Source organism: Akebia trifoliata, unplaced genomic scaffold, assembly GCF_017979445.1.
Source record: "Akebia trifoliata isolate Shusen 1 unplaced genomic scaffold, ASM1797944v1 Contig00379, whole genome shotgun sequence".
NCBI lineage: Eukaryota > Viridiplantae > Streptophyta > Magnoliopsida > Ranunculales > Lardizabalaceae > Akebia > Akebia trifoliata.
In genome coordinates, this window is record NW_028236997.1 from 1 (window position 1) to 69,288 (window position 69,288).

Here is a 69,288-nt window from a genome sequence, read left to right on the forward strand (position 1 = left end):
AAACGAGAGAGGGTGAGGTTATGTTTATGTTTCGTGTGGTTGGGGTTAAAAAACAAAGTAGAGAGTATTTAGTGGTGAGGGTAATATTGGAACTGCACACAAAAATTTAACGGAAAAATGACTCTCTGTAAAAACGAAATTGAGAAACACCAATTTCGATACTTCTCATAAAAATATTATTTTGACTCTTTTAAAAAATTGCTTTTTCAAAACATTGAATGTCCAAACGATAGAGTATGTGCTTCTGACTCCCTGTCAGAATCAGAAGCACTTAGAGAAATCAATCCAAACAGGCCCTTACTAAAATAGTAGATTGCTTCCAACCGGAGGCAATGCCGCAACGGGGTTATCTCATCCGTTTTGAAAAATCAGGAGGGTCTCTAATTTTAAATAAAATAGGATGGGTATCTCGAAATTAAAAAAAAAAAAAAAACTTTGGTGTTACGGCTCAAGTGCTAACACTTGCGCACGTGTTGGCGATTATCTCTGTTTATATCATTCAGGCTCCTCTGCCACCTTCTCGGTACTCTCTCCCTCCTTATTTCTCCCCCAACAAAGATTACGCCATTGAAGAACTGCAAGAGCGAAATCCGTGAACCTTTCCCTGCAAAACCCTAACTGAATTTTTGTTTAATTTCCTGTTCTATTCTTTTTCTTTGTATTTATCGAATCACTCTCTTCAAAATCCAAAGTATTCGACGACCCAATCTTCAATGAATTCTCTCACAGATCCAATCGGTTAGTTCTTACTCCCGCCTCTTTTATTTATTTATTTATTTATTTTTTTTGATCCCATTCGATAAGAGATTTCAAATGAATTTTATGTAACTTTTTTGGTTTTTGATTGCTGGTTTTAAAGAAAGTTCACATTTGATGGTTAGGGTTTTTCTTTTTCAGCTGTGTTTCTTCGTTCTATTATTCTACTTATTCCGAACATAAATTGATTTTCGTCTCTTTCTTCAATTTTAAATTGAGCTGAATTACAAGAATTGATCTTTCCCCTCTTATGTAGTGCAACGCCATTAACACACATGGAAGAAGAGTCAGGTGTCAACTCTCATGATGCCCGCAACCGCGATGAGGGTAAGTTAATTCTTTAAATTATGAAGAAATTTATACTGCCACCATTGTCTGTGTTCTTGAATGGAGCTAGATGCCTTATAGTAACGTAGAAAGTAAAATAAAGGAACTAAATTGCAGCCATTCTTCAACTTATATTTGTGATCGAATATCTCAAATACCCTCCAAGTGCACATTTGCTCCATTTGTGATTGAAACACAGTGGAGATTAATCTTTATATAGGAGAAAACTTTTTTAAGATTGGACTATCTTGCTTGAAAAAGGTATTAACTTTGATATCATTGTCATTTATTCTGTTCTCTAGAACTTCACAGACAAAATTTTGCCAAAATTCTGAAATTTCAAATTTTGCTTTAAAAAGAAAAGAAGATTAAAAAATCTCCAAAATCTCCCCTTGACTCCCTTAACAAGTTAAAAGAGCGGGAAGCCGATGGTGTAATTTATTCCATTAAAGTTAATTCTGGGTATTGTCTACATTGGTTCAAGTCACTTAAAGCTTCACTAAGGTTGGCATGGCAGAAAAGAAAATCCATATCAACCTTATGCAACTGCCGACTAAACTTTTCTAACTTCATCTGTTACTGGAAAATTGAATCTATTTTTTATGATGTCACTGAAGTGTTGTGATTTACTTTTATTAAATGATTTGAATTTTTAACTTGGCAGATGACGATGATGAGGACTATGAGGAGGCTGGTGGAGAAAATCGTTTGTTGGGATTTATGTTTGGAAATGTTGATGGATCGGGTGATCTTGACGTTGATTACCTTGATGAGGCAATTCCATCTGCCCCTTGCTTGTTTTTTTTTAGTCCAACTTTGGTGTAGTTTTGCTGATAGTATTGAGGACCAACTGTATACATTTAATTAACTATTTACATAAATACCATAATAAATGCCTTATGGTGTTCCCTATTTTTTTTCCCCCAGTTGTTGTCTAGATTGGTTCGTTTGCTCATATACATGAAATTTTTTTATTGGATATTTGCTTTGTTTTGTGCGTTGGTTCACTTTGTTAATAAGGAATCAACAACAGACACATGGTTGTCTAGAATCCTTCTTCTATTGTAAATTTACAGCCAATAACGTACAAAAGAAGTATTTTTAAATGCTAAGGTGCAAGACGAGACATTTCACAAGTATGCATTTTCAAATTAAATATAAAATAAGTAAATAAAAAAAATTCCAATAAATGGAAGGTCTCAAAAATGAGAAGGAAAGAAGAAATTGTGACAAAATTTATAGTTTAACATTCCAAAATATAATAGCTAAATTCAAAAGTCATCAAAATCAAATTAGAACTAAACCATGCCCATGGTTACACACTTCTAAGTTTTTAATCCCTAAAACAAAAAATACTTGGAATTTCCCAACTAAAAGGAAGAATAATACCATTGTAAGACTAGAAGACACAGAGTAGGTTTTGACATAGTTAGGGAATTTAGAATGCGGAAGCAATATACCATTGGGTTGCTGATTTTTTGGAGCAAATTAAACCCTGATTTTAAAGGGGTGTTCTTTGATGATTTCATTTTTAGATGGGACTCGTACGGTAGTTAGCTTTCGGTTGGTCATCTCGACCGACCTTTGTATCTCTTTTCTTCTATCAATAAATCTTATATTTATCAAAAAAAGAAGAAGAGTTGGAGATTGATCTTATCACTAGCTCGTTATCTCACATTAGCGATTCCTATATTTCACCCTTAGACAAAGATAACTAGATGTAGTCATGGAACTTAGATAACTTTCTTTCCTGTTTGTTCCTTTTACTCAGCTTTGGATACTATGCTTTTTTGGCTGCCTTTGTTGGAAGTCTAGAATATGTCTGAAGTAGCCTTTTTTTTTTTTATTGAACCACCATATTGGATAAAATTCTAATAATAGGCTACTGATTAGTAGTAGAAGAATTAATATGATTTGATTTTCAATGTTTTAGGCTCATGATTTTTTTTTAATCATCTCATGCTTTGTGTTGGTTTGGCTAGAAAAGTTTGGGGATCATTCTTTAGTTAGTGTGGGATTTGTTGGGTTTTACTACGGTATGTATTAGATTTTTTAAGAGCTATGAACACTGGATTCTCACCTAGAGGCACTGTTTGGTGGTTCTTACCTTTCACCATTTGTTGCAATCTTTGGAGGGATATGATGTTGAAGGCAAGGAGGATATCCATTATCCTCCTCATTAAAACTCTTCTATTCAAACTGTTTAAGTTATCTAGAGGCCCTTTTTTTTTAAAGAAGATTTTATAGTCAATGGGATTAATGCCTTATCATGAATTGAATGAAATGTCTGATCGAGATTCATGTTTAGGATGTGGTGAATCTTTATGTTGGCTGCCAACTTGGCACAACTCTCCTTTATTTGGGCTTTTAGGACCGACAATGTAGTGTAAAAGAAACATTACATAGACAAAGTCATAAATGATAGAGATAAAAAAAATAATTAAGTGGTTGGTGGGTTTGTAAAATTTCGCAACCTAGCGAGGTTGGAAAAGATGATGAAATATATTTTGTGGAACGACAAAGAAGGTAATCGGAAGTTTCATTTAGTGAAATGGTGAGTAATCTATTATCCAAAAAAACATGGGGGTTGGGAATTAGAGGGTTGAGGATTACAAATTCGGCACTACTAGGCAAATGGATTGGCGTTTTGGGGATAATAGAGAAGGACTTTGGAGATGTGTGATTTAGGCCACATATGGAGAAAAATCTTTTGGGTGAGAGTGCAGTGAGGTAAAGTCAACACATGGTTGTAGCATGTGGTAAGGTATTTTAAAATTGTTGCCATAATTTTGGTGGATGATATCATTCAAGGTAGGAAATGGAAATTGTTAGAGTTCTATTCATTGTATGAAAGACATGTGGGTCCAACCCACATGTCTCACATGTGTAGGTGAGAGACACATGTGCATGTGGGAGACACCACTAAATATATCGTGTATAGACATGTATGTGTGAGACATGTGGGTTGGACCCACATGTCTTTCATATAATGAATATAACTTTAATAGAGATAAAGTTAGATTTGAGAAGATAGATGGTGTGGTGTCTAACCTTTATGTGTGCAATTCCAATCCTTGTTTTAGTTATCTTCGAAGAAGAAACCAACAATGGAGGCATTCATGAATCAAAGGGGTAGTGAGATTTTGTGGGACCTAGGGTTTAGAAGAGGTTTCAATGATTGGGAGCTACAAGAGCTCGCAAATCTAACAAATCAAATAGACTTAATCAAAACTGATTCTACATAGAGTGATATAAGGGATTGGACAAGGAATAAGGAGAAATGTTTCACTACGAAGTTGTTTCACAAAGCGTTTTTGGCACCACATAATCTTAGTCTCTCAATGTCTTCCATTTGGGGACCAAATGCTCCGTCTAAAATTTCTTTCTCTATTTGGTTGGCATCATTGGAGAAAATCCTTACTTTGGATAAGTTCATTAGGTGAGGTATTCCCATGCCCAAATTTTTTTGCTTCTTTGCAAAAAACACAGGGAATCAATAAATCATTTGGTAATTCTCTATCTCTTTGTGTCTGACATTTGGTCACATTTCTTACCCTTATTCCAAATTTGTTGGGTAATTCTAAGGTCGGCTTTGTCCCTTTTTCAAGAATGAAATTTGAACGTGTTCTTCAATTGAAAAGAATCCTTTGGTCAATTGTGCCTTTTGCAATTTGTTGGGGTATTTGGAATGAAAGGAATAAGAGAATTTTCCAAAGAAAAGAGTTTTCATTTCAGGAGATTATTGTAGAAATTTTAGGAATGTTTTTTTCTTTTGTAAGTTAAGTAAGGATTTTAAAGGTGTCCTTTTTGAAGGCTTTGTTTTTAGATGGAAGCTGTATGCTCATTATAAGTCAATCTATTTTTGCAATCAAGGTGGGTCACCTCGACCTCATTTTTTGAATAAAATTTATAATTATAAAAAAATGGATAGATTTGGAAGATTGATTAAGGACTTCTTGTGGAATGATTGGCATGACATGAGTAGCTACATTTGTTAGAATGAAGGTAGTGTGTGCCCCAAAAAACAAGCAATGGAAAGTTGGGAAACTCAAAGATATGAATGAGACGCATTTGGGAAAATGGCCGTGGGAGGTTTGGGGAAGAAGTCACAAGTCTTTGGAAGGAAGTTATTATCACCACCAAGTATGGATGCAAAAGATCTTGAAAATGGATGTGGATCAGTCACCCTATGATTATTGTGTTGGGAGGAGTATATAATGTACGCTTGGAGTTCTCTAGATGTGCGAGATATTAAGGTGGGTAAAAGGGTAGTGTTAGATTTTGGGAAAAGTGTTAGTGTGGTGATTCGCTTATTAATATACTGAACTCCGTGGTCCTATTTTCACTTTCAAATAAAAAGACCACCTCGTGCATAAATTCATGATCTTTGATGGGATGTTTATCTTAGAATTTCGGACTAAGGAGGAATTTGAACAACCGTGAGGTTGATCTTGTTGCTAATTTGCTAATGCTCATTTTCCCATATTTTCTTTTGGACGAGGACTCAAGGAGATGTAGCCTTTTAATTTTTTTCCCCATTTGTTTAGCTTTAAATCCTTCTCTTTCATTTGCTTTCCCTTTTGCTTTTGTACGTGGATCCAAAATTTTATCTAAAGTGGTGTTCTTTACCTTGACAATTTTTTTATGTGGATAAAATCTAGAATATTGATCATCAAGCAGTTTTTTTAAAACCTCTGTTGACTACTGCTTTATGTGTGAAACCCGTGGTGAGACTTAATCAACTCTTACTTCATTCTGATTTGGTTGGAGAAGTTTGGGTTGTTTTGGTTTGCTTTTGATTTGATGGACTTATTGGAAATAAGCTAGTTGCTATTTTAGTCATAATTGTTTAGTAGTGATAGTTTTTTATTTATTTCTTATTTGTAAGGGCTTTTTTGTCTTACTCTTTCAATTAATATAAATTTCTGCCAAGGTCTCACAAATAGACTTGACATTATTCTTCTTGGTATCAGAGCTTAGAGAATCTAACGACCCCCTTTGGGTTCACCTTTCTAGGTAATGGGATCTTGAAGTCTCCTTTCTTCCTCCCTCCATCAACAATTCTAGAATTTTTTGAGACCTAATAACCTAGTAGGAACTTCGTTAGAAGGTCTCCCCTTCGGGGTTTTTTTTTTTTTTTTTTTTCTCTTGTTCATTTTCCCTTGATCGCATGTCGCGATAAAGATTCTATCAATTTTTTCTTTCTCTACATGCTGCGATAATATCTTCTGCGCTGTGCTTTTACCATACGATAGGGTTTCTATTTGTCATATGTGGATTTTTTTTGCCATCGACCAGGGTTTTTGTTTGTAAGAGTGCCTCTTATTGCCTGCGATAAGTTTCTTGGGGCCTAAGTATACCTGCAACAACAACATAACTGATGTTTTAGGGCCTGCGATACAGTTTCAGACTGTTTGAGGGTGCGACAGCAATAGGCCTGCTCGAACATGCTGTTTTTGAGGACCTACAATAGCATAACTGTTGTTCAAGGGCCTGCGATACAACTTTTGGACTGTGTGAGGGTGTGCAACAGCAGTAGGACTGCTTGTACAGGCTTGCAAAAGGGTTGTAGGTCCTTGTGAGGGTTTGTGATACAGTTTCTAGACTGCTTGTGAGGGTGTGACAATAGTAAGGTTGCTTGTACAGGTTGTTGGTCCTTGTGGGGGTATGTGACAGAGTTGCTGGATTCTTTGAAGATGTGCGACATGAATATAACTTTTGACTTGTTGTGTGGATTGTCGACAACGTTGGAATTGTTGTTTATTTGTTGCAACTAATTTGTTGATTACTCTGAAGACCTGCGACAGTGTTCCTGCCCTCCTTCTACTTGTGTTTTTGTTTTTACGCACTGATCTCCCTTCAGACCAAAGTCACTTCTTTCCTAGCAAGTAATGACGACGAATCTAGAGTTTAAGGATTCTAATACGACTCTTGGGGCAAATTTCTCTGCCCAGCGTATCACCACTTCTCTATTAGATGGTTAGAATTTTCAATCCTGGTCTCGGTCTGTGCATTTTTACTTGGACAGTAGAGGGAAAATCGGATGGCTTTTGGATACTATTACAAAACCACGCCTCAATGATCCCAAATTTGAACAATGAGAAATCGACAATTGCACTATTCTTGGGTGGTTATTTATTTCCATAGAGCAGTGCATCTATACCATGTTTATGTATCATGAGCCTATCTCATCCTTATGGTCAGCTCTCACTCAAACATATGTGCATGCTAGGAATGACTCAAGGATTTATGAGCTTTACAGCGACATAACACGGGCTACCCAAGAGACTCAGAGTGGTGTTGATTACTTTGGTTTTCTTCAGTCTCGATGAGAGGAACTCTCCCATTATGAGTCTGTGACTGACTTATTTGTAGAGGCAACTGAGTATGTCGTTAAGAGGATTTTTCGACATCAAATATATCAATTTCTTATGGGTTTATGTCCTGCGTTTGAGACACTTCAGACCAAAATTCTTAACACCAACCCTTTGCCCTCTCTGTTTGAGACATTTGTGACCATTGATAGTGATAAGCGCTGCCGTCGTGTTGTCCTCTCTTAGGCACTTGGTATTCTCTCTGCTCTGGCTACAGATCAGATGGCTTTAGCAGTCAACTCAGTTTCTACGACTCTTGGATCCCGGGATCAAGGAGTCGTGGTCTTGGTAAAGGGAATGGCCTCACTTGCAATCATTGTGGAAATACTGGTCATGAGAAGGCCCATTGCTTTCAGCTCTATCCTCATCTGATACCACGATCTTCTTCCACTCCATCTGTGGGACAGTCTGTCCTCGTGCCGCTACAGTGAAGTCATCATCCATTCCTCTTACTGATCCTCCTTCCTCACTTTGCACAATTGACTTGCAACAGCTACCGACTCAGATTGCCACTATTGTTCGGGACTAGATTCATGCTCACACTCACCCCTCCTCGACAATGACCTCAGTTACTACGCCTCTAGGTACATCTTCTGCTTTCTATGTCACTTAGTCTGGCTCTGCTCCTTTGACATAGGTTATCGATTCTAGTGCTTCCGATCTCATGACCGGTGAGTTTAGTCATTTTACTTCGTTTACTTTTCTTACCACTCGTAGAGAGATTCCCCTTGCTGATGGATCTCTTACACCCATCCACAGTAAGGGTACCATTCCCTTATCCTCTAAGATTTTATTAGATTCTGTGCTTCATGTCCCTTATCTATCTCTTAATCTTATCTCTATGAATAGTATTACTAGATCACTAAATTGCTCAGGTACCTTTTTTCCTATCTCTGTAAGTAGTTTATTAAATCGCTAAATTGCTCAGTTACCTTTTTTCCTACTCACTGTATTTTTCAGGACCTGACTACAAGAAATTATTTTGGCAAGGGGTATGAGAGAGATGGGCTGTACTTGATTGGATCTCAGCCTACTGCTGTTCCGGTTTCTGTGTTTCCTTCTTCTGGGAGTCGAACGTTTTCTTTTCAGACTCTAGATTTATGGCATGCTCGTTTAGGACATGCTAATTTTCAGCACTTATGTTTTTTATTTTGTGGCGCCCCGCCAAACGCTAACACAGCCCCATGTCAGATCTCAAGGCTCTAGGTGGCGCATCGAAATTTTGGCATGGTCTCCTCTGTTTATGTTAGCATTCCAAGGCGTTCAACCTGTTTCACTTGATAAACAAAATCGACAATATCCTGTATATGTATACAAGAACAGAATAACAACGGAAGATCTATATACATCTAGCCATGTAAGATAGATCAGAGTGTGAAATTATAAACAATATACAGGATTACTCTGAAAATTCTCACTTTAACAAAAATCCTAATGCTCAATACAAAATCTATAATACTCCTGGTCTAACTGACACCACTAGGGGGGTATAGCCCCAATATTTACCAGGTAATGGACTCTGGTTGTTTATCTGACCTACCAGATAGTCCTCACTCGTGTTCTACACTTGCTTGCCAAGCTCCAGATCTGAAATTAAAAAAAAATGGAAAAGGAAAGGGTGAGTAGCAATGGTTACCCAGTAGGGAAGCAAACAATTTCTGCCAAGAACCTCTCCTAACATGAACGAATAAACATATTAAATCATTTTAACATATGCAAAGTTTTACAAAAGAAACTACGATTAACTGGTATATATAGCCAGGGATGAGCAACTAAACATTTTAAAATTCACATTACATTCATCAGTAGTACTCACTATAACATTTTTTTTATACAAATCTGATTGACCAAATGGAAATATTAAATATGCATTTCATTTTATATATCAAAATAAGGTAGCAAATACACAATATACAATGGTGGAGTAGTGGAATTAGAGAGTTGGGATTCACGACTGGATCGTTCCCAGTCGGGACATGATGTTACAATTCCTTATTGGCTTTTAGTTCCTGATTTTGTGGCCGGTCGTTGCACTTACCATGCTTGGTTGACCATTTATCCGGCTCAGGCTGGCCGTTTGACGTGACCGTAAGCAATGAGTCTCTTTTCCATGTGTCAGAACGTTTGACTATTATAGATTGTTATTGATTACTGACTAATCATCTTCGTCTATGCCTATCAGGCGTGCATGTGATTCCGAAATATACAATCCATTCGTATACGACTACCTTTACATTATAAGTTCACTGGTAAAGATAGAGAGGAATAAACCCGGATTCCAGTTGTGATTTCACTCTCATACGCGTTCCATATCACGTATAAGCTTGGTAGTCTCTACCGTACATCCCAAGATAGTACACCACTCCGAATGATATGACGCACTATCCCTTCAGGCATTTACAGCAGCTCACAAAATAGCTACAATATATATTATTTTCATTTGAAAACAAAAGAGAAATTAACAATACAAGGTTGAGAATGGATACCCAGGTTCCTATTATGCAATTGTGGCCACCTGGCCTAAAATAAATAACATAACTTGGAGCCTCTGCGCCAACATAATTTAAATAAACATGCAACCAATCATTATCCCTGGATTTCCCTTTACCAACCTACACGCAACATTATAATGTAAAATGCAGATATCACTTGGCCGTATTTCCTACTCGCAACTACGTGTCAGCTTATGGAGCTTGCCATGTGTAGCACTGCTACTACACCATTATCCCAGCTGATCACGGGCCCAGTTTGGCACGTGCACGGGGTGTAACATCCCATCTTTTCAGATGTAAAATGCAGACATCACCCCTCGGGTGTGATTCTGACATTTTATCTTTTTATCCCCTTTTCCCCTTTTTTCAATTTTTGTAGTTCTCAATCTTTCGAAAAAAAATATTCACTTTCTAATATTCATTAACTCAATATGAGTTCACTGAATATTAAATCATTTTTCCAACTATTAAATTCATTTTTTTCCAGTAACATTGAAAATATACAAAATTTATATCAAAATAGGGTCCGAGTGGTGCACAGGACCCAACTGACGGAAATAACCCGGTGAAATATCCTACCTACGTATAATTTGTTATAAAATACAATTAAACATATCAAATATGCAAGTTTTGGCTTGAATTTGAAATAACCAATTGAATTCTATATTTTTGGAAACATATCACAAATTTTTAATAAAATTCTAAATGCAATTTTCACAATCTACGATTACTAATAGAAATTAAGAGTTCCTTACAATTTTTGTGCAAAATAATTGAAATGTGTGCGCGGAAATCGAGATAGTTAGCACGTAAATCGAGGTAGATCGAACTTTGAGATGATTGATTTTTAAATTTAACCCGGTAGTTTCAAAGATCTCGACGCCGACCTCTTTTCTCCCTTCTGCGACGGAAGACAATTTGACCCCGAAATAGACGAAATCCGAGGTCGAAGTTACGAAACTCCCGTATATATATACGGCTGATTTTTGATAATATGAGGTGAAAGAAAAGATGAAACGAAAAGAACTTGAGTGGGTTTTGTAGATGTCGAGGCTACGGACCTTTTTCCCTTCTGTGTCGGTCGCCAACGACGGCCCGTTTGCGACGGATCTGAGTTTGAAAATTTGAAAAAAAAATAATTAAAAAAAAAAAAAATCCGTTGGCTGGTTTTGGGTTGTTTAAAACGAAGATGAATAGTAAAAAAATTTAAAAAATTTATTTATATACAATTTTGGGATAATTTCGGTATTTTACCTATTGTTTCGTTCAACGATAACTTGACCGTCTGGGCTCCAAAAGTTACGAGTGAATACTCTATTTTGTATAATTTTTTGTTCCGGATCTCATGGTGTGGTCAATTTCTATAAATTCTGTCTCTAACAAAAATTTACATTTTTGGCTCGATGGGACCTTAAAATTGACGTCATATTCGTTTTTGACGATAATTCGACTTTTTGATTTTCAAAAATGACAAGTAAATAGTCCATTTTCTATAATTTTTTGTTACGAACCCAATGGTATGATCGAATCTTAAAAATTCTTGTTCTAGTAAAAAGTTATTATTTTAGCCTGGTCTGACTCGGTAATCGAGGATTTTGCAATTTTTCTGTTCGGACTCGCATTTGAATGTGCTTATAGGCTAAAGTATGTTTTTCGATCATTTTGAATCCAATGATGAGGTCAGATTCTATTAAAAATGATAAGAAACATCCTAGAGTTTTACCTTAATTCCCACTTTCAAAATTTTCTCAAAATTCTTTTATTTATTTTTCCTCGAGATATAAATTGAAAACTCGGGGTTTTATATATTTTCTGCTTTAAAACAGTTTGTAGTGGACACAAATTTCAATGCTCTGTGTGTGAACTTTCTAAACACACATGTACTTCTTATATTCCTCGTATGCATCGATTTAATGCAATATTTGATTTAAGTCATTCAGATGTGTGGGGTCTTCCCTTATTACTGCTTTTAATGATTATAGATATTATGGTACATTTATTGATGACTATTCTCGTTGTACTTGGATTTATCTGATGTGTTCTTGTTCTGAGGTGCTTCATATTTTTGTCAATTTTCTTCAAATGATTCTGTAGAAGAATCCGGAAATCTGATCTCATAGAATCAAGAGAATAGGATATTCTTCTTGATTATTCTTGATTACTCTTAACTTTCTAGAATATTCTTGTAATGTTCTACAATAGGATAGTTGGTTTATTATTCTAGAATATTCTTGAAGTTCTAGATTATTCTTGTAATAGGATAGTTGGTCTATAAATACCACTATTGGGGCATTTGTAATGATCATCCAAGAATTCTCAATAAATTCAATTTTTCTACATGGTATCAGAGCACTAGGTTCTGATCTAGGGATTACCTATGGCGGGTCAAAATCCGTGGAAGACGGCTTTAACCGGTGCGACTAGTAAGGACTCAGTGGTGTCAGGGGAAAGCACCACAAGTCCGAACCTGAACTCCTCCATCTCATTTAGTGGTTCAGAAGGGTCCACGAATTCGTTCCAATTAAATATCCACCGTCTAAATGGAAAAAACTACACGGAATGGTCGCAAATCGTTCGTTTGATTTTGGAAGGCAAGGGGAAGCTTGGATATCTGACAGGAGAAGTGACAAAACCTGCCGATGTAGATTCGACTCTCAAGACCTGGAAATCAGAAAATTCTTTGATTATTGCGTGGTTAGTGAACTCAATGGAACCCGCAATTGGCAAGCCCTTCATGTTCCTGCCGACGGCCAAAGATGTTTGGGAAGCAGTCAGGGATACGTATTCCGATCTAGAAAATTCTTCGCAGATTTTTGGTTTAAAATCCAAACTTTGGCACGCGAAACAGGGTGACCGAGATGTAACCTCCTACTACAACGAGTTGATGACATTGTGGCAGGAGTTAGACCTCTGTTATGATGATGTCTGGGAGTGTGCGAATGATAGTGTCCGGTTCATGAAACGACAGGAGAATGATCGTGTATTTATGTTCTTAGCAGGACTTAACAAAGAATTAGACGAGGTGCGGGGCCGAATTTTAGGGAAAACTCCTCTGCCAACAATTCGTGAGGCCTTCTCAGATGTTCGGAGAGAAGAAGCACGGCAGAGTGTGATGCTTAACAACAAATCGGTTCCTAGTACTACTAACTCGGAAGTAGAAAGTTCTGCCCTTGTAACTCGAGATTTTCAGGAGGAGGTGAAGAAGGATGGTAAGCGTTCTGAACGGCCGTGGTGCGATCACTGCAAACGTCCGTGGCACACACGGGAAACCTGTTGGAAAATTCATGGCAAGCCTCAAAACTGGAAGAAGAAGTCTGGTGGAGCGGGGCGTGCACTTCAGGCCAGTGTCTCGGATCAAGAGCAGCAGTCTTCTTCAAATTCGTTTCCTTTCACCAAGGAGCAGATAGACCAACTGTACAAGATTCTCGAGTCTCAGAAAAATCCTACTTGTTCTTTGGCTCAAAAAGGTAATTACCTGAAAACAGCTCTCATTGGTGTCAACCCTGATCGCACCTGGATCATCGATTCAGGTGCAACCGATCATATGACAGGGTTGTCAAATCTTTTTTCTTCGTATAATCCTTGTGCAGGTAATCAGAAAATTAAGATTGCAGATGGCTCTCTTTCAGCCATTGCAGGAAAAGGTTCTATTATAGTATCTCCATCACTCACTCTTCACGATGTTCTTCACGTTCCCAAACTTTCCTGTAATCTTTTGTCTGTCAGCAAGCTAGCCCGTGATCAAAATTGTCAAACTAATTTTTTCCCAACTCATTGTGTGTTCCAGGATTTGACCTCGGGGAGGATGATTGGCAGTGCTAAACAGAGTGGAGGACTCTACTTCCTTGATGATGGATCTGAATCGAGGCGACAATCTCAACAAATAAGTTCCTGCTTTGAATCTATTTCTGTTTCCAATAATAATATTATGTTATGGCATTTAAGATTAGGTCATCCAAGTTTCAAATATTTAAAACATTTATTTCCTAAGTTGTTTGGCAATAAAGATCCATCTATGTTTCATTGTGAAATATGTGAATTTGCAAAACACCACCGTACATCTTTTCCTTCACAACCATATAAACCATCAAAACCTTTCACTATTATTCACAGTGATGTTTGGGGTCCTAATAAGATAAGTACACCTTCTAGCAAGAGATGGTTCATCACATTTACGGATGATCATACTCGACTCTGCTGGGTGTATTTATTGAAAGAAAAATCAGAGGCCGAACGCGTTTTTAAAAATTTTTACAATATGGTGCAGACTCAATTTCAAACTAACATACAAGTTTTCAGGAGTGATAATGGGAAAGAGTATTTTAACACGACCTTGGGAAATTTTTTTCTTGAAAAAGGAATAATTCATCACAGTTCTTGCATCGATACACCCCAACAGAATGGTGTTGCAGAAAGAAAAAATAAACATCTGTTGGAGGTGGCTCGTGCATTACTTTTTACAACTAAAGTTCCCAAGTATCTATGGGGAGAGGCTGTTTTAACTGCTGCGTACTTAATAAACAGAATGCCCTCCAAAGTTTTACAATTTCGAACTCCTTTCCAAGTTTTCACAAATTGTTTTCCAACTACTAGACTTTCTGCTGATCTACCTCTAAAAATATTTGGTTGTACGGTTTTTGTTCATGAACATCGAAAAATTGGAAAACTTGAGCCCAGAGCTATAAAATGTGTCTTCATTGGTTACTCCCCAACTCAGAAAGGCTATAAATGTTTTGACCCGATATCGAAAAAATGTTTTGTCACAATGGATGTTACATTTTTTGAAAAACAACCATATTTTAAGGATATTCATCTTCAGGGGGAGATTTTTAAGGAAGATTCATTTAACTCGGGCAATGTTTTTCTCTCAGATGATGTGTTTCTCTTGCAAGAATCTGAGTCTAGTATCTCTGCACCTACAGTAAATGGCCAAGATTCATTCCTTGAAAATCCTCCTATTATGAGTGATGTTTCCCCTGAGTCTAGACCTACATTTGAAAAACAATTTAAAAATCAGAATTCTGAACAACAAATTTTGGAAACCGAAAATAAGGAACAACCTACTATAATGTCACAACATGATAATAGATTCAAGGATGGTGACCGAACTTGGAAAGGGATTGTTTACTTGAAGAAGAATCATAAGAAAAGGAAAGACGAATTGACTCTACAGCACAGCCATGATTCTGAACCAAGGACGAATCAACAATCTGAGTCTGTTACAGGTAATTCTCTTTCTCTTTCCAACAGTCAGTCTAAGCCTTCTGATTTAGACATTCCTATAGCTCTTCGTAAAGGGGTTAGATCTTATACTAGTCATCCACTGTCTAAATTTGTATCATACTCGAAATTGTCATCATCTCTTGCTGCTTTTACCTCTCAATTGTCCAGTGTAGAAATTCCTAATAGTGTACAGGAGGCTCTAAAGGTTCCAAAGTGGAAGGAAGCAGTACTTGAAGAGATGAAAGCTCTTGAGAAGAACAATACTTGGAGTGTTGAGGCATTGCCAGCTGGGAAGACCACTGTGGGTTGTAAATGGGTCTTCACTGTGAAGTACAACTCTGATGGTTCAGTGGAAAGATACAAGGCTAGGTTGGTGGCAAAGGGATTCACCCAGACATATGGCATTGATTATTCTGAGACTTTTGCTCCTGTTGCAAAATTAAACACGGTGAGAGTACTTTTATCTATTGCTGCTAATCTGGACTGGCCCTTGCAACAACTAGATGTGAAGAATGCCTTCCTCAATGGTGACTTGGAGGAAGAAGTGTACATGGATAGTCCACCGGGCTTTGAGGAGAAGTTTGGCTCAAGAATATGCAAACTAAAAAAGTCCCTGTATGGTCTCAAACAGTCTCCAAGGGCTTGGTTTGAGAAGTTCACACAGTCTGTCAAAAAACAAGGATATTCTCAAGGACAAGCTGATCATACCTTGTTTTTCAAGTTTTCTCATGAAGGAAAGGTTGCTGTGCTAATAGTTTATGTTGATGATATTATTCTCACAGGTGATGATGTGATCGAAATAGAGAGATTGAAGAAGAGCCTTGCTTTAGAATTCGAAATCAAGGATTTGGGAGCACTAAGATATTTCCTTGGCATGGAAGTTGCTCGTTCAAGGAAAGGAATCGTTGTCTCTCAACGAAAGTATATTCTTGATCTTTTGAAGGAAACCGGGTTAAGTGGTTGCAGACCGGCTGAGACTCCCATGGATCCCAATGTAAAGCTTTGGGAAGAGGGAAGTGTTCCTGTTGATACTGGTAGATACCAGAGATTGGTTGGAAAACTAATCTATTTATCTCATACTCGACCGGATATTGCCTTCTCTGTCAGTGTTGTTAGTCAATTTATGCACGCACCTTATGAAGAACACCTCGAGGCGGTCTACCGAATTTTGAGATATTTAAAGTCTACTCCTGGAAAAGGTCTGTTTTTCAAAAAGACAAATCAAAGGAGTGTTGAGGTATTTACTGATGCAGATTGGGCAGGTTCAGTGAATGACAGGAGATCTACTTCAGGGTATTGCACCTTTTTGTGGGGAAACTTGGTTACCTGGCGAAGCAAGAAGCAAAATGTTGTTGCCAGAAGTAGCGCAGAGGCTGAGTTTAGAGCAATGGCTCAAGGGATCTGTGAGGTATTGTGGATATACAGAATCCTCGAAGAACTCAAGATGACTGTGGAACTTCCTCTGAAGCTGTACTGCGACAATAAGGCTGCAATAAGTATTGCTCACAATCCTGTCCAGCATGATAGGACGAAGCACATTGAGATTGATCGACATTTCATTAAGGAAAAAATTGAAGCTGGAACTGTTTGCTTGCCGTTTGTGCCTTCTAGTCAGCAAACAGCCGACATCTTGACTAAGGGGCTTGCTAGACCTAACTTTGAACATCTGATAAGCAAGTTGGGCATGATTGACATCTATGCACCAACTTGAGGGGGAGTGTAGAAGAATCCGGAAATCTGATCTCATAGAATCAAGAAAATAGGATATTCTTCTTGATTATTCTTGATTACTCTTAACTTTCTAGAATATTCTTGTAATGTTCTACAATAGGATAGTTGGTTTATTATTCTAGAATATTCTTGAAGTTCTAGATTATTCTTGTAATAGGATAGTTGGTCTATAAATACCACTATTGGGGCATTTGTAATGATCATCCAAGAATTCTCAATAAATTCAATTTTTCTACAGATTCAAACTCAGTACAATATTATTGTTAAATCTCATCGGTTTGATAAGGAGGGGGGAATATATATATGATGGGATTCGCTCCCATCTTCATGAGCATGGTATGCTTCACTAGCTGACTTGTCCTTATACTTTTGAGCAGAACGGGGTGACCGAACGTATGAATCACCACTTCATAAACATTGTTCGATGTCTTTTATGAGAAATACATGTTCCTAACGTATATTGGAATATGACAATCCTCACTGGGACTTTTCTTATTAACTACATCCCTAGTCGTACCTTAGAGGGACAAGTCTCTTCATGTCCTTCAACCTGATAGTATAGTTTTTCCCATTACACCTCGAGTCTTTGGGTGCACGTGCTTTGTTCAGGACAGAACTCCTAATCGCATCAAATTGGATGACAAATCTATTCAATGTGTTTTCTTGAGTTACTCTTCTATGTCAAAAGGGTATCGGTGTTATGATCCAATTTCTAATTGGATCATATATACTCTTGATGCTACTTTCTTTACAAATGTCTCATATTTTCGTGCCACATCTACTTTGCAGGACCCGTCTTTTATAGTATTGCTTTCTCTAGTTTTTTCTCCATCTTTGCTGACACTTAAGGTTTATATTCGTTGCTCACCTTCTTTTACATGTGCCGTTTCCTACACCTGTACTTATTTTTGATTTTTGACTCTCACTTGCGTATTGCTATTTGCAAAGGTAAGTCGGGTTTGTAACTGATCATCCTATTGTCCAATTTGTTTCTTATCAGAGTCTTTCTTCTTCTTATCAGGCCTATCCTGCGTCCACTGATTTTATTCGGATTCCTCGGTCTATATTAGAGGTTTTGCGAAACTCTCAGTGGACTAAAGTTATGACTATCGAGATGGATGTTTTGTAGAAAAATAATACCTGGGAACTTGTTACCCTTCCATCTGGGGAGCGTACCGTTGGGTATAAGTAGATCTTCATTGTGAAATATCTCGTTAATGGGACTGTTAATCAATATACAACACGCTTCGTTGTTAAGGGGTTTACACAGACTCCTGGAAAAGATTTTGGTATCACGTTTGCTCTTATTGCCAAACTTTCCACTGTTCAACTTCTTATCTCTTTAGTAGCATGTAACTTCTAGCCACTACACCAACTTGACGTAAAGAATGCTTTTCTGAATATTGATTTGATTGAGGTTATTTATATGGACCGTCCTCTTGGGTTTCGTCTTTAGGGGGAGTATTCTGGGAAAGTATGCCGCCTCCTTAAATCTTTGTATGGCCTGAAGCAGTCCCTGAGAGCCTGGTTTCAGCGGTATGCTGAGGTTATTTTATCTGTGGAGTTTTTTAAATGCCACTCAGAGCATACTTGCTTTATTTGTCGAAGAGTGGATGATTGTTTCACCATTGTCTTGGTTTATGTAGATGATATTATTTTGACTGGAGATGATGCACAGTGGATTGACAGGGTTAATGTGCTATTGGGTCGTGTTTTTGAGGTTAAGTACTTGGGTCCACTCAAGTACTTTTTGGGGATAGAAGTGGTCCAGTTTTCGTTGTGGTATTTCGCTATCTCAGCGTAAATACACATTGGATCTTCTTCAGGACATTGGGATACTTGGTTGTCGTCCTGCTTCTTCTCCTTTGAATCAGAATCGTCGTCTTCAAGCTGATTTTGGTGATCTTTTATGGGATCCTTCTTCTTATCAGAAACTTGTAGGTCGCCTGATTTATTTGACTAACACTAGATCGGACTTGTCCTTTGCGGTCAGTGTGGTCAACTAATTCATGCATACTCCGTGTGTTTTTCATCTTGATGCCGTTTATCGCATTCTTCTCTACTTGAAGTCACGTCTTGGTCTTAGACTTTTCTACTCTTCCACTGCTCAACCTCATTTGTCTTGTTTTACAAATGCTGATTATGCTGGTTCTCTCACAGATAGGGGATCTACGTTTGATTTATGTATTTTTTATGGTGATAATCTTATCTCGTGGAAAAGTTAGAAACAGAATGTGGTTTTTCGTTTTTCTGATGAAGCTGAGTATTGTGCTATGACCCTTGGTACATGTGAACTAATTTGGCTTTGATGTTTTCTGGCAGATTTGGGATTTCCCATTTCTACTTTTTTCTATGACAACAAGTCTGCTATTATACTTGCTTTTAACTCAGTTCTTCATGAAAGATCTAAGCATATTGAGGTTGATATTCACTTTCTCAAGGAGAAAGTTCGATCTGATGATCTTCAGACAGTCTTCGTTCTTTCTTCAGATCAGCTTGCCGATATGCTTATGAAGTCTATTGGTCCGTCTATTACTAATTCTCACCTTATCAAGTTGGGTTTAGTTGATATATTCGCCCCAACTTGAGGGGGAATATTGAAAATAATCTAGTTGCTATTTTAGTCATAATTGTTTAGTAGGGATAGTTTTTTATTTATTTTTTATTTGTAAGGTTTTTTTTGTCTTTTGACTCTTTTAATTAATATAAATTCCTGCCAAGCTCTTATGAAGAAACTTGACATTATTTTTCTCAAAATTCTTCTGTACTGTATTGTGGCTGTGTTAGGTATTTTTAGAAGTTGACATGCCACTACAATCTTGTATAGATGATGGTTGATTTGGAGGTTTCTACCATTAATGGTATGCCAAGCCCTTTGAAAGGAGAGCACACAACTTTTGAGGGAAAGGAGGAAAATACTAATCCTCAAAATCAAACACTTATTTTCAAGTGGTCAAAGCTATCTCCAGATTGTAGGAATTTTTTTTTTTTGAGGATTTATATTCAGTTGGAACCTTGTTGTTAATGGGACAGGATAATGTTTAATTTGTTGTTTTTGTTCATTTATCTGTGGCAGGTCCTCTCAACCTCATAGGAATAGATTTAGTTTTATTTCTTTTAATAACTGCCCGAGTTCCTATCAGTCATTGGACATGTGTCTACATCATATGCTTTGGATAATCTTTGAAAATTACTTCTTTATGCGCACATTCCGTGTTGAGTCCGTTAGTAATCTCTTACCTCATTCTAATTTAGATGGAGAAGTTTGTGATGCTTTTGGTTGGTTTGGGATTTGTTAGATTGTATTGTGGCGGTGTTTTCTTTTCAGAAACTGGCATGGCACCAAAGATCCTCAAAAAGAACATCCGTGAACTCCTCAAAAACTTCACACCGGAAAAAAAATCAAACCCCAATAATACTAATAATAACTTTTTGAAGGAAGTGTTCATTCCTTTGGAAAGCCTGTTGTCCATTTCCTTCCAGATATCCTAACAAACAGTAACGGAAATCAATTTACATAGGATCCTTTCTCTATCAACAAAGGTTTTGATCTGCTAACTTTGAAACAACGTAACTACAGATCTTGAGAAGCACTAATATGTGTGGAACAACTAAGGAAGTGCACACAAATCCCGGAAAAAGGAACAATAAATTAACAAATGATTGACAGAATACCACTAGATTTACATAATAAACAAAAATTTACTGAGAATATACCCCTGGTATGATATGTGACCAATGGTTAAGATCTTTTCCAAGGCTGCAAACCAAAGAAAAAGCTATCTTAAAGGGAACTGTTGCACACTAGTAAACATAAACTGGGAATTCCACACTAGATTGAGGCAATATAGAATTGTAAAACGACTTAACCTACGACATACCATCCTGATTGCAAGCTCAAACCCTTCAGTCCTCATCAGAGAGGAAAAAAGGAAACAATCGATTAGGACTGGTGAGAGATGCTATGATTTGGACTTCTCAATCATAAAATTTTCTCTTGAATCCAAAATGGGACAAATGCCCAGAAGGAACCATAAAGTTTTGAATCGACAGCCCTTAATACATTGAATTTCTTATTGACTCATTTTCTCCATCTTACATGTAAAGAGAGAAAACAATACTATTTCTTTGTGATGTTTTACATATTGTAAATGCTGTAAATTTAATTTTACAACGATTTCATGTTGTGTACTTCTCTTTCTCTACTTTTTATATGTTTCTCTTGCCCTTAAAATCTTCTATAAGAATATTTATATTATTATTATTATTATTGTTTTTTGATGTTGGACGGACAATATTTGTTTCTCAGGACGCAAAAGAGCATCTTGCTGCACTGGCTGACAAGTTAGGTCCATCGCTGACAGACATTGATGTATGATGATTCCCATCATATGACCATTATGCTTATTAGTTCTGTACACATTTGAGGATACTATTTGAGATATGAGTTGCCTTCTTTGCAATCATAGTCTTACCTTCTAACACAACTGAAATTGTTTAATTTGTAGTTATCAATAAAATCGTCACAACAAACACCTGCAGATGCTTCTGAACAAGGTGATTTTATATCTAATTCATTCATTTTCAATGTTTATAGGTAGTAATAGTCATTCACAATGCGACAATAATGTCAGGATATATTAGTGCCATTGGTGAATTCAATACACTGATCTCACTTTTTGTTTGAAAAAAAAAACTGACCTTATTTGAAAAATTATGGTTGAATTTATGTGGTTTTCGATTATGTCAGGATGCTATTGTTTGTTCAATAGGTAATGAGCGATAGGGTTAATTTTTTTTTTTTTTAAATGGCCCTTCTCTATTTGTTTGTTCATTATTAAGTCTTAAATCTCTCCCTTTGTGTGTATGTGTGATAGGGTTTAAATTTGATTTAGGGTGTGTTTGAGAAGGGAGAGTTCTCTGTAAGTGTTGAACTTTCAAGAGTTCAATTCTCCAGGTTCCACTCTTGAAAGTTGACGGTGAGAGTTTATTGTAACCAGGGGTGGATTTAGAGTGGGGGCACTTGCCCCCACAAGAATTTTCCAAGTTTATGAATTAGTGAGCTATTGCGACAGATTTTAGTGGCGGATAAAAAAATCTGTCACTATCGCCCCCACAATTTTTTTTTCCAATCTTAGTTGCCCCTACATGGGCGAAATCCTGAAATCCTGGCTCCACCCCTGATTGTAACTTTGGTATTTGGTGGTTGTGAGAGTTCAACTTTTACCCTTTGTTTCTTTCTGTGTGTGTGTGTGTGTGTGAGAGAGAGAGAGAGAGAGAGAGAGAGAGAGAGAGTTCAATATTAATTGCTTGAATTTGAGAACTTTCCCCTTGCAAAATTGGAGTTTGAATTACGATTTTTTCGGAACACACATTAGGGTTTAGAGTGTAGAAGATCAAATCTCCAGAAGTGAGATCTTCTCAATGATGGCGTCTTTGAGATCTTGGAGAGAGAGAGAGAGGAGAGAGAGAGAGAGAGAGAGAGAGAGAGAAGAGAGAGAGAGAGAGAGAGAGAGAGAGAGAGAGAGAGAGAGACTTCAATATTACTTGCTTGAATTTGAGAACTTTCCCCTTGTAAAATTGGAGTTTGAATTACAATTTTTTCGGAAAATACATTAGGGTTTAGAGTGTAGATCAGATCAGATCTCCAAAAGTGAGATCTTCTCAACTTTGAGATCTTGGAGAGTAGATGGAGATGGTGCTTGGATCTCCGGCGACTCCTTCGAATCCAATGACCTAATTGTTCTTGAACGCGATACACACGCCACACACAAAGAGTTGTAGAACTAACTTTCTCATCGACGTAATCTTCCCATAAGCTGGCTTGGGATCTTTGGTAAGGATCACTAGGCAAACAATGTGGGTTTTTCATTCCAAACCTCATTCGAGAGAATTTGGTCTCTAATAGATATCATAAATTTTCTTTAAAAAATCATATTTACCTAGCTAAAAACCCTAATTAACTAATGAATTACACTATAAGTAATAAAATAGAATTTATAATAAATAACAAGTTTGTAATTTAATATGAATAGTAAACTAAAGTATCATTATAAACAATGAAAATGTAATTTACCAAATAGTAAATTACATTCTCGTTAGAGATTCCTGGAAAATTTGTTCTTCTGTTGGTGGCCTGTCTCTTTTAAGGAATCAGGTGCATGGAACATTGGATGCATCTACATCAACTAAAATAACATCCAAGTTTTCGTTGATGTGCCTTAGGATTTTAAAATAGCTGATATTGACAGTTTGGTTTTACCACCAATGATCTATTTACACATATATAAACATTTGAAGCATTGAGTATACAGCTAACCATCATTATCTATGCCAAATATCAGGGTTCACATCGTAAATGATCTAAAAGGATTAACAATAATAAACTGATATTATTTGGCTTAATATATGAAATGCTAGCATGTTAAAGTTCTTTTGCACTCATCGAAGCTATGCTAAACACTGATCACCTTAACCTTGGAATTATTTTCCTTCACATTTTCTAACAGTTTGTTGAGGCAAAATATTAATCTACCTCATATGATTATCTTAAGGATGATTCACTTGTTTTTTGATAGGTAAATGCTTGGTTAGTGACTGATAATAACGTTAGTGGTTAGGGTTAGTGGTTAGCATAAGAAGTATGGGTTCAAGGGGGTTTGAACCTAGGACGTGGGAGCAACTCTCCGCACGTCTTACCCCTTAGCTAAGTGGCACTTCTTAAATAATTCACTTGTTCCCTAATGGCTATGTTGGTTTGTTTTTCCTGTGGGTAGATTATGATGAAAAGGCTGAAGATGCTGTTGACTATGAAGACATTGAAGAGCAGTATGAAGGGCCTGAGATACAAGCTACTTCTGAGGAAGACCATTTGCTGCCAAAACAGGAATATTTCTCTGCTGGAGTTTCACTTGTTAGTTTGGAGCATAGAAAATCAGTTTTTGACGATGAAAATTATGATGAGGATGAGGATTTTGATGAGGAACAAAAAGTGGTGGATAATAGTTCAGAAGCACAATCCATTTCTTCAGCAGGTGAGACATATCAATGGTAAACAGATCGACATGTTGGTGGTTTATTTTAGAATATCTTGCTTGTCTCATACTGTCTACCTCGGTGTCTCAATTTTCAATTGAGTGAAAATTACTTTGAGATCAATTCTTTAAACCATTAAGCCGCATTGAAATGCCTGAGGAGTTTCCCTTCCTCTCGTAGCTTCACTTTGTTGGTGTTTTTTTTTTGGTTTTATTAATGACTTTGTTGCATCATATTAGAAGCTTTTATTTTTCCATGATTTTCTTAAATGAGATTTTTTTTTTTTTTTTTCGTATTTTCTATTCCATCTTACATCTTTTCTTACCTTGTTTAGAATTGGCAGGTACGCTTCGTTTGGAACTTAATTTGGAGCACCCTTGCGATGTGATTATCAAACAAAATTTACAACCCTCCCTTGAGAATGGTTAGTTGAATATTTCTTACTATTTCAACCCTATACCCATACCCCTTCGCTGCAACTATTATTTTTTGGCCAACCGAGCCATCTGCTTTGTCTTTTTCTCATTCTCCCAACCCAAACTTCCTCTTTTTCACAACGAACCAAGCCTTCCAGAACAGAGGCATGTTTCTTCACAGACAAAAAGATCATTCTAAGATAATTCTACCTCTTTGTGGGTCATCTTGTAGATTTTTTTTGAGTTCTCTTTGTTGTTTCATTTTGTCTATAAGTTATAAGGATCATTAACAAGAAAAGTTAATAGGGCACATGATCGGACCTCCTATGTGGTTAAGTTTAAAGACATGAAATTATTTGAATTTGTTTGTGCTAGCATTCTATTGATGAGAAGATAATCGGTAGTCTACTTTGTATGTCATTTTTTATATATAAATAATATGTTTATTTAACTTTAGGAGCTATAAATGTAATATTGTTCAATTAGTGATTCTTCCATGCAATTATTTGAAGAGCATTTTCTTGGTTGTGTGAAATAGGAAACACATCTAACATGTATGTCAATGCACATAATTTTAAAGGTTGTGAGTCGAGACTTTGGTTTATATAAACTTGAATGGAGAAACAAGTTTCATTCAACTGCAGGTGCCAGATAGCTTAGTTAGTAAAGTCTTTGGGGTGATGATACCAGAGACTTGGGCTCAAATCCTGCCAGCACTGAGTTACTGAACTTATTAAAAACAGGCTTAACAATAAATATAAAATGTTTCATTCAACCGACCTGGATTTTTTTTGTGTGCTTTAGAATAGATTCACCTTTTTCCAAAAAGCTACCCATTTAACACCCCTGTAGAAAATGTTTAGAGAACTCTAAAATGGGTCCACTTTTTGTACCATGCTGCGCTAATAATGAGTCCATGACCATATGCACTCTTACAATGCCTTTTTGTTGCCTTCTCCTTCTTTCCCTTGAGTAGTCACTTTGAGGGCTTGAGATCCCTTTGAATATGAATCCATACCCCCATCCAATGTAAGACAATTTTATCTAGGAAGGCTACTTTTGACAATCATTAATATAATTCTTCCATTCTGTCAAGTAATTCTTATCTTGGTTAAAATGTTATTATCAAATAATTATATATTTGTTATACTTTTACTACTATATTTTCTTTAATATTTGGACACTTAGCTCTAATTCATCTGTGACTCTTTTCCCGACATTGCATCACAAGTTTGAATACTTTCATGTTATCTTTTTTCAGGTGAGGATCTTGGAGTATTTTCTGAGGAAGAAGGGCCTGTGAATAATATGCCTTCTCCTAGATCTTTTGATGCCGAAAGACTGGCTGTTGATTTGGAGGATTTTCAGGAGGTTAGTGTACAATAGTAGTAGTATTTTTTTTTTGGTTGAAAAGCATAATATATTGATAAAATTCCTTGGAGTTGAGACCTTTTGTTGTTACAGGAAATAAGTGAAAATGGACTCATGAATTACATGTGTTTCTAGTAGAAATTGTTAGTGATGACAGACTGGTGGCACATACATTCAGACCGCAACGATCCGGCAACTTAGATTCAATTAAAATATGACACGACATGGTGAAACGATATTGAATGGTTGCCGAACTACCTCAGCATGTTTGTACTACTATTAGTATCATGTTGATATGTAATAGCTAAAATTTTATTAATCAAAGAAGGGCGAACCTGATGACATATTTGAAAAATAGTGTTGAGCAAGGCTCCGACCCCAAATCCACACAAAAATCAAGACTCGTGTACAGTATTTCCCAGTCTAATTATGACCTTCAAATCTGACCCATACACTCGTGAAGAGTAGCAGAAAAATACAAGATTGGGATTTACTGGCAACGAGCAGTTCTACACCCACCTGTGTCTTTGAAGATCGTCCTATTTCTTTCCTTCCAAATAGCCCAACAAATGACAAAATGGATCAGTAGTAAAGATTAGTAGCTCAATACAAGAGTCAAGATTTATGTTTTGCTTTTTTTTTTTTGCTCTTCTAAAATAGATGTAGGCATAAAAAAAAGACGTAGACACATCTATACTCACGCATTTCCTTGTGTTCTGTTCACATGTATTTACTTTTTCTACACCCTGGTGTGAATACACTTGATCTGATAGGATGAACCTGAAGTTTTGGAGGAGCTTTTTAATAAAGAAAGTGCAACTTCATTGCCTATTTTGTGTATGGAAGATGGAAAGGTGGTCTTACGTTTCTCAGAAATTTTTGGTATTCATGAGCCCTTGAAGAAAAGGGACAAGAGAAACCACCGGTATCCTATTCGTAAAGGTATGTGGTCACATTTGGATAATGCCATTTTCATACTTAGTCAATGTTTGTGAGTTTTTGTTGTGATTTTTAAGAAATTCTTTCCAGCATTGACATAATGGAGGATTGATCTTTGAGACGATGGAATTTGATAGATTCATTTTTTTCTTAATTATGGTTGTAGCACAACAAGCTCTATCATAGCCATCTTTCTGGCTTTGTGGTGACAATTTTTATAAAAACAGATGAAGTTTTATGTTTATTAGCAAATCTTTAACTTCTCTGTTTCCCTCTTTTATGTGTGTTAGCATGGTTTCTTTTGTTTGTAATTTTTGTGATTCTTCAAATGCTTCCAGAGAGTTATAAAGTCATAGATGCTTCTGATATCGTGGAGGAGGATGAGGAGGAGGCTTTTCTACGGGGCTCCTGCCAAGGCTTATTTACTAAACAGCCGAATTTGACCCAATATAATAATGCATTGGTGAAGGATGGTGATTCACAATCAGTGATGGTTGGTGTTAGGCATGAGTTTGATATAAAGCCTACACAGGTTGATGAGCATTGGAAAGATTCATATCTCAGTGCGGAGCCAATGAAAGAGAGTGTAACTGTAAATCTGACTGCAGGATGGGAATCACCTTCATGTCCCCGATTTTACCCTCTTGATCAGCAAAACTGGGAAGATGAAATTATTTGGGACAATTCTCCTCTTGTGAATCATGAGTCCTCCGAGAGTTGCATTATCTATGGACCTGAGTCTGAAGTTACTAATAGAGAAACAGAATTGGAGGTTGGGCAACCAAATTTGGGGTCAGAGTTCCAAATGGAGCCAGATGAGAAGAATCATAGTCTTTTTCTGCGTACCTGTCCTATTCTACTGGAACCCTTTGGCTCTAGAAAATTTTCCGATTCAGTGTTTTCAGAAAAGAATCATCCCCAACTTTTGAGGTTAGAATCTCGTTTGAAAGTGGATGATTCAAATTATTCAGAAGTGAGAAAGGAGAATGACACCAAAAATCTCCAGAGGGGTGATGCCATAAGGAAATTTAACAAACTTTCCTTGCAAAACACAGACATGTTGGAAGGGTCTTGGTTGGATAAAATTATATGGGAACCAGACCAATCTATTTCAAAACCGAAATTGATCCATGATCTTCAAGATGAGCATATGCTTTTTGAAATTTTAGAGACCAAGGATAGTAGACATCTTCGCTTCCATGCTGGGGCTATGATAATTACTCATTCTGTGAAGGCGTGCAATGGGGATTCTTTTGATCTACCCGGTCAAGGGTTGGCATCTGTTGGTCGATTCAATATTTCGAATGACAAGTACTATTCCAACAGGAAAATCTCGCAGCAAATGAAATCACATTCAAAAAAACGTGCAGCTCATGGTGTCAAAGTCCTGCATTCAATACCTGCACTGAAATTGCAGACAATGAAACCGAAATTGAGCAAGTAAGAATCATTTTTTCCCCCCAATAATTCTATTTTACTCTTTGTATCTATTTTACTCAAGGAAGGTGTTATGAAGTTTTGAAGTATGTGGATAAGTTCACTGAAATGTTTAGCTGGCCCATCTCACTGTTTATTTCAGATGAACTGTAAAATTGAAATGTTTAGTTCACCTTTTTCTATTGGATATTAAAACTGAAACAGAATAAATACATTCTCGTCTTTAATGTGGGTTGTCATGATACTAAAAAAAAACACGAGTTTGACATGAAACTAATACCTTCAGCCTTGCATTGCTGGTTATAAGCCCAGATGGAGAGTTGCCTCATGTTGGCAAGAAATTTTTTGCCAAATCATTTCACATGAATCCAAATTCGTTGTCTCAGCTCTAAAGCACATGGTTGTAGATTGAGGTGAATGATGGGACAAAATTCATCTTGCCGACCTTAAACAGTTGCAATAAGGCACTGGCATCTTTGTCTTGAAAAAAAAGAGAGGAACATTTATACTTTTGTTCAACTTTTGTAATATGGACATAGACATGTTCTCATTCTTGTTGATGTTGTATCAACAAAGATGCATGTGTCGTTACATCCTTCCACACATCTGGATGGGTTATACAGTGTTGTCACCTTTAATTTTTAATGATGAAGCTATAAACAGTTTCTAAAAGGGTCTTGGTGCATTCTATCCTCCTCACACTACTTTATTACGTTGTTAATGCAAATATAATTGGTTGATTGTTGTCCTTATAGATTTACTTATATTTATTAGCTATTAATTGCTGTATGCTGTTTATGAATGTGAATGTTTTCTGTTAATTATCAAATGTTTCTTTCCTTAATTTTATTTTAATAATATATAACTAAAATATTATACTACAATTCATGTAGGACATGTTTTTAATTTTCAGATGTGGTATGAGACGCCTTGCATCAATCTGAGTCTCCAAAGCACATTCCCATTTTAGTGTTATATAGGTCCTTGTTGGTTTTATTATCTAATCCGTTGCATAGTATTTGATTCCAAATTTCTAGTTCATGAGCATATTTGGGAACCTCAGAATCTTGACTCTGCTTGAAAGTCAGATGGGTTAACTCAGAAACTCAACTTGATTTTGAGCAACATGAATTTAAAGTTATTATTATGTTACATTATATCATGTTATAAACAAAATAAAAACCTTTTTGATCATCATCACATCATTGAATCCTTATCCCAAAGATCTAGGTTTGGCTAAACGAATCCTGTTCCTCTGTTCAGTTCTGTCCAGAGCAATGTCTTCTGTTATTGAAATTGTGTTCATATCTTCTTTCATTATCTCAATCCACATTATTTTTGGCCTTCCTCTCGCTCTTGTAGAACCTTCAACTAGTATATCCCTCAGAAAGAAGGCAAGAAAATTAAAAATGACTTTAGCACCATGAAACAAAGCATAACCATCTGCTAACAATCTGAATCTAACCCAAAAATGATCTAATTACCCCATATGTTGTCACTGATGTTTGAGTCACTTTGTGAGGCCCAAAGCGACCAAACATTCACCAAGTATAGTGGCCATTGTAGGTCCTGGAGATATCTACGAAATGAGTGAGATACTGAAAATAGACATCCAGGTGAGAAGTACACCTATTGGAAGTCAACTGCATCGTAGAGGATTTTCCCCTATGTTGAGTATATATTTTCCTCCACTTTTGGTTGTGCCATACCCCAGTTAAACCCTGTGATCCTCTTATATTCGTAGTTCTCCCCCTCTCCAGCAGATCGGGCTTTTGGAGTTGTTGGTTGGTTAACTTGGTCTCGGAGCGCTACGTTTGTATAGGTCATGCGATCGATTCTTTCCACCCTTATGGGTGAGGGGGAGTGTGGAGTGTATATTTTCCTCCACTCTCGGGTGTGTCATACCCCTTTTATATTCGTAGTTCTCCTCATCTCCAACAGACTGGTCTTCTGGAGTAGTTGGTTGGTTAACACCCTACAATTGTTAAGTGCAACCAACCTGTTTGGAACTAGTCTGGGTTTGTTTTTAGACATGAACCAATTTCTTGATTGTTATTGTTGATGGATGCCATAGTGTTGCAAAATTTTATTATCACATGCTTACAGTATATCTTCTAACCCAAAAGCTGTGCTTTTGAATTGATCTGCTGGAAATTTGCTCCTCTGTTTCTTTTTTTATATTCACGAACTTTCTTGTTCCTAGTGTGTTTTTATCATTATCAAATTGCATCCTGTGGTCTATGCACTTCATACTTAACTATAACTGTCGAGCCTGATTTTATTTATTTGTTTTTTTGCAGTAAAGATATTGCTAATTTTCATAGACCGAAAGCTCAATGGTACCCCCATGACAATGAAGTTGCAGCGAAGGAACAAGGCAAGCTATCTACACAGGGACCCATGAAAATTATATTGAAGAGCATGGGAGGGAAAGGGAGCAAACTTCATGTGGATGCCGAGGAGACAGTCTCTTCTGTCAAAGCAAAAGCTTCAAAAAAGCTAGGCTAGTCAAGTCTCTTTCTTTTGCTAACTGTTTATTGGCCAACTATTTTCGGACATTCCTATTTAAAGTTCATAAAAACTCAGACTTTACTGCGTAACTGTTGTTGACATTTCACAATGGTCAATTTCGTGATAAGATATGTTGAAACCTTGCTTCTGCAGATTTCAAACCATCAGAAATGGTAAAGATATTTTACTCTGGAAGGGAGCTTGAAGATGTAAAAACTCTTGCCACACAAAATGTTAAACCAAACTCTGTGCTTCATCTTGTGCGCACAAAAATTCACTTGTGGCCAAGGGCCCAAAAGTTGCCTGGTGAAAATAAGTCTTTGCGTCCTCCTGGAGCTTTTAAGAAAAAATCAGACCTTTCTGTGAAAGATGGACATGTCTTCCTAATGGAGTAAGTTACTTCCAGACTACATGTACTCATTTAGGTTTAACTTGTTTGTTTAAGCTGTATAGATTTATAAACTTCTACGTTTGTAGTGTTTTGAGTTATTTCAAATTCTATGTTACCTTACATTGTCTTCTTTATGTGTTTAGCAAAATTTGAAAAAAAAAAAAAAAATTGTCTTCTTAATCTATAGTGTACTATTTACTTTTGCTTAACTACGTTGTTTGTTATGCCATAATTGTGATGTTTTTATTTATAAGTATAATGGACTAAGGGTATCTTTGTCCATCCAGTTGATTTATGTTAATATGCATCACCTAGTCAATTGGAGGAGAGAAAAGAAGAAGAGAAGAAAATAACGATTAAGAGAAGGTTATTGTGTTGGTGGGCTCATAAACACCTTTTATTATTTTTTTGATTGATAAAGATGAATTTCTTGATAATCAAAGAAAGCGAGGGTGGTTGAGGGGACCCACCCTAAACAAAGAAAACACCTTTTATATGCCCATAATTGTGTGTTGGGGGGTGGGGGGGGGGGGGGGGGGTTAAGAAAATAGGAAAAACAAGTAGTTACTACACCCTCTACATACAAGTAGTGCCTTCTACATTCTCCTACACTCCCCCTTCAATTGGAGGTCTGGAGTATGTATGTCAAAACTGGCCAGCTTTATCACCACCACGTCATTTTTGTTATTACATCTCTTATAGATGCCCCCAATTAGGTCGATATTTCCATTTGGGACTCCTAACTCTCCCAACACATACCAGATTAACTATCTAGGTACTTTATGGTATACTCTCTTTAAGTCTAACAAAACCATAATAATGTTTTTTCCCCCTATATTCTCTAAACTTCTTGATACAAACAGACAACGAAAACGACAGAAAACAGAGAGAAAAACAAGTAGAGACGAGACCATTACAAGAATTATAAGAGAAGTAACTTCTCTATTGCAAAGAAAAGCATTTTCTATAATCGTAAGCAATTCTAAAAGCGTAACATAATAAAAATTCTGGAGCTCATGTGGTTTTTATACCACTCACAACTATTTAAATAATAAAAGTCTAAGCAACCCTCAGTACTTATAATTAAGACCATACTTTAAGTGGACTACTCATAGTACTGTTGCTTAATTTTTATGATAAATAGTGCCTAAAATAACCCAAAAGTGTCGAAATTTAAATACAAAATATTGAGCCTCCAAGCAACATCATATGGGGGACTCATGAGATCCAATAGTGTACCCTCCTTCCCAAGTTTGGAAGAAACTCAACCCTATTGAGTTGGTGAGATCATAATACTTCCACATGTCTTCATATTTGTGCTTCAACTTATTCTCTGATTGGGACTTGTCTTTCCGTTGCACTAGAAATTAAGAGAAAAGGTGTAGTGTAGAAGTAACCACATAGTATTTGGTATCCATAGTCATTTTGGATAACCTGCTCATCCTTTTAGAGCATTCAACTTGGGCTTAAAACGGGTTGGGTTGGATCCGAATATGCGTATATCCATATCCGGATTTTTTAATCGGTTCCAGATCCGGATCCAACTCAGATCCTACTAGCTCAAATGATATCTAGATATCCAGATCCGATCCGACCAAATTAATTGATTTGGGTCGGTCAAGTCGGATAATTTCAAACAATTTCGAGGAAATTTGCTAAAGGTCTGGCCAGAAGGTGATTTAAACTCAAGATCTCTTCCTTTTTGAAGAGAGGTTTTGATCACTACGCCAACACTTGTTGGTTGATGAAAGATAGCTTAAAAAATATAAAAATATAACATATAAAGTATATATCATTCGGATATAGAGATGGATCCGTATCCGACTTGAATTTGACTCGGGTCAAAGGACATCAACCCATATTTTAATATAGATATACTTGAAGAAACCAAATATGCTAAAATCGGATTCACATCACTCGGATTTCAGATAAATCCGACCCATTTTAAGCCATACATTCAATTTGCACAAAAGCTCTCTCCATTGGTGTTGCTAACAATCATTATCAAGTATGAACAAAGTGGTGTGCTTCTAGAGTACTATGTTAACAATTCATGAAAATAATGTGGGAGTAACCTTACTATGTGGTAAACTAAGGGAAGTCAATTGAGATGTTTTGGTCATGTGCAACGAAGGCCAATTACGTCCGCAATTAGAAGGAATGTGCAAGTTGAAGGTTCTAAAAGAGCCAGTGGAAGGCCAAAAGAATAGATTTGAGAGTTTTAGGGTTAGGGTTTTTGTGGAGAAGAAGAAAAGAGATGGAGAAAGAGTTGTTTTATTCTCTCTCACTCATATATATATTAACATCGTAAGAGTGTTACTAATAACAAAATAACCCTTGGAAGATGGAAAATAACTAAGAAACCCTTATAAGAATTTTTACACTCCCCCTCAAGTTGGTGCATATATATTTTTCATGCCCAACTTGTTAACAACGCTATGAAAAAGTAAACTACCCAACCCCTTAGTAAGGATGTCAGCCAACTGATCTTTAGTTTGCATGAATGGAGTACAAATGTGTCCAGACTACAACTTTTCTTTAATGAAGTGCCCATCTACCTCAATGTGTTTAGTTCTATCATGTTGAACTGGGTTATAAACAATATTAATGGCTACCCTATTGTCACAATACAAACTCATCGACCCATGAATAGGAAGGTTCAATTCGATTAAGAGGATTTGAAGCCATAAAAGCTCGCACACCCCATGAGCCATAGACCTAAACTCAGCTTTTGCATTGGATCTTGCAACATTGTCTGTTTCTTACTTCTCCAAGAAACAAGATTACCCCAACAAATGCGCAATATCCAGAGGTGGAACGACGATCTGACACTGATCCTACCCAATCAACATCTACGTAGGCTTCAACATGCAAACTACCATGACAAGCATATAATAAACCTTGTCCAGGAGTGGATTTTAAGTACCTTAGGATTCTATAAGCAGCATCTAAATGAGTTGCAGTTGGTGCATGCATAAACTGGCTTACCACACTAACTGCATAAGAAATATCTGGACGGGTTAAGGTGAGGTAGATAAGCCGGCCCACAAGTCTCTGATATCTCTCAACACCAATGCAGGACTCAACATTGGACTCACGAAGCCTATGGTTTGAGTCAATGGAAGTATCACAAGGCTTGCAAACCATCATACCTATTTCATGAAGGAGATCCATAACATACTTCCGCTGCGAGATGAAAATACCCTTCTTTGATCTAGCAACTTCCATCCCAAGAAAGTATTTCAATTGACCCAAGTCCTTAATCTCAAACTCCTTTGCTAACTGGTATTTTAATTTTTTCATTTCATCATGGTTATTACTAGTCACTACAATGTCGTCAATATAGACTATGAGAGTAGTAATTTTCTCATTGGAATGTTTAATGAATAATGTGTGGTCAGCTTGGCTCTGCTTGTAACCATACCCCACCATGGCATAGTGAAACTTTTCAAACCATGTTCTAGGAGACTGTTTCAAGTCATATAACGTCTTTTTTATTCTACACACTTTTCCTTCAACAGCTGGACATTTAAAACCAGGAGGAGGTATCATATACACTTCTTCTTCCAAGTCATCACGCAAAAAAGCATTCTTCACATCAAATTGTAGCAATAGCCAATCTTGATTGGTTGCAAGGGATAACAACACTCTAATAGAGTTCATTTTTGCTACCGGAGTAAATGTTTCACAGTAGTCAATGCCATAAGTTTGAGTGTAACTCTTGGCGACAAGTCTGGCTTTGTACCTGTCCATTAATCCATCTGGGCGATGCTTCATAGTAAAGATCCATTTACATCCCACTGGTTTCTTTCCTCTAGGAAGAACAATCATAGTCCAAGTATTATTCTTCTCAAGGGCCTGCATTTCCTCCTCCATTGCCTTTTTCCAACTTGGTTGAGACAGGGCATCAACAACACTACGAGGAACAGATATTGAGGACAAAGCAATAGCAAAAGCGCGATAGGAGGAAGACAAAGCAATGGGAAGATTAGAATTATCAACTTTAGGAGTAGGGATATTACCTTTGACAGATGGATTTGGGGAGGATTCTTGGTTGGGCTCATGAAGACTCTTTAGTGCCTTTGTCACGTTGAGAATACATTAAGTAATTCTTTATCTTCTTGAATAATAAGAATCTCCCCCTGGCCATTATTATTGCCAACTTGTAATTCTTTCTCTTGTATAATAGGAACCCCCCCTGACCATCATCACCACTGTTATGACCACTATCAACATTGTCAGAAGGAAGAGGAAGAGGACAAGACAATTCCTCTTGGGGAAAAAATCTCTCTACAAAAAATGTTTTGTCTCCCCCTGGAGAGATGTGTTCTAAGAGGAATAAAAGATGGTAGACTCAAAAAATGTTACATCCATAGATACAAAATATTTACGAGAAGGGGGATGATAACATTTATAACCCTTTTGATTAGAAAGATACTCAAGAAACACACATTTGATGGCTTTAGGGTCAAGTTTGGTGCGGTCAGCTCGAGAAACATGAACAAAACACACACATCCAAAGACTTTGGAGGGAATGAGAAATACCTTATTAGGAGAAAACAAAACCTCAATGGGAATTTTAAATCCCAAGACACACGAAGGCATGCGATTAATAAGAAACGTAGCAGTTAAGAGAGCATCCGACCAAAACACTTTCGGTATATTCATAGTAAATAAGAGAACTCTAGTAACTTTCAATGCCACGCCATTTTGTTGAGGAGTACTTACACAAGTGGTTTGGTAAATGATACCATGCTCACTAAAAAATGAAGCTAGGCCATCGGACATGTATTCTCCACCATTATCAAATCTAAGGATTTTAATTTTTACACAAAATTGTGTTTCAATCATTTTGTGAAAGAGTTTAAATACAGAATACACTTCACTTTTAGCTTTGAGTAAGTAAACCTAAGTAACACGAGAAAAATCATCCACAAATATAACGAAATAATTAAAATCACGTAATGAGGTAACTGGGGAAGGTCCCACACATCGAATGAACAAGAGAAAAAGGTGAATTGCTTTTGTTACCACTGGTAGGATAAGAGGCTCGACAATGTTTAACAAATTCACACATCTCACATTGAAGATCTGACATAGAAATAGAACAAAATAACTGAGGAAACAAGCGTTTAAGCAACAAAAAAAGGGATGGCCTAGGGGCTTATGCCATTGTAATAACTCCTCAAAACGATGGCCACTCCGAATAGTAGATGGAAGCTTCTGGACTGAGGTAGCAATCCGTGATGGGAGATCCAAAAAATAAAGTCCTCTTTTCTCATGCCCCGTACCAATCATCCTCCTCGTATCCAAGTCCTAGAAAACACAATGAGAAAGAAAAAAAAACGACACTACAATTTAATGATTTCGTGATATGACTCACAGAAAGGAGGTTTAAAGCAAAATTAGGGACATGGAGAACAAATAATAAGATCATAGATGGATGAGCAATAACACTACCCTTGCCAGCTATAGAAGAATAAGAACCATTTGTCCCTACCAGAACAAATATGATAAGATGAAAAAAATGAAGACATACCAGTGATATGATTCGATGCCTCTGAATCAATAACTCAAGAGTTGTTAGGAGTGGAAACAGATGCACTGAAGGCTGAGGCCAAAGTATCTGAGTAAGCGACCGCAAATGTAGAAGCAGTACTAGGAGGCTCCAATTGAGCCATAAAACGCTGAAAAGCCTCAATCTCACATCGAGAGATGTTAGTACTATCAGATGCCTGTGTTAGAGTTGGAGTAGGCTCTAATGTCTCCATGGAAGTAATAGAAAGAGCGCTTGAACCCCTTCCACTATTGTAACGACTACCTCCTCAGCCAACGGCGAATGAACCTCTATGTGATGGATGGCCATGAAGATCCCAACAAGTATCCCTAGTATGGCGAGTAAGACTACAATTGTCACATTTCAACTTATCTTTATCATCAACAGTTGTCCCTGAATGACCACCGCCTCCAGCACGACTACCATTGCAGCCTCCTCTTTGGGACATCAAGGCTAAGGCTGATCTCTCATAAATGGTAGGTTGGAGCATAGCATTACGACAACACTCCTCACGATGCAAGTACGAATATACTATAGTTAATGATGGAAGAGGCTCATTTCCTAGAATTTGAACCTTGACTTGTTCGTACTCGGAGTTTAAATCAACAAGTAACTCAAATACACGATTTTCTTCAACCAACTTCTTATACGCAATAGCATTGATAGAGCAATGGGCCCGAAATGTTTGATAATGATCCAACTCTTACCATAGACGTTGGAGAGTGGAGTAATATGTAGACAAGGGCTTATCACCTTGCCTCATCTGTCAAATACTATGGCGCAACTCATACACACGACCTGTGTTACCTATTTATGAATATGTCTCTGTAACTGCATCCCATATCTCCTTGGCGGTTTGCAAAAATAAGTAATAACTGCTAATGTCGGGTTGCATAGAATGGAGAAGCCAAAGCATAACAATAGCATTCTCTGCATCCCATCTGTCAAAGATTGGACTTCAGAATTATGAATTGGTAAACTACCGGTCAAATATCCCATTTTGCCTTTTCCTTTAATGTATAGTATGACGATTTAGACCAAGCAAGGAAATTATGGTCATCTAGCTTCATAGTAGTGATCTGAATATTAGGAGTAATACTTTGAGGATTACTCATACTCCCTTCACCATTCAAAGGCACATTCGAAGACTGACTAATCTCGGACATTGTAAAAAGCCTTTCGAAAAAAACAACAAACACTTTGTGAGCACGAAATACACTCGACTAGATACTCGAAATTGATGTACATTTCACCCGATGGAGAAATACACTTATTATTCTCTTTAACAACACATGGCAAGCATTAGAATATGAAGAACAAGTCAATCTAGATAAAAAAAAATAGCACAAGAGATCAGATTTGTATTAAAAACACAATTTTCAGCAAAAAAAAATCAGAAAAGGCGTCCAAAGAAAGGATCACTGAAGCTTCAATATCTGACCAATCGATCAACGGCTACCACCATTAGATTCCTCATAAAAAAAAGACCAAACTACTCAAGTCCAAACTCAGAAGCAAGTAATCAAAATGAACAAACAGAGAGAAAATGACAGATCTTGAATTTTTATCATTTTTGTTGATTTTTCACTAAAAACATCATAACTTGCTCAAAACAACTCCAAATCGCATGAAACTTGTTTAAAAAATTCTCTAAAATCATCCTCTCTTAGAAACAATCAGAAAAAAAAAAAAAATCAAAATATCCGACGAAAACAACGTCAAATGATGTCAGCACACCGGCTGCTGATGTCATCAGACGCAGCAAGTAAGAGTCTTCTGGTCTCTCTCATTTTTCTTTAAATTTGTTTCTAAGGTCCTTTTTGATCTTGAGCTTTGATACCAAGTAGATTTGAGAGTTTTAGGGTTAGGGTTTTTGTGGAGAAGAAGAAAAGATATTAAGAGAGTTGTTTTATTCTCTCTCACTCATATATATATTAACATCATAAGATTGTTACTAATAACAAAAGAACCCTTGGAAGATTGAAAAGAACCAAGAAACCCTTATAGGAATTTCTACAAAAAGAACTTGAATTGAGATAGTGAGGGTGTATATAAACATATTTGAGTTGAAAGTTTTATTTTGATAGTGTCGCTTGTTTGGTTTATAGTTTTCAAGGAGTTTAAAGGAATTTTCTTTGAGGACTTTCTTGTAAGGTGGGATAGAGTTTGTAATCTTAGCGAAGAGTGGCTCTTGTTTTTAGGGTCTTGTGTTGTTTTGTGGAGTGTGTCTTTTGTAATGATGGTCACCTCAACCTCTATTACCTGTTTTTTTTTAATAAAATATATCTTTAATAAAATATATATATATATATATATATTTTTGAATGGAGGAATTAGATATGTTCAGCCAACCCCAAATAAGATTCGTTCAGCACAACCCAAATTTTTGGTACAAGGCTTTGGCATTTATGATAAATTCTGCTTTCTATTGTTACCTATTGGGCTACTCAGGGTTCCCTTAGACGCGTATTGTTTTTCATTGTCTTTTCTTGTCTTGCTACTTATCAGTAGCAACATCTGCTCCTCTGCCACCTTCATTCTATGTATCTGTTGTTTCTTGATTACCCAACTAAAATGATGAAATCACAAGAAAGAAATAATATAAACAAAATTGCAAGTTTGCAACCCATCCACTATATGTTTATATTGATTTTTGAAGGTATAACGATTAAATTTTTTGGATGAACTAAGAAGTGAACAGTGGTAGGAACTCCACCCTCTCTCTCTCACTCTCACACACACATACATAGCTCAATGTTAGTATCTTATTATTTTATATTTGGAATGTCTGTTTTCAGTGGTTGAACTATCATCTCTCGGCTATGCTCTCTGTCCATCACCTTCAAATCATATCATCTGACTTTGTTTTGATTTCTTTTTATATATATTGGGAAGCATTCGAAGGCCCCAAAGAGAGCCAAACATTTTTCAAAATATGGGTTAGAAGTTTCGGAATGGACTGATTTTTTGTGAGGATGACCTCCTCACCATAGAGATCATACTCATAAAAAATCATCCCATTCCGAAACTTCTAAACCATATTTTGAAAAAATGTTTGGCTCTCTTTAGGGCCTCCGAACGCTCCCCATATATATATATATATATATAACTATAGTCAATTTATTATATTAGCTATTGCTGTTACTACTTTATGTTTATTTCATGGTTGATTATTGAAAGATATCATCTCACGACTCATATTGTTGACGATTTTTGCAGGTACTGTGAAGAAAGACCTTTGATGTTGGGAAATGTTGGGATGGGTGCAAGACTCTGCACTTATTATCAAAAATCGACCACTGGTGACCAAAATGCATCCTTGCTTCGCAGTGGCAGTAGCAGTCTAGGGAATGTCCTCACACTTGATCCTGCAGACAAATCCCCTTTTCTCGGAGACATAAGACCTGGTAGCAGCCAGTCATGCCTTGAAACAAACATGTACAGAGCACCGATATTTCCCCATAAATTGTCCTCAACTGACTACTTGTTGGTTCGTTCCGTGAAGGGAAAACTTTCCCTTAGACGCATAGACAGAATAGATGTTGTTGGACAACAGGTTAGTTATTTATTCTTTATGAATGCCGCTTTTACATTTACTCTAATTATATAACTGCATCTTTCATTGATGATTTTCTTTTTGATATTTGAAATGGTGACATGGAAAAATAAACAGTGCTTGAAATCCCTATTTGTATGCAATTTGTTTACTCTTGCTTGGCCGTGTTATTAAAATCCGGTCTTTGGTTTGCATTTCACTGAACATAACTATTTTTTTGCACTTGTTGAAAGTTGTTACTCTTTGCATATTACTTGTCTTATGAATGTTCTACTTATATATGATTATTATGCTTGTGTGCTCGGATGGAAGGTTTTAATTGTCTTGCCATATATCATTAATAATTAGTAGGTCTTAGATCATGTGTTTTGCTCTTTTTTTTCACCGATGTTATGCAATTTTCTGATTATGGTTTTCATGTTTTATTGGGTGAAAAAGATGTCTTAAGTGCTTGGGAGATTGAGAGGAGAAAAGTCCTAAATCATTTTAGGTAAATTAAGACAACAATATTGGGTTCATACCGAAATATGATGAGATCAACAAAAGCTGTAAGCTGTATGTCTGTATAGTAAAATGAAAACTTTGCAACATAATAGAAGCAAAAAAATAAAGTAGTAAGTGAGGCAAAGTGTATGGCATACGATTCTCTATATAATAGGTTGGGTACAAGAAAGAGTGAGAAAGATATTCACACTCTTGCCGCTATGTTTCTAAGGTTTGGAATCATTATCTTCAATTGTTTGGGGTGGTAGGATGTTTACCAAGCTCGGTGAAGGTTTAGATGGAGAGTTGGATTGTTTGGGGGAGATATTTTACCAAGGCAAAGTGGACGCTTTGGGATCTTATTCCCTTTGCAGTGTGTTGGATGATTTGGAAGGAAAGGAACAAACGAGCGGTTGAGAACAAATCTAAGGAAGAGCATGAGTTAGTTTTGGAGGTGCTAGCCTTATTTTTATTTTATTTTTTGTGTGTAAAAGGTTTAAGGAGTTTGGGGGTATATTCTTCGAAAACTTCATTGTTAGATGTTGGAGGGTGTGTAATATAGATATGGGGTAATCTTGTTTCTGATTCTGTTCTTTGGCTGTTTGCAGACCTATTGTTAGGTTTGTTTTTTCTTTCTTTTAGCTGGTCTCCTTGACCTCCATTTTATTGATTGAATGAAATTATCTCTACCTATCAGAGAAAAAAAATATATTCACACTCTTGCAAGGATGAGAGAGGGAACTAGAGATAGACGATGATCCATAATCAAACATTCAATTCATCTTTTGACTTAAATATTTTCTTTTGTTAGTTTTCATTCATAGAGTTATCTTTTTAGTTCCTTATGTGAATTGTGGACTAATTAGTGGCATTTTGAACTTGTTTATTTTAAACTCTTATATTTGAATTTTTTTAGTTGTTTAAGCTAGTTAGATCATGGTACTTTTCAGGAGCCTCACATGGAAGTAATTTCTCCTGCTACAAAAAGTCTTCAGACATATGTTGGGAACAGGTTGTTGGTATATGTGTATCGTGAGTTTCGTGCCAGTGAGAAGCGTGGTCTGCTTCCTTGCGTCCTAGCAGATGAGTTGTCTGCCCAGTTCCCTAACCTGACTGAATCCCTTCTTCGGAAAAGGTTGAAGCATTGTGCTGATTTACAGGTAGTTTGCATTTTATTTTATTCTTGTAAATTCGTTCAGCGGATCCCAATATTGGGATAAGGCTATGATGATGATGCAAGATTGTGTTTGCTCTATTAACTGAGATAATTTTATCTCTCTCTCTCTCCTGTTCAACGTGCTAGCTTTATTAATTTTTATATTCTTCTATGTTAATCTGAAAATTTGTTGATGTGTCTTTAACCTGCCAGAGGGGATCCAACGGGCAGCTTTCTTGGGTTATGAGGCGCAATTTCCGCATTCCATTGGAGGAAGAACTGAGAAGGATGGTGACACCGGAGAGTGTGAGGTTTTACATGTCATTAACTTTGTTGCTTTGATTATGTAGTGCATTTCACTTCAAACGTGGAAAAGGTTTCCCCTTAATAAATTTCAACATAACTTGAAGCTGATTGAAGAAATTTGGGCACTTCTTAATATTGTATTGAGGAATTGCATTATTGAATATTCCTTCTTTGTTTATTGTTGTCATTGAGCATTTGTGATTTTATGGCTTTTGATGTTTTTATTGGTAACTGCATCCTGTTTATGTACAATTTGGTGTAGATGATCTTTTTATATACCTAGAAGTGTATTTTGCAAATATAATCGGTTTCAAAGTTGGTTCTTCTTGTTCAGGTTGCCTAAGTTTGTAATCTAGATTTGATACTTTTTGCATCTATATGTCGCATGCAAATATCTTCTTGTCACGTTTTATTTGCAGTGTGAGACGTAAACATTTTCTGTCTTCAGGTCTGCACGTACGAAAGCATGCTAGCTAGCCTTTACCGGCTCAAACGTTTAGGAATTAGCAAGCTGACACACCCTACCGGCCTTACTTCCGCCATGAACCAACTTCCTGATGAAGCCATAACTCTTGCTGCTGCATCACACATTGAGAGGGAAGTGCAGATAACTCCATGGAATCTGAGTAGCAATTTTGTTGCCTGTACAAATCAGGTAAAAAAATTATTTTTGTTGTGCTTTATGCAATGTTGGGCATCCATTCTGCTTCCTCAATGGTGAATGACGAATCATTGTCCAACAAGTAGATACACAAGCTTATTCCTTTATGCTTGCTTCTTGATAGTATGTATGTATGTATGTAGGAGGTTTTTCCTTCCTTTTCAAATTTTGCTGATTAGTGGAATGCAAATGATGTAAGCTTTGTTTATATAAATTAAAATATGTAGTAGAAGTAATTGATGCATTTTGAGAAATAAAAAACGTTCAGTTCTCATATTGGATTCAATTTGGTTCATTATATTTGTAGGTTTTCAATATAATTTACGGATCCTAGGTTCCAGTTGGGATCACATATGACATGGTGCATACAAAGCCAGATCCAGACATGATCCGACTGGAACTGAGATTGAACCATTTCAAGCTGAATTTCATTGGTGATGCCAACAAGATATTGGAATCATGGGCCAATTACGATGCCTCTTGGCACATTCTATGTGCACCAAATGCTAATCTCTAGTTTCCTTTCCATCTTTCTTGATATATTTCTTTTTACCAATCAAAATGAAAGGAATAAAGAACTGGACTACTAAGTCCTAGGATTATTTCTACTGTGAGCAAACATGTCTTGGGTGTCGTACGGATTACCATCTCAAGTTGCATGGAAAATATCATAATTATTATTTACGGTGGGATCTCTCCCAATTCCCAACTATTTGTGTTTGGCAACATTAATCCTGTTCTGCCATTCAATATCTTTAAATTTGAATCACTTTGATATTATTGTGAAGTTTTTACAAAACCTATTTCTATAGTAATGCCCATGTAACGTGGGCAGTCCATTTTTTCTAAGCATTCTGTGATGGGTTTGAATGGGAATTTATTTTAAATGAAGATTTGGAACTCATTGCCATCTAGCAACTGATACATTTTTTCCATTCGAAAGATAAAGACCCACTAAATTGAATGTGATCCTGGCTGATGATCTCATATTCACGTGTAGACACATTCAGACACTTTTTTTTATACCGAATGAAAAATTTATACATTTATTTGGTTTCCAGTTATTGTTTGTATTGTTTATGTGATCTTAATGTATATCAACCTCCCTATATATGTTCTGTCTATATTGTGCATGTATCATGAACTTAAACATTTTAATAAATATAACCTCAACATATGGAATAAGCTGTGTACATATCTGTGTATGGGTTACCCGACACTTTGTATCTGTTTGGACATACCATTTTCTTAACAGATTGAGACAAAGTAACCAAATCTTTGGGATAAGGTTTCATTGATTATGATTGAGACATAAATAAGACATTGTGTGAGATCGGGGAACCATATGAAAATATTTTTACTACATGTTATTGTTTCTTCTATTAGTAGTGTCAACTTCGTGGTTCATACTTTCTGGCAATCCCTGGCTTATGCCAAACTATATTCAAAATTTGGTTGTGCATTAAATCCATTATTTATTGAGAACATGTTCAGTGATACATATATTATTCTACATATGGTTCATAGTGGATTGAATTTTGTGTTATTTTGAAGTATTTAGAATTTTGTTATTTTATTTGCAGGATAGGGAAAATATAGAACGCTTAGAAATTACAGGTGTTGGTGATCCATCAGGTCGGGGCTTAGGTTTCAGCTATGTCCGTGTTGCTCCCAAGGCACCGATATCAAGTGCAGTGGTGAAGAAAAAGACAGCTGTCGCTCGAGGAGGTTCAACTGTCACTGGAACAGATGCTGATCTGCGCAGATTGAGCATGGAGGCTGCACGTGAGGTGTGTTTATATTACATGAACATGTTCCTGGTAATGTTTCTTTAGTAAGTCCTACAAAATTGGCCATCCAAGATATTGATGTCTGTTGCATTGATTGGGGGTTATACAAATCATCTCAATTGATGATCACATTTTGGAAGAATTAACAATAGAACACAACTAGAAAATACCGAGAAGTTAAAGTACAAACCATGGTGGACATGAAAATACTTATATTTCATAATGTGGTGTTGCTGTACTATAGCTACATTGTTGCTTATTAAAGATGAATGTGACCCACCACCTGCACAACTTATTATTTGGCAGAAACCGGTATATTTCCTCCTTTATCTACACGCAGTGTTTTAAGACAGTAAGATTCAATTTTTTTTGTGGGTGGATATACATTTGAATTATCTTTGGTGAGTATTATTCATAAATTTTTGACATTTTTTTGACATGCTGACTGGAAAATAAAAGAACTCTTTTCTCCATCCTCTTCCACTGTAGACCCCCCTCCCCCCTCTTTGATATTTGGAGTTCTAGACCACGAATTGTGGTTTTAACATTTTACTTAGTACACCTTTTGAAACCTTGAGAGTCGAGATTTACAATTGAGAGAGAGAGAGAGAGAGAGAGAGAGAGAGAGAGTTCTGTGATTTGTAATGCGTGGGTAGACATTACCGCTTTGATGTGTTCCACTTCGCATTTTGTTAACAATAAGCTTATTATCACAGAAATATTGTGCAACCTGAGGTATCTCTTTCCCACCAAGCTCTAGAGATGTTAGAAACATCTAGAAGAGTCTGGAAGGTGTTAGAACTTGTTGTCTATCCTGGAAAAAAATCTAGAGGGTTCTTTTGGTGTACCTTATTTATTGTTTGTCTTGTATTGTGTAGAGTAAGAATGTTCTGGATTTAGGATTGGGAATTTTTTGGAAAGTTTTCGAGTTGTAGAGATAGGTGGAGTTTTCTAGAATATCCTCTCTAAGTCTATATTCGAGGGAAGACTCTTCATTTGTAACCAAGCTCGGTAATGCTCCAAAATTAAACTCAAAAGTATGTGAGTATTCTCATGAATGGTTTAGTGTCTTAGAGAGTTGAGGGAACTCCTAGGTATCATGTGGGAAGGTTGACTTGAGTACACCGGAGAGATTAGTTCACACTACATGACGGTATCAGAGTGTTCTTTGGGGAACCTGGTTGAGAGAGCTTTCAATTGCGTGATTTCCACGGGAGCAACATCGTTAGAGGTCGACAATGCACAAGTTGTGGTTTAACCAAGGGTGATGGTATCCTTAAAGGAAGACATGTTAACTATAGGGAGATTAGGCGAGTCAAGTCGGTAGAGCCAAGAAGGGGTGTGTAAACTTGGAGAACGTGGAGGTATGCATAGGCAAGATTCTTGTTGGGGGAGAAGAAAAGATTGAGGAAATGATGACCGGTTAAAAAGGGTATGTTGACGCCATGAAGGACATGGAAGCTTACGTAAAGGAAATTCTGGAGGTTGTTTGAGATGTGATCAAGAGCTTCTATGGAGAAACTACTGAATATGTTGAGGGGTTGTCAACTAGAGGAGTTCAAGACCAATATTTTGGTCTTGAAAAGGGCTATGAGCAACAGGTGTGCGACAATCTTGTTTGTTATTGTTGTTGCTTGAGGAGTGATATGCATTGGGTGCAAAAAAAATCTTATGGAGTTCGCTGTCTTTTGCCATATGTTGGGCTGTTATGGAAGGAAATGAATGTCCCTATCTTTGAAGATGCGTTTAGACCGTTGCGAGAGATCAGCATCCTTATCTTGTGTTTTCTTTTCTTTTGGTGTAAATTTTCTAAGAGTTGGCGCAGGGGAGCGGAGGTTCAAAGATTTTATATGGAACTTGAGATGTGAGTCCTAATGGTTTATTGGGGTTGGTTTTTCTGGGGGCCAGCTGCCCTTGATGTTTCCTGTTTCTCCTTGACTGCCTTCTTCGCTATATTTTTTGACTTATAAAAGAACAGAAGATAATACTAGTGAGTAGTGTATACAGGATAATGTAGGATTATCGCGTCATGTGCAACGAAAGTTGATTACCACCATGGTTAGCAAGAATATGCTAGTTGAATTTTCTTATAGTGTTAAAGGAAGACCAAAAAAATTGTAGATTGAGGTAGCGAAGGCATACGGGAATACTCTAGGATTATAAAAAAGTATCTCTAAAACATAATTGAATAGAGAAGCAAGATTCATTCTGCCGACCCCACATTTTTGGGAAAAAGCTTTGAGGACGAATGAGGTGGTTGATGTGATGAGATTCGTTATAAAAGGCTCTCTCTTTTACATAAAAGGGCAAAAATGTAAAAACTATACAAAATCATGACCAGTTGATCTGCTCTCCAAGAGCAGCCCATGGATGTAGTTTGAAGAATCAACCATCTAAAAAAATTGTGCTCGTTCCTGTGATCTCTGCTTTATATTGATCTCTCACACGTACAACTTTGCGTGTGGGCGCACGAATCTCAAAGTTTGCTTAATGATGATGACAAGAGTTGAAGACGAATTGGATAGGTTAAAAATAATTGAAGATGACCGATCAAAAAAAAAAAAATTGAAGATGTACACACGCACACACATATTTATGTAGAGGCTAAAATTTTAAGAAATCTAGATTTGAAAAAAAAAGACCTTTTTCTTCATTGGATTGGGATTTTAATTGGGAGTTCAAGGGCCGTCCATTTTCAAAGCCTTTGATCAGGAAAAAATTGTATTTTTTTTAATGATTTTTTTAAAAACCTAATCTAGGCCATAAATTCTTGAGAGCTAGGTGTCATTTGGGCCAATGTGTCGGTCCATGCAGCCCAAAAGAGGACCCATGGAATGTTTTTCCTGCACACATTTTAGTAACAGTGGAATATATTAATTCATTAACGTATATAGAAGGCTTTTCTTTTTTTTGTTTTTTTTTTTTGGGGGGGGGGGGGGGGGGGGTGCTCAGCCAGACTTGAATCCAACACCACAAAGTTGCATTGCAGCATGTCAACCAAATGAGCTATGGGTCAAGTCCTCAGCACGTTGTGCCAAAAACTATTAAATTGTGTCTTCCGTAGAACAAAATCTGACCATCCTGTTTTGAACATTTACCTACACCATTTTGTTTTCTAATTGCTCTGTAGGATGCAAGTCAGCAGTCCATTGTATTTCTTACCTCTAGGAGTGTTTGCAATTTCCAGGTTCTCCTTAAATTCAATGTCCCCGAGGAACAGATTGCAAAACAGACTAGGTGGCATAGGATTGCTATGATACGCAAGCTTTCGAGTGAACAAGCGGCAGCAGGGCTCAAGGTTGATCCAACGACCATCAGCAAATATGCCCGTGGCCAGCGAATGTCCTTTCTTCAGCTTCAGCAGCAGACCAGAGAAAAGTGTCAAGAAATTTGGGATCGACAAGTTCAGAGTCTTTCAGCTGCTGACGGTGATGAAAATGAGAGTGACTCTGAAGCAAATAGTGATCTTGATTCCTTTGCTGGAGACCTTGAAAATTTATTGGATGCAGAAGAATGTGGGGATGACGAGGAAGGTTTCTATGAATCTAAGCATGAAAAAGCAGATAGTGTTAGGGGACTCAAAATGAGAAGGCGGCCCTCCCAAGCCCAGGCGGAGGAGGAAATTGAAGATGAAGCAGCAGAAGCTGCAGAATTATGCAGGATGCTCATGGATGGTATGGATTATTTGGTTCCTTAGCTATTCCTCATGATATACCAATTTTGAAATCCTATTTGCATTTCATGAACATTTACTTGTTAAAAAAATGGATTTCATGAACATAAAAACTTTTTACATGTGTTACCATTCTAGTGGTATTAGATTGCTTGGATCTTAGTAGAAGTTGGTGTATTTATGAGGCTGAGAACATGCATGAAAAGACGTATGAAATTTTTTCTGTGGAATGATAAGAATGGAGGAAGGAAGTATCATTTGGTTAATTGGAAGTTGATATGCACCCCAAAGAGAAATGGAGGTCTTAGGGTAACGAATAGAGCTCTTTTAAGCAAATGGCTATGGAGGTTCGGTGAATAGAGGGATTGCTTGTGGAGGAGGGTTGTTTGTGCTAAGTATGGGGAAAAGAGGTTCGGGTGGTGCAGCGGGGAAGCCAAGGGGTCTTATGATTGTAGTGTTTGAAAGGGTATTCTCAAGGTAGCCAACGATTTTGTGAGAGAAGCCAGTTTTAGAGTAGGTTTAGTTGGTAGGGTGAGGTTTTGGGAAGATAGGTGGTGTGGTAATTTGGCTCTATCAAACCAATACCCATCATTGTACGCTTGTTCTCTTAAAAGGAATGGCCCGATTAAGCATTGTCTGATCTGTAACGAAATCACTAGTTCTTGGGATTTGGGTTTTAGGAGAAATTTTAATGATTGAGAGATAACCGAGGTAACATCTCTTCTAAATCTCTTGAACGAAGTCCAAATCAGGGAGAATAATCAGGACATGAGGGAATGGGTCAAGACTAAGGCTAGAAGATTCATTGTTCACTCCTTTTACAAAGCCATTCTTCCAATGTCGAGGATACTTTTTCAGAATCTCTCATTTGGTCTTCTCTTGTTCCTTCTAAAATTTCCTTCTTTGTTTGGCTTGCCTCCTTAGGGAGGATTCTTACTTTGGATAATTTGATTTCTCGTGGGTGGATCACTCCAAATTTTTGTCCCCTTTGTAAGAGTGATGGCGAATCTGTGGATCACACTCTTCTTCATTGCTCTTTCTCCCGAGGAATTTGGTTGTCCTTCATGTCTTTGATTCACATGTATTGGGTTTTTCCGAAGAACTTTCTTATGATATTAGAAGGGTGGGCTTACAACATATTCTCTCATAGAAAAAGACACCTTTGGGCTATCCTACCTTCAGCCATAGCTTGGGTTCTTTGGAAAGAGAGAAACAACAACATGTTCCAAAGCAAGGAGAACAATTCGCATTCGGCATACATGGAGATTTTCGGGCTGCTGTTTTTTTGGGCGAAGTTAAGCAAGGACTTCTCCGGGTTCTCTTTCGAGGACTTTGTATTTATATGGGATAGCTTATGTAACTAGTAGGATCTTGTTTGTCTTCTTCTCTGTTTTTGCTTTCCGTCTTGGGGGCTCTCTCGGCCTCCTTTGTATTCTTCTTCTTTTGATATTTATAAAATCTTTATATTTATCAAAAAAAAAAAAAAAGAACATGCATGACAGACCCGAGTTCCATCAGCTCTTGGTGAATATTGTGCACCCAGCTCATCAATGGTCTGGTGTTTGTTTGGATGGACTGTGGTCCCAAAACTTGACTAACTGAAAGATCTTAAGGTAAAAAACCCAAAAAGAATACTGTAAAGAAAAGGATCTGAACCTACGAAGTTTGAGAAAAAATTTGAATTAGGTTAACTGAACTTATGGTCTAATGAATCTTAACTTATTGTTAAATAAGAAACTTACTTCAACTGCTATACTTTTAAATGGAACTTGAACTTATGATTTTATATATCTTAACTTACTACAAAATAAGAAACTTACATGTAGAATATATTCACAAGGAATATATTCATATATTTGGAGGACTCCTCGTCCTCCCATCTATAAATTCTTATCTTATCAAAAAAATTAAAATAAATAACAAACAAACAAAAGAAGAAATACTGCAACTCGAAGACACTTATCTTCAGATCATACTTGGACACTAGTAGCATCCTAGGTACTAAACTTATCATCGAAAACATTATTTAGGAATCAAAGATGAGTTATTATTGAAAACCATGGTTATGGTGAGTGGGCCTCATAAACCTGCTGCAGTAAATCACTATGTGGTAATTTTAATATCCATAATTGGTTGATAGTTCATGAAGGCCAAAACATTTAATTCTACCCAAGGTGTTAAATTTTGATGTCGGGGTATATTTCGAATTCCTGGGAGAAGGAAATTTTGGGGAAATTTTCAATGGTGTGGAAATAATGCATTTTTTTTTCTTCTTTCAGGGTACTGATGGAAATATTGAGAATTTTTTGTTGAAATTTCCGTAAATGATAAAACAAACATGAAAGCACACTCCAAAGCCATAAAAAAAAATAAACAACTACAATGTGGAAAATTATTGTCTGTGGCGTTTTGTTACACACCTGATTGGGTATGTAAGGGCATGCAGTTAAACATAATATATTTATTTATGAAATTGATCATTAAAAATGGTGTTTCCTTGTGGCTAAATAGACCTATTTTACCCTATAGTGACACTTGATGAACTGCCTCTTGCCTCATTAAACTCAACTTCCTTTTTAGTCCTTGTGTTTTTCTCTAATTTGGCCTTTTCGGAGTCTCTTCATTTGTATTCTTGGTTCATTGAAATATCGTGTACTATGCAAAGTATAAACTATGAGCTATTAGATACATGCATCTTTATCTTCTTTTATAAAATTTTTTTTTTAGAGTTTCTTCATGTGCACTCAGTTTATTTATTGTGCTCTATGCAAAGTATTTTAACTATGAACTATTAAATTCATGCATCTGTATCCATTTTTTAATTTTTAATTAGTTAAATACTGGTCTTCACACTTAAATTTGTAACAAAAGGGGGGGGGGGGGGGGGTATGTAAAATACTGATGCTTTTATCTAAAAAAAAATATAAATCCCTAAATGCGTGTAGGAAGGGACAATAGGGTCTACATGGGTTTTGGAAATTTCGAAAGTTCAATTTCCCATGATTTTGAAAGAAAAAAAAGAAGGAAATAATGCAATCTTAGAAATACGTTGTTCACCTAAAATGAATTGTTTTTTTCTGGAAATAAATGTAGATGCCTTTCAATTATGTACTTGGAGGAGGGAAATGTTTCCCAAAATTATGGAAATTTAATACCTTGATACTACCATTGGGCCTTCCTGAATTTAGTGCCACACAAATATATTATAAGTTATATAAATTATAATAAATATATAAGTTATGAGGCCGAGTTATTTCCGTAAGTATTATATTAAATATTTATGTTAAAAATGTGTATGATCTGAAAGTATTTATAGGATAATTATATGGTTCATTTTTGGACCTTCAATCTATAGAATTTTGAACATTCCATGAATTAATTGCTCTCTTTTCTTGTAAATGTTTCTTCAATGTTCTATAATTCTGAAGGCAAATGATATACAAAGAAATGTGCTACCCTGCTCTCTTTTTTATTTGAAGTTTGAATTCTGGCTTCTTTTCCTTTTATATTAATCTTTATTTACTTCCATTGGAAATTTTGTAAATTGCATATTTTTAGTTAAACAATAGCTCTATAAACCTTTAGCTATGGAAGCATGTGAGATTAAGTGGGTAGATGATATTAAGTATAAACGAATATTAATAATATAACAGAAAGAGTTGTGGAGATGCCTCTTGTAATGATGGAATAGCTTCTGACAACCTATATTAGAGTGAATAATTATAGCAAATAACCTCTTTATTGCTGATTTTGAATTATTTTCTTCAGATGAAGAAGCCGAGCGGAGGAAGAAGAAAAAGACAGGACTTGGGGTCCGGGATGGTGGATTGGGTTGGCAATCAGGTGGATCATTTTCATCTAAGGAGAACATCATTCGTGACCCAAAGGAGGTAACTGTGCGCCCCTTCGCATTTCTGCTTCCACTCTTAATCTCTTGGCTTGATTGCTTTTGTATTATGTTTGCAGCCATTTCTTCAGTGACTTTTTATATTAATGTGAATTTATGATGCATTTTATTGAGTAGGTAAACTCTGAAAAAAGTAACAGGCAAATTCTACATTTTACTGGTTGTAGGTGGAAAGTATTCTTGCTAAAAGGTCTTTTTCTGGAAAATCAAAAGCAAAAATGGGAAAGAATGATATCGTTCGTATGGGCGTACTGAAAAAGAATACCAAAGCAATAGGAGATGGATTTAAGGTAGCTTACAGGTTTTTTTATTCTCCTTTACTATGTTCACATATGAATCGACTGTTTAATAATTTATTTACCAGTAAAATGTAGATGATTTTAGTATTTCTTCCATGAACTTGCTAATATGATTGGGAACTTAGCTAAAAAAAAAGGCAAATATGATTGAAACTATAATCACTACTACAAACACAAGATGCATTCTTTTAACTCGGGTGCTGGTGATCCCTTTGAGGGTTGCCTTCTTGTGTCATGAATTTGTTGTTGGCGGGGTGTGCCGAAACAATGCACTTTTTTTATAGATAAGCTGTGCGCCTGATGCCAGTATTGGTGAAAATTTGGTGTTAAAACTCATCTTATATTCCAAATCCAACAGGCAAGAAACATTCTATGGCTTATGGAGCCATATACAATAACAGGCTTAGGTTCTAAATCCCAGTTAGTCATACCAAAAGGGGAAACGACATCCAGAATGATATGGTTGAAGTGGCACACCACGGATCAATTTTATAGAGAAGGTGCCTCTCACCTCTGCGAAGATTCAACCAAAAATTTCTGATTCCCTGTAATTCTTGGTTCGGATCTTGAGCCTGTCTGTATCAATGGAAATTTCAGTTGAATCACCTGCACCAGTATTGTGCTTGTTTTTTTTTTTTTTTCAATAATTGTAAATTTATTAAGAGAAGAGAAAAGCAAATACTGTTGGTGCTTGTTTCAGCAGATGCTTTTACACAATGATTTAATTTCCTTGCCAATTATTAGTTGAAGGAAATTGTAGAAGTTCAGTGTTTTTTCTTGTGAAACTTCTGTTCCAATGTATTTTTTTCTTCTATTACCTCAGGTATTGCTGCCTATAATGACAATATTATAAACAGTGCTTCTTTGTGTTCATGAAATAGCAATGCGTAATATATGCAATTCATGTAAGAAATGACCTCTGCTATCAATAAAAATAGATTCATGAATAAGTATAGAAAACTGCTTTTTTAAGTGTTTAAAATGGAAGTTGGAATTAAAATCACTTTTTTTTTCATATCAATATGCTTTAGAAACACTTTGGAGCTTTCCAAAACAACACAAAGCCTCGAAGCATTGCATTTGATGTATGTATAACTTTGTAAAAAAGCTTTTTTTGTTTTGTTTATTTTTTAATGGTTATTTTATTATCGAAGTATTGCATTTGATATGTTTCAGTATGTTTTGGAAACGTTCTGAAACAATTGAATTTCAGTAAAAGATTTTTTCTGTCTGTACTGATATGATGTGAAACATACCAAAATATTCCAAAACATTGCAATACATTTGAAATTTCGTGACGTTTTGTTCCGGTATGCGATAAAATTGGAATGTGCAATGAGGGTGCGTCATAAAAATAATGTTTACAATTAAAAGTGTCTGACAAAGATTTATCATCTATTTTAAAGTGTCAGGATAAGATAGATTGCTGTTGCATGTTAAGTACATCTGGTTTTTCTTTTTCCAATGGGTAAGCTGGACTTGAATCCACAGCCCCAAAGTTGCATTGCAACATGTTAATAATTGGGCGATGGATCCATGCCCATCTGGAAAAGTTAAAATTGCTTTACAAGCAATATATTTCCATAATCATCTTTCATATATTTGTGTATTAAATGCCTGAGGTTGACCCATAAATTTTATCTCAACTATGATAAGGTGGTTTTCAATAGAGGTGTTGTAGCTTTTGTTATTCACGTTCATCTTGAACTGGAATTAGTAATGATATCTCATGTTTTTCCCTGTAAAGTAGTATCTTATTATCGTAACTTTTTTCTCGTTGAAACTAGGTTTTTAAAGAAAAGAAACATACGGATAAACCTGTGCGGGAAAGTTTTGTCTGTGGAGCATGCGGTCAGGTATGTGAATTTGGCACCATTGTTTTTCCTTTATTACGAAAACTGTCATAATAATGCCCATATTGACTTTTATCCTGGTAATGGACCAGCTGGGACATATGAGGACAAACAAGAACTGCCCCAGGTATGGGTGTGGGGAAGATTTAGACATACAGGTCGAGAGCACAAACTCAGAAAGAATATTTGGGAAGCCCAACTCTATTGATCCAAGTTCCCAGCACCAACAAAAGACTCCAATGAAGAAGTTAATGCCTAAAGGTGCGACAAAAATAGCTATTGCGGAAGCCCCAGAAAACACCGAGAAAATAGGATTAAAAACAAAGATCCTTCCATTGAAGCTAAAATGTGGGTCTGCTGACAAGCTTCCTGAGAAAATTACACTTGGGGGCACCTCCCAGAATTCTGAGAAACATGCTGTTGGTGATACTGAAACGGGTAATAAACATACTGCTAAGATCAGTAAAATAATAATTTCCAACAAGGTAAAACCTGAAGAAATTCAGGTTGAACCTCAGAGGCCCTCTATTGTGATACGACCACCTATGGTGGCAGACAGGGATCGACCTCGCAAGAAAATCATTATTAAACAACCAAAGGGGATTATTAGTGTGGACCAGGTCAACTCAGGTCTGAAGGAGGAATATAGGAAATTCAAGAAGATGATAGAGCTTTCAAGCTTTGAGAAGCACAGAAAACAGGAGAACAAACGATTGGCTGAAAAAGCAGTAAAGAGGAAAGCTAAAGAGGAGAGGCGATTGTGGGAAGAGGAGGAGAAGAGGAGAGAGGCAGAGATGATGAGAGAAGAGAGGGAGAAGCATTTTGAGGAAGAAAGGAGGATGCAAGCTGAACAACAAAGATTAGCTGAGATTAGAAGGTGTGAAGTTATGTGGAGAGAAGAGGAACAGGAGCGGAAGAAAGCGAAGAAAATGAAAAAGAAGTACAAGAAGCCTGAGATGAGAGATGAGTATTTGGAGGAACCGAGGTCAAGCAGAACCGACCGAAGGATGTCAGAACGGGACCGGGCTGCAAAGAAGCGACCTGTGGCCGAGTCAGGAAGGTACAGTGCAGAATATGCTCCACCAACAAAGCGTCGTAGAGGGGGTGAGGGAGAGGTAATCTTCATTACTTTGCTTTTTCCTGAGTTGCAACAATTTTCTGTTTTCATGTTGGATTCTGTATGTATACAAGAAAGAACCACCAATAATTTTAGTGCCTCTCCAATTTAATGTAGTTCACCTTTTTTTCACTATATTTCCAGTTAAAAGTACCTTTTTTGGCTATTGGTGGGAGTGGGGGTGGGGGATGAAGTTAATAGCGCTCCTAGTGACAAGCAATTATGGCTTGGGATATGAAATAGACTATATTTGTTTGCACAAGCATTCTGTGTATGAGGGTATCATCTCCAGTATTTTCTTTTTTCCTCTTTATTCCATTTTAAGGGATTAGGTTGAATGTACTTTAAAATAAAATGCTTGAATATAGTATGTTAGCAGGGACCAATTCATCTGATGCAATCTTGATAAACGTTTTTGGGTGAGAAATGCATGTTCATTTACACAATTTGAAGGATTGAGTATTATGAGTTTATCTATGAGAGAATGTTTTGATTCTTTATCTGTGATTAGAATAGTTCATACTTGGTGTGTTCTAGCAAACTTTGGCATTATAAGATGGATTATGAAATGTTTTAGATACAATTTTTGTAGCTTGTTAAGACACGTCTATAAATTTTACTATTTAAAGATCCCCGTACAGTTCTCTTACAACTTTTTAATCTGATTCAAATTTGAAGATAATATCTATATTGGTATCTTCTGTTTCTGCCTCATGGAAATTAAGTGTGGGGTTGGTTTTAATAAAATGTCGTTGCACTTCTATGAGCAGGTTGGTTTGGCAAACATCTTAGAGGGCATTGTGGAACAGTTAAAAGATGAATATACTGTATCATATCTCTTCCTAAAACCAGTATCGAAGAAAGAAGCCCCGGACTATATGGACATCATCAAGCAGCCTATGGATCTCTCCACTATCAAGGAGAAGGTGAGGAGGATGGACTACAAGAGCAGGGAGGACTTCCGACATGATGTGTGGCAGATCACCTTCAATGCTCATGCATACAACGATGGACGTCACCCCTTCATTCCTCCTCTCGCAGATCAGCTCTTGGAGCTATGTGACTACCTGTTGGATGAGAATGATGCTACTCTTACAGAAGCTGAATCTGGTATAAATAGTGAGGCATGAGAAAATCTTAATTTAAGAGAGTGCCATTTTTCTCCAAGCCCAGTTTGCTTCTCTCATTTTTTAAAATTATATTTTACTTGGCTTAATGTAATTGGATGACACTGGGTTCGGCTTCTGGCATCGAAATAATTATCATCAGTTATGCCATAATTCGAAAATATCAAGTTGCATCACTTGGTGGTCTCTTTCTACAGTTATGTTTGATTGAACAAACTGAATCTGGTCCTGAGGTTGTGACCTTGATGCGTGCTTACAAGCTCAATGCCGCATTGGGGAGATGATCCATTACTTCAAATCTGGAGATATGGCTACTTTCATCGATCGTATCTGAACTTGTGAATTGTAAATTAATTTGGTCGTTTTAGCCAAGTAATTTGTTGCTGTTATCAGAGACTTGATGAAGAATGAAAAGTAGTACCAATTTCTGGACTGTGTACATCATTCTCCTTGGTTTATGATGATTAATTAATTTGGATCTCTCTCTTATTTGCTTAGTGATCTACTGATTTTCCAAAAAGAAAACATTTTATAATTGGGTTGAATACTCTCTGACCTAGAACACATGTTCTGGGTTGATGATATAAGCAGAGCATTTTAATTTAAGGGCTAATAGAGTATTATTAGATTGGACATATTATAATAAAGTACGTATGATACACCAGATCATAGATGCATTATAACAAGGTCTATTATACTCATGATTTTAAAACTTTGGCGTCTCGGACAAGTTTTCCTGTAGGTTTAATAACGAGAAAAATAACATTGATTTTAAATCTTGTCCGAGACCGAGACGAAGAAGTATCGGTCAGAGACCATATCATATTTTCTTGTAGGATAGATATCATATTGGATTATGATTATGTTACATATAATTGTTATGGTTGTAATTATAATCAAGAAGAATTAATATATACTCTACAAATGAGAGTTGGAAGCTTTAGCTTTCTAGGCTGAGAAGAAAAGAAATTAATAGTTATGCTTCAAATCCATCAGCCAAACCCAATCCAATCCAATCCAAATATGAGTTCATTATAGGAAACACACACGCACAAAAATTGTCAGAAGTGGGATTTGAACCCACGCCCTCTTTCGAGGACCAGAACTTGAGTCTGGCGCCTTAGACCACTCGGCCATCCTGACTTTATTGATAAATGTTTCATATTATTATAATCTACCTAATCATTCTACGATTCAATTATGGAGCATCAATTCTTTCAAGTCTATTATTTTGAATATTTGACTTAGAATTTAGTTGACTTTAAGTAATCAAAGGTCGGCCTAAGTTCGTGGATCTGAATAAACTACTTACGGAAACATCGCCTTAAGTTATTGAATCAATTGATTGTGGGCCCATAATGACATGGTGATTGATGATCCTAGTTTGAGGTGAAGCATTACCTCCAAAATGTAATTAGAATTGTCATTTTGAGTAAACCTTTAATTTATTTTTCAATTTTAATTTTTATTTTGATTGTAATATTAAAAGAGTTAGGATTCAAAATGGTCCTATGATAAAGATAAGATGTCTACATGGCGTATTTTTGTTGAAGTTTAAAACACCTACGACTCTTAACCAAGTTGGGAACTTGCAAACCGCTTTTTTTGAACTCCAATAAAAATGTGCCATGTAGACAGCTAACGTTGTCATAGGAAATGGGACACTGTTTTGGATCACAACTTATATTAAAATGGAATTTTTTTATTGCAAATGTTGATCATGATGAACATAATTCATTGTCTGGGACTGGAATGGGGACACAACGTGTAGGCCTCGATTATTTATTTATTTATTTGTTTATTTAGATGAAGTCTTAGGCGAGTGACATTGAAGCTTGGCCTAGCTATTATAAAAGAAATATTTGCATCTAAATTATGATAAATGATATATATATATATTGCAAAGGGACTCGTGCCAAACTATTATTTTTATTCAAATTATTTTCATTGCAAAATTAGTTATTAGTTAAGAGATTTTTAAAAGATAGAAATTTTATTTTATTTTATATTATCATAGATACATTATTTAAAATGGATGTTATTTTTTTTTACTAATTAAATGTACTTGGAGAAACATACTGAAGTAGGAGGAGAAGCTAAAGTCCTTAACCTTGGCAGTGAATCCCAAAACGAGGGTGTTTAGTAGGGAACAACAAGCAAATGAATGAAGTAGAGCAATTTGAATCTGAACTCGACTATTTAGAACATCGTTGTGGGTAGGGGTGGATATATAGTGGGGGAATGTGTTAAATTGCCCCCACAATTTCTTTTTTTTATTTTGTTTTTGTTTTTTTTTACTAACCGAGTGTCCAGGTCAGCTTGGGCGCACCACAACTAATCTTGGGGAGGACTACCACAACAACCCACTGCCATGTCCCCCACAATATCTTTTAATAACTATAATGATTTATTTTATATACTCCATTTCAACTGATAACAACGATGAAAAGCTAAATCCACCACTATTTCCCCCCACAAAGATTTTAAAATTTATAAGCTTTTTAGTTACCCTCGTGTAGACAAAATCATGGCTTCGCCCCTGATTATGAATGAGAATGGGCTATAAACGTGACACTCATAATAGGTGGCACTTATAGATTGTTTATTTTCAATAAATTAACCAACACTTTTGCTTATGTGAATCTCAAACATAAAAGCCATATCATTTCAAATAATGTCAAAAGTTTTTTAAGGGAATTGTTTGCATAATCACTCAACATCTCTATGATAAAACATAACAGTTGACTCTATTCTCTCTCTCTCTCTCTCTCTCTCTCTCTCTCTCTCTCTATATATATATATATATATATATGAAATTTTGCACATGACACAAATTCCCTTATAATGAGGAAAAAAAGAAACATAATTTTCCTTTTATAAATTATATTATATATGGATGGCGTTATTACGACCCCTATTACGATTCATATTGCGACACATCATTTGTCTTATATGGGCAAAAAGTTAGGAATGGGCTGATTTTTTGTGAGAATGATCTCTGTGAAGAGGGGATCATCCTGACAAAAAATCATCCCATTCCAAAACTTCTAATCCCATCAAAATTGATTTACAAAAATTGGACGGTCTAAAATTTTTCAACTTTTAAACATGGGGCTAGAAGTTTCATAATGAGCTGATTTTTGACAAGGATGATCTTCTCACCATAGAGATGATCCTCACAAAAAATCAGCCCATTCCAAATATTTTTGTCCATATAAGACAAAACGGTGTGTCACAATGTGAGTCGTAATAGGGGTACACGGAACGACCCATTATATATTACTTTGTTTTGAGGTAAAAAAATTAAAGAAAGAGGATTGTTACTAAATCATTAATGAGTCATGATAATTTGACTCCCCCCACCCGTACACCTCCCGTCACAGAATCGTAGATCATTAGTCTTATAATATACAAGAAAATGATTTTACGATAAGATGTATTCCGATGCAAATGATCTACGATTCTGTGATTGGGGAGGTGTGTCAGAGGGGCGTCAGAAAATCGTTATTCATCATTTATAGGTTCATTCGTAATTCTTTGTTAAGCAATGCATGCTGGGGAAAGAGGAACGGCAAATAATTGCAACTTGGAAAGAAAAAAAAAACACTATTTTGCTGCGCAGCTACGATTCTATGATTGATGCACTCATTATTGATTGAGGGTGATACCACTTATTGGTAGGTCCTCTCTAGAAGATCAGTTTCTTTATAATTTTCACCTTAACTATGTTGTAGGGTATTTGAGCATACCCCTTCAAATTTTGGTGATTTAATGAGATACCCGTGTGATTGCAAATTGATAGCAAGCCCCTTGATCATGGTCTTCTGTTATATACCACGAATACGACAAAATTACCTTCATCTCCAACTTCATCAGTATCAATTAATTTTCCCTAATAAGCCCATCATCTATTTTACATATAAAAAAAATTAAAAAAAAAAACTACTTTTACCTTCCAATCTCATGATCTTCTATCATTCCACCTTTAAATCTTAAGAGCAAAATATGAATATTAGAGAGATTAAAGACACGACCTTTTGGAAGAAAATTACAGTGATTCTTGGCAAAATGATGTTGAATAAACTAAATATTTTTTAGACTAATGCTGAAGTGATCTCATGATTGTACCCCATACAGCACATCATGACGTGAAAGTGTGTAGGAACCATAGATGCTTTTCATCGAGATACTAGTCAAAAACATCTATGGTTCTTACACACTTTCACGTCAGGATGTGCGATATGAGGTATAATCTTGAGGTCACTTTAGCAAGACTATTTTTTTTTTCACAAAATGGTGTAGATGATGGATTTTTTTTTTAAAAAAACAAGGCATTTTTTCACTAAAGATCTAAGATGAGGGTATTTCAGACATTGTCTATTAGTCTTTTTTGAAAGACCACAAACAAAGGGTTTGCCGTTAGTTTGAAATGCTTGGGTATATCTCAAATATCTACCAAAATCCGAAGCGTATCTCACAATGACCTTTTTATTGTCCAATAAAATATAAACACGTGGCGAACCCAGTGGGAGGTACTCTATGCGCACCCTGTCACACCTGAAGCAAAGTCAGACCGCAATAAAATCTGAGATTCCCACGTGGCAAAGGGCCAAACAAAAAGTCCAACATATTTTGTTTATATTTGAAAGGATCATATAATAATATATTGATATAGTTTATTTACAACAAATTTGAATGATATAAATATGCTTTATAAGAATAAAATAACAAAACTCAATAATTTGAGTTTACTTTACTAGTTTTTCACTTCTAATTTATTTTATTTATTTATCTATATAACACTCATAACTATGACTTGGTCGAATGAATCAAGATTAAATATGTTTGAACCTTCTTCAAAAGATCTATCAACACAACTATTTTCTTAGAATAATGAAGAATAAATTTTTAATAGCAATTAACGAGTCTTAAAAAATAAATGTAATTCTGTCATTTTGATTGGGACAAATTATTCCACGATGACCTTTACCTTGACTTGATACATGACCCATAAACATGATTTTCTCTTGAAAATACTCACATTTTTTTTATCAATAATCAAGATTCACATGCTTGACAAACTATTGTAGAAATTCATGTATACTTTACATTCACAAGTCTAATATATATATATTTTTTAAAGACCAATGAAATTAATGACTAATAATCAATAGTTGACAATGTGTTTTGTACCCAAGGTGTCGTATCAATCCTCAAAGACTTTAACTAATAAATCAACATCGAGATGGTGTCCCGAATGGTGTGTCCACTTGGAATGTTTTGGTAGCATTTTAAGATACAAATCTAGAGTCATTATAATATGACTCGTGAGGTGACATACTCAGTCAATCAACTCCTTGATGTGATAAGTTCAAGAATCGTAAATCTGTATGCCCCATGAAAATGTATCCCTAGAAGACATACAAATATACGAAGACATACAAATATACGATTCCTGAACTTATCCAAGTTGGGGAGTCGATTGAGTATGTCACTTGACGAGTCATATTATCTAGACTTCACAAATCTATCCAACTCAGTCGTCCCATAAATAAAATATGGCATATGGTGGGTACACTGTGACTCTCTGCAGCTCCTCGTGAGTGTCTCTGTCACTCTCCACCAGACATACAAAACGCTCCACGCTCTTCATAAATACGACAATGGACCAAAACGGTCCAGCTAACTCTTCTAGATACTTTAGCGTTACTTCACGTGTCTTCCTATTCAACGCCCGCGCTTAAACGTTGGGTTTGATTTAAAACGATAGCGTCAAATTTAACAGAGTCGTTTATTTAGAAACTAGATTACGGGAGCACTGGATCTGGACTTCCCACAAAACCACAGAGAAGAAAACAAATTCAAAACCTACCCTCCAATTTTTTCTCTTTTTATTTAAAATAAATAAATTCAAGAAGATTTCAAGGTAGTTGATCTCCTCTCATCAGCCCATCTCCTTTGACTCTTTCTCTATCTCAACAACAATTTCTTCTCTCTCTTCATGTCAAGGCGTCTGCATTTCTCCATCTCTTCTTCTTCTTTTTCTAGGGTTTCGTTAGGGTTTGTTTAGAGTTTGATTCAAAATGAAGTGTTTCCATTTCTCTAACGGGGAGAAGAGAGAAGAAGATGATGGTTCAATTTCTAGGGTTTCTAAGGTTTCTTGGGCTCGTTCTCTTAGTGTTGCTTCGAGTAGTTTAGACAATAGACGATGTGAATACGAATCAGATCATTCTAGGGATCTTTCGGATTCGATTGTGTTTCATGAATACTTGTTTCAAAGGAGAGCTAATGATCTACGTGTGTTTGCGTTCTCTGAGTTGAGATCGGCTACGAGAGGGTTTAGTCGGGCGTTGATGATTGGGGAGGGAGGATTTGGCTGTGTTTATAGAGGAGTTGTTAGGATTTCTGATGATGATCCTCATGCGAAGATGGATGTTGCTGTGAAACAGTTGAATCGTAGTGGATTGCAGGCAAGATCCTTGTTTTTTTTTTTTTTTTTAACTTCATTTTTGTGTTAATTTGGTTAGTGAATGTTTGCCTTTTTTTCTCCATTTTGATCTGAAATCATATGCCAGTAATTATTTTGCTTGCCTGAATTTTTATCTGTTTGTTGCTTAATCTGCATTATGGGGCTGTGGTAGAATAGTAATTCAGGTTAGTCATGAAAAATTGACGAAAATAGGTTGCTATTAACATGTGAAGAACAGAAATTTGGGTTCTGTTTGGACAGGGCCACAGCATTGAATAGCATTAAATGAAGTAGGCACTGCGATGAAGAAAAAAACACAATTTCGTTAAACTTTCAGAAGTGTTACCAAACACACACTTACTAATCGTCTAGTTGTAGTCTCTGACTGGCCATGAGTCTCTGCAATATTAGCATAACAGTGAATTAGCAATTTAATTTATTTGGACTAGGGCTTGGCTCCTAAAATAATAATTCTTCAATGTCTTTTTGGGATGTTATCTTGCTTTTCTATACTGGAAATAGTAGTCATATGGTGAAAACTAAAAATCGCCCCGCTAGGCTGAGTTGATCCATTTTTGGGCTTTTGAAGTTAAAAAATTAGGTGTGTTTGGTTAACTAACCATGTCTTTTTGAGGTGTTGCATGTTCATCTACGTTATGGTTTTTCTTTTAGAATTTTTAGTACAACTACAAAGTCTATATTATAACCATACCTAAAAGTTAACTTTTTTTCCAGTGTCTAAGCGAAAAAGTAGCTTCTATGAGTCACCAACCTGGCTCATGAGATTATCTTTTGAGTTGTGTTACTTCCGCTGCTTCCTCTCTCAATCTCTATGGAAGGGGGGTTAATTGTGAATTTTATTAAAAATGAAAGAGAAACAGAGAAAGTCGTGCTGACATACCTGAAGTACAACAGAACATGAAAAGAATAAGTGTGAACATAAAAGAAAACAAAACAAAGCAACAGAAGAAAAGTCAAGGAAACCCAAATAGAGCAGCTACATGGTATTCTTACAAACAATCTCCCACTTGAAATTTGGTGTTGTTTCTAGCATACCTCCTAGGGACATGTTGCATCTTAAAATATCTGTTTTGTTGCATGTACTAACCTTTTCACAAACTATTATTGTGAATAAGTGAGTCTAGTCTATTGCTTTGAGTTTGTCTAAGGTTTGTTCGCTATTTTGCCTTCTAGTATTCAGGGGCACAAGGAATGGATTACAGAAGTGAATTTTTTGGGTGTAGTCAAGCATCCAAATCTTGTCAAATTAGTGGGATATTGTGCGGAAGATGACGAGAGGGGTATTCAAAGACTTTTGGTATATGAACTTATGCCTAATAAAAGCTTGGAGGACCATCTCTTTGCTCGAGTGCCACTGTCATCTCCTCTGTCGTGGACAATGAGATTAAAAATTGCCCATGATGCCGCCTCTGGATTGGCGTACCTTCATGAAGAAATGGATTTTCAGGTAATACTTCCTTTTTTTCCCATTTATACTTTGCATATAGGAATTCTACACTCTTAATTATATAGTAAGGGGATGGTTTACTTGGTACAAGCTTATGTAATTATTTCTTTTGGAAAACATAGTCATGTCCTAATTGACTTGGTTTCTAGCTGGCAACCACCTAGAAGTTTAGTCATGGACAAGTTGAGACTACTTGAATTCCTAGTCCTGGGGAAGTGTCATTCATAATCTAATTGTAACATTTTAATGATCTGTGAACATATATCCGCACTGATATGCATGTTCAACAGCTTTTTGGATGAATAATATAACTTATGGGGTTGGATAAGGAAGTTAAACCCCAGATGGAACTATTCTATCACAGACAAACAATTAAACATACTATTGCAAGAACATAGATTGATTGCAACTAATGTCTTTATATGAACATAGGAATGCCAAGTACAATCAAAGTGATACGTGAACATAGATTGTTTTTCTTTCTTTCCTTTTTATCTTCTTAGATTAGTATAGGAGATTAGCTTAGTTTATTATTATTATTATTATTTTTATGGGATTAGTATAGGAGATTAGATACTAGCTGAAGAAATTAGTACACTGGGATGATGTAAAATGAGAGATCAATGAAAATGTTTTGGGAAGCGGTAAATGTCATCCTATCTTCTAGATCGAAGGGTACAAGGGTTCCCTACTTTTAGTGTTGCTGACACCTTACACTTTACATGTTTTCAGTCTTTTTAGTTCACAATCATAGTATTCACGACTCTATGCATGCACAGATTCCTTCATGCACAAGCCTGCTATCTATGAGCAGTAAGCATGGCCATGCTGTGATGCTGAAAATTGGAACAACTTCAGTAGTTTATTTCTGATTTTCTGACCTGGTAGGAATTTTACTCTCACGTATTTTACGGAGAAGAGTATGCCTTAGTTTATGCAGTGTTTCCTTATTAACAAATCTCTTTGGCTGTCTGTTGAGCAATCCTTCTAACTTTACATGATGCATGGCTTATTGATGCAGTTAATATTTCGGGATTTTAAAACATCAAACATTCTGTTAGATGAAGACTTCAGTGCTAAGCTCTCAGATTTTGGATTGGCCAGGCAGGGACCAGCTGAAGGATTTGGACACGTTTCAACATCAGTAAGTTTTAAGATTGTCAGTACAGGAAGTCTACTTCTGGAGTTATGTATTCAGAACAAATCAAAATTTTAAATAATTTTCCTGAAACCTTACGTATCCATTATGTAGGAAATTATAATTGGGCGTGTGTAAACTAAGTAACTATATGGTATCTCAAAAATAAGCTGCCTTGTAAATCAACATAGCTAACACTCCTTTAGATTGGTTGTGATCTTCAAAGTTGATTTAGTTTATTTGTTTGAACAGGTCGTGGGTACAGTAGGCTATGCAGCTCCAGAGTATGTTCAAACAGGCAGGTTGACTGCTAAGAGTGATGTGTGGAGCTTTGGGGTAGTTCTCTACGAGCTCATCACTGGAAGGAGGTCAGTGGACAGAAACTTACCAAGGAGTGAGCAGAAGCTCTTGGAATGGGTGAAACCCTATGTATCAGGGTCCAAGAAAATCCATCTAATTATGGATGCACGGCTTGAAGGGCAATATTGCATAAAATCAGCTCAGAAGCTTGTCTCCCTGGCTAACAAGTGTCTAATGAAGCAACCAAAGTCCCGTCCTAAGATGAGTGAGACAGTTGAGATTCTACGACAGATCATCAGCGAGACATCGCCGCCATCAGATGGTGGTGGGATATTGCAAATTGTTGATCAAGCTGAAGTTGTAAAGGAAAAGGATCATCAAGAATGTATTGTTGACAGCGAATCAACAAAACAAGGGAACAATTATAAGAGGAGGGCTTTTGATTTTAAAGAAATGGTCAGTTTAAGGAACAGAGTTAGTGGGAAATTAGATTGGAGAAGTTGGACACCAGTGGTGAGAACATGGTGATTTTGCTTTGTGGCGGTGAGAAATTGGACATTAGTGCTTCCCTTGTCTTTTTCTGGCAATGGCAGGTATATGCTTTCGGTGGTTAGGCTTTCATCATTCCTTCGTTTTCGAGACAGAAGTTTTGCTTCTCATTTGGGAGGGATATATGTGGCATTGCAGGAACATATGGTGAGGGATTTGCGTTTCTTCCTGCTGTAAATAACTAAATATAGTTTGGGGAAGGATTTATGGTTGGGCATGTATGCAACTATGTATTTTTTTTTATATTTCAAATTTCATAATACTTCCTACGCTTCTGTTTCTTTCTTTTACCTCCTTTTAATTGTATTGCGACGTATGAGTTGAATACTGTAACAATGTTGTAATTTGTTTGGTAACACATCAATATATTTTGTATCGGGTTTCTATCATTAAAAAAAGTCATACATTCAGTAACCAATTGCTATAATCTTCATCGTTCACCACTCTGGTTTGGTGTTGGAAGCTCCTTATCTTTGTGGTGAGGAGCTTCCAACACCTGATTATCAGCAACAACATTGGCAGACATGTGGTGACTCTTATGGTGTGTATTTGAGTGATGGGCGTTGTGTTGGGGGCTGGAGTTTTGCTATCTCTAGCCACAGACTTTCATCAGATTTACCAACCCATCTCCAATCTCAATCAAATCAAATCAAGTCAAAACTCATGGTTCTTAAAAGGGGGAAAAAAATAAAAAACTCAATAATTCTTAAATAACTCGGATTATAATTACAAAATTCAAATAGCTTTTAAAAAGAAAGATTTTGGTCCCTCTGGTTGGATTCTTGTGGGGTTTCATTGTTCCCTATCAAGCTGTTTGGAGAAGTAGAAGTTAAGAGCTCCAACATATCTCAAGATAAGAAGAGTGTTTGTTTTTGTCGAAAGAGACATTGGAGGTACTGGTTGTCTCGAAGTGGGGGTGGGGTGACGTAGGATTTACTGTGATTCTCACAATTCTTACGCATCGCGAGGAAATACATCTATGATTATGTGCACATCCCACGTCAGACTTATGAGAATCGCAGTAAATACCCTGTGTCATTCCAGCATTTTCCAACTATAAACTATAAACTGGAATTTGTCTCGAACTGGTTCACTCATGAAGGAAATGCCACGTGGAGTTATTTGACGTGACCAAACACACGGGACTGGAATTTGTGATCAACATCTCAGGTTTCCTCGTATATAATAATACGAGATTCTTAATGAGTGGGCTTTCTAGGGTTTATCACAAGGTCGAGACTCGAGGCATCTCGCGGGTTTACTTCGCTTAATTTCGATCTGTGGTTTTTGTCGCGCTTCGATCTTCTCTTTTTTTTCTCTCTGTTACTTTCCCACTCATTCGCAGGTAAAACCCTAACGAGCAACAAAACAAATTATTTCGTTTTTTCTTTCTTGAAATCACTATAACCCGCTGAAACTTTAATTTGCCCCTCAAAAGATTTTGTCTTCCTTGTTTTTGGCTTTGAGGTATGATTTGGGATTTCTATTTGTTCTTACTTTCCCTCTATCTCTTATTTGCTTTTAGGGTTTTATAGAATGTTAGTTTTGTGTTATGTGCCTAGAAATTTATTATCTTGTATCAAGATTTGATGCATCTTGATGTATTTTATTTTAATTATTTTAATTAGTTAAGGAGTCTTAGGTAATGGGTAAGGGTAGTTACGAATTGTGTAGGATTATTAAGATCCTATTGGATTTTGGAGATTCACCGTCTCGAATTGGTGGCCTAGGAGGTCCGATCTCCCTCGAACGAGATCAATTCCAATCTCTTTCTTCTTTTTTATTATTTTTCTGATCTGATTTAAGTGGATACGTAACATTTTGTGATTTGAACTAGGGTTTTTGGTTGGAGGTTATTTGATGCATGCTTTCTTCATTATCTTGTTTTGAATTTTGAAGCCATATATGTATATGATTTCACAAGGCTTCAAATTTTTTATTTGATTGATTAATTTTTTTTTAAATTTTGAAGCCATTATATGATTTCACAAGGCTTCCTTTTTTTTTTTTTTTCTTCGTTTGATTGATTAAAAATAAGTAAAATCAAGGGTGATTTAGATTTATCCCTCTTCTTTTTTATTTTTTTTAATCAATATTAGAGATACCCCTCTATGTTTCCAAATTGATGGTATGCCTTCCTTCACTATTGTTATGGAAGTTTTAAGTAGAAGGCTATGCTGGGCTGAAGATGATGGGATATTCTCAGGGTTTAGGGTATGCGATTTTTTTTTTCTTCTTCTTTTTCCATTCAATACTACAATTTGTAGATAACACATTGATTTGATGCCTTTGGAGCGAAAGGACCGTCTCGAGATGTTTTGAAGTCATCTGAGGTCTTCACAGCAACATGGCTAGGAGTCAAATTTTCATTATTGGAGTATCAATGAATGTGGAAGATTCACTTGGGTGTTAAACATGAAAACTTACATCTCACTTAGGACTCTCTTTGGGGACACCATACATGTCAAAATTGATCAAGGAACCTATCTTTGAGAGGGTTGCCATTTGAAAGAAAACTAATCTTTTTAGAGGGAGTCATTTTCATAAAAAAAACATGGTTTCTAGTGAAAGAGTCAAAATACTTTTTTATGGGATGAAGTCAAATTCCATCTGTTGGTTGGCACAAACTTCTTTTACTGAAATGGCAGGGTGAGATACCTTTTGACACGTCAAAATGATGAACACAAGCTTAAGGAAAAGGGCTCGAGAGGGTTGAGACAAGGGGTCCTCTATCCCCCTTCTTGTTTCTTATTGTAGCAAAAGCTCTAGGTAAATTGTTTAGGGTGAATGATGGACCATTGATCTCGCATCTTCAGTTTGCGGATGACACATTGGTCTTCCTGGAGCATTCGAGGGATCAGGTGAGGGTTCTTCGA

General features: G+C 36.4%; 2 protein-coding genes and 1 non-coding gene across 3 annotated transcripts; 2 read left to right on the forward strand and 1 right to left on the reverse strand.

The window, feature by feature from the left end:
• Window positions 1-413: 413 nt before the first annotated feature.
• Window positions 414-56,968, forward strand: LOC147381520 (transcription initiation factor TFIID subunit 1-like). The gene is made up of 23 exons (XM_086430310.1): window positions 414-738; window positions 1,013-1,083; window positions 1,748-1,857; window positions 21,213-21,275; window positions 21,412-21,460; window positions 23,680-23,904; window positions 24,264-24,362; window positions 25,616-25,725; window positions 26,499-26,667; window positions 27,003-28,104; window positions 30,402-30,604; window positions 30,766-31,003; window positions 39,780-40,116; window positions 41,550-41,759; window positions 41,969-42,061; window positions 42,510-42,716; window positions 44,306-44,512; window positions 47,700-48,186; window positions 51,954-52,075; window positions 52,260-52,382; window positions 54,179-54,247; window positions 54,337-55,359; window positions 56,132-56,968. Exons 2-23 carry the CDS (start codon window positions 1,032-1,034, stop codon window positions 56,489-56,491), a joined length of 5,658 nt encoding a protein of 1,885 aa, XP_086286436.1. The 5' UTR covers window positions 414-738; window positions 1,013-1,031; the 3' UTR covers window positions 56,492-56,968.
• Window positions 56,969-57,547: 579 nt separating this feature from the next.
• TRNAL-CAA (transfer RNA leucine (anticodon CAA)) lies at window positions 57,548-57,631 on the reverse strand. Its single transcript has one exon. It is a non-coding gene; the product is annotated as a tRNA-Leu (tRNA).
• Window positions 57,632-62,324: 4,693 nt separating this feature from the next.
• LOC147381522 (serine/threonine-protein kinase PCRK1-like) lies at window positions 62,325-66,697 on the forward strand. Its single transcript, XM_086430311.1, has 4 exons — window positions 62,325-62,958; window positions 64,159-64,425; window positions 65,447-65,569; window positions 65,816-66,697. The coding sequence occupies exons 1-4, from the start codon at window positions 62,572-62,574 to the stop codon at window positions 66,389-66,391; spliced, it is 1,353 nt and encodes a 450-aa protein (XP_086286437.1). The 5' UTR covers window positions 62,325-62,571; the 3' UTR covers window positions 66,392-66,697.
• Window positions 66,698-69,288: the final 2,591 nt, after the last annotated feature.

Bases quoted from the DNA above. Each gene is read 5' to 3' on its own strand.
- LOC147381520 (XM_086430310.1), top strand. From the start codon at position 1,032: ATGGAAGAAGAGTCAGGTGTCAACTCTCATGATGCCCGCAACCGCGAT. The intron at 21,276-21,411 runs GTATGATGATTC...TTTAATTTGTAG, and splicing joins CATCGCTGACAGACATTGAT to TTATCAATAAAATCGTCACA. The intron at 54,248-54,336 runs GTATGTGAATTT...GTAATGGACCAG, and splicing joins TCTGTGGAGCATGCGGTCAG to CTGGGACATATGAGGACAAA.
- LOC147381522 (XM_086430311.1), top strand. From the start codon at position 62,572: ATGAAGTGTTTCCATTTCTCTAACGGGGAGAAGAGAGAAGAAGATGAT. The intron at 62,959-64,158 runs GCAAGATCCTTG...TCTAGTATTCAG, and splicing joins TGAATCGTAGTGGATTGCAG to GGGCACAAGGAATGGATTAC. The intron at 64,426-65,446 runs GTAATACTTCCT...TTATTGATGCAG, and splicing joins ATGAAGAAATGGATTTTCAG to TTAATATTTCGGGATTTTAA.